Below are 72,089 nucleotides of genomic sequence, written 5' to 3' on the forward strand. Positions count from 1 at the left end.
CAACTACAATGAAAGCTTTTGTGCTACATCTTGTTATTTCCAAGTGCCAGTTGATAGCTATTGCTAAGCAGATTTTAAGTGTCTGCAAAATTCGTAGTGGGAGACGTTCTCAGGGATGTGACCATACTCCTTTTAAAAAAACATACCATACAGTAAGTATGGTCCCTTACCTGTTGCCATTCTTTTCATCCCCTACTTCTCTCGCAACAATTGGTGGCCTCTCTATAGCCCTGCAGTTGCTTGCACCTATACAGGGTGGGTGTGAAACACTACTGCATCAAAATGATTCAGACTGACCTTGCAGTGGTGTGAATGACTGCATATATGCACAGCAGCAGAGAATCAGGTCTTTGTCATTATTTCTCCCCAAGTTTCCCTTCAGTACTTGCTCATTTTATCATGTATACTCTCTTCTGTTTTATGACTTCTTTCTTTCTCTTTCCTGATATACAGACAACTCTTTATCTCACTCCTACTTTCCTTTCCTTCTTGAGTTTTCTATTTTTAATACATTCTATTGCTGGCCACCTAGCTACAGTTCCTCTGAAAAGGCACTTAAGAAACCAAAGGATTTCTCCTCCTGGGAAGAGACAGGGGTTTTCTGAAGTGCTCTCTCAGCATTACAGGAGAGATCAGCCCTCGCAGAAACAGCAGGAATTTAAACAGATTAAAAGAAAGTGGAAAGTTGTGGAACAGAAGAGAAAAAAGTAAACTCCTTAACATCGTTTTATTTACAATATCACAGTGCACTCATCTAACACATTCCTAGAGAAAAATAATGAAGAACACAATACTTCATAAAACTGGCAGTATTGTAAATACTTGAAAAACGTATATACATTAATCCTGGTTTGTGATGACATTGATATGAGGCCTGGAGCACTCAAACCTTTCAACACTTGACAATAATAGTGCAATTTTTTAAATTTTATGTCTTCTTCAAAGTTCATAAAGAACTTCTGCAACCTAATAATATGGAAACAAGGTTCTATAGGATTATTTAAGGAATGCAGAAAAGCTTGAAAGACTTTGTTTGAACGTCTCCACTTCTGGTCTCTTCTGACCCTATATTGCTGCCCTGACATAAGTAGAGACAAATGGTATCTGTGTTCTGAAAAATGCAGCTCATGTGTAGTGTATGGGAGCCCCATTTTGAAAATAACTTCAAGAGCAGAATGTTCCCTCATAGGTATAGAATCACAAAAGTAAAAAAAAACCCACCATTATAAAAACACTAAACAAAAGCAGATTACATTTCAGAAAACACAAAAACAAATTCTATAAATCTTGAAGTCCCTTGCTTCCTGCCAAAAACAGAAATCTATCTAACATGGCTTTGGAAGATTGTTGGAGCTGGTCCTAACTTTAGGTTATATTTAGTCTTTCTTTAAGATTATTTTATTTTGATGTGAAGTATAAAAATCTGATGAATTGCAATGGCTGTTTTTTTAAATTTCAAATGGGGTAAAAGAAAGTGTAGAATGATTTCTATTCCTTCTTCTAAACGAATGATTCTTAACCAGGGTGCCACGAGATCATTTCAGGAGTGCCACAAGGTGTCACACAATGTCGGCATTTTTAGGTATGTAAGGATAATTCACCAGATAAAGCCAGAGGCTACATTCACATGAGCGTGGACATTTGTTTCCTTGGGGACAAGAAGCAGTGGCACACCTTGTGCCACTACTACTTGTCTCTGGGGAACGCCTGTGCCATGCGTTCTCTGGCTTGTGACAGGTTATCCTGGGTGGAGTAGGAGAGGCTGGGACTAGCAACTGTACTGGCCCCAGAAGCCTTACCTGGGTTCCTGGGGGACTTGGGGAGCTGCAGCCATGGAGATCCTGCTGCTTGGAGCCTGGCCGGCAGCCAGAGCACGGCTCCGGTTAGCCAGGCTCTGGTTTTGGGCAGCATGCACTGCCCCTGCGTATGCCTCCCCACTTTTCTTCGTGTGGCTTTTTTTGACCCTGGGATCTCCTGGGGTAAAAAAAACCTCACTGTGTTGCTACCTTGCAGAGCAGAGGACACCTGGATGCATGGTGTGTGGCATCGCAGATGGGTCTGTGGTGCCACGTACCGCACGGCCATGCTCATCTGGACATGGCCAGAGTTTTCAAATAGTAATCCATAGTGTTGAAAACATTCTGTTGTGATCTTTGCAACAGAAGAATTTCTCTACCAATTGTTTTGTAGTAAAAAAAGAGTGAAAATTAAGAGCTGGCATTTTTTGAGGGGTGCATAGAGTCTACTACAGGGTACCTCAAGTCAAAAAAAGTTGAGAACCATTGCTCTAACCTATGTCCTTTCAAGGGGCTCAGCTTTGCACAATTCCCACTTGATCATGTAGGCAAGCAGGAACCTAACAAAGTGTTCTAAACTGCTCTGCAACCTAGGAGCATTTCTACTTGCCACATCCCTTTTTATCTGGGGACAGAAGTGAATGGTGTGGCATGACTATGCCACCTCTGGGCTACACAGAGATTTCTATATAGAAAAGGAATCCTTTGATTGCTTGTCTAAACCTTACGGGCTGCCAAAGTAGCAGCATCAGGGAAACTGATGATGTGACCCACTATGTGAAGCACACAATCCTTTGTTTCCAAAAATCCTTTGTATTAGTTTGCCTTGAGTCATACTTCCTGAAAACAAAATAATTACCAGATATCCACGACTAAGACACACAGGGTCTTATTATACCTTACTCCATAAGCTGCACAAATGTTAATTGGCTTAGTGTTGATTGGCTTGGTGGAGCAGTCACACCTTATGGCAGTGGAGACCCTGTGCAGACTGCTGCTGCTGATGAGATGGGGGGGTTAAAACATGGTGCTCTTGACACTGGCCCTGTGTGGCGGGAGCAGCGAACCAGTCCAGGTGGTACCAGGAGGGACTGCGGCCACTGGGCACAACCAGACTGCAGCAGTTGGTCTGCCCGACATGCCTCGGGGTGAAGCACTGTGCCCAGCTGTGCTGCACCCCAGCATCCCTGCTGGCCTTGACTCACAGAACAAGAGGGTGTGGCAGAGGGGGGCCTTGGAATACTAGAAGACTTAAATTTGGGTGGAATAGCTGTGTGGAGTGGCTACACCTTAATGGAACAAGAGCAAGGTTATGAGGATTAGAGATAATCCTGCCCTGTAGTGGCATAACTTTAAAATGAATAATGAGTGCTTTAAATCATGTAAAGATGTTAACATGCAGTGAATCCAGGGGTTAAGAGTTCTTGAAGCTGCCTGAAATTACTGTGTGAAAAGGCCCTCACTTTTTCCACCTACCATGGGAAAAAAAATAGATCTGTAGTAAAATCCTCCATTGGTAACGCTCTCATTTTATGGTTTTTTGTTTTAAACTGCAAATTTTAAAAAATGTAGAACTAACAAGAGATTCATTTGAATATTGTTAGGTTTGAATTATAACTTCCTTAACACTGTGTATAACTTACATGTTAATATTAGACCACATCACAGGTAGAGTTGCCTCCCATCACTCTCAAATCTTGGAAGATTAACAGCATGGTTTACAAGAGTTTTTTTCCTTTTTGATGTAGGGCACAGACAAAAGTGCAGCTCCCTGCTGTAACTCAGAACACTGCAGGAAGTGAGCAGGAAGTGTTCTGAGTTACAGTGATCCCCCAGATCAAACAGAAGTTCAGTGCTGGTTCTGGGGCAGGGGGAATCTAGCTGCTGGCTGTGATCCTGCAGCCAGTTTCCCCTAGCAGTTCCCTCCTCCCTGCCAGCTTCCTGCCAGCCCTGGCTGTTTTCAGAATGGGAGAGGGAAGGGAAAGGGAGCAGAGGGAGCCAGGTCTAGGTGTTTCCCAGCCAGCACTGGAGGGTGGGGTAGGTGAATTGGAGCCCCCCATCTTGGGAGGGGGGCTTTAATTCACCCGCCATACCCTCCAATGGGGGCTGAAAAAGACTCCAAACCAAATTTCCTCCACTTCCTTTTGCCCCTCTGATTCTGAGAAAAGTGACAGGCTGGGAGGCAGTGCAGATGCAAGTTACAGAAAATGCTATGTTTTGAAACATCTTCATTGGCCATTTTTAAGTGGTTTGCAGCTGTACATTTGTGTTTGGTCACAGCTATGGATTGATTTCTGTGGCCAGATCAGGTGAAAATTGACATTTTTGTCTGTGCCCGTAGAAACTTTGTACACTTAGATGTGAGCTACCACATGCTTTTGATAGGAGGCATTAACTCAGAAAAAAATCCAAGTCTTTTATTAAAAAAAGACAATTAGTAAAACCAGTCCTGTATGATCACATTTTTTTGCCAGCCTGCTTCTGTTGATAATGGTCTTACATTTATACATGGGAGACTGGTGCCACCTTAGTCAGTGCCAGTCTCGCTGACCAATCAGGGAGGGTGGGGGGTCCCCCCGCAGCCAATTTCACTAACTAAGGGAGGTCCCCCCATGGCAAATCTAAATGCACTGAAATATAGAAATGTGCAGTTGAGGCAGCCACACAATTTTAACACTGAGCAGTAGTGATATTATGAAGGGGGGAAAGAACAGAGACATGCTTTAAAAAATTGGCTTCATTTAAACAAGGTCAATAAACACTTACTCAGCATCACAATAGGATGAGACAGGTCTGTCTGGGTACTTAGTTACTTTTACGTGTAGTTTAAGTTTAATCTTAACTCTGAATTCCCTGGGTTTACCAAGCTTGTTCTAGGAATAATTACATCTCTATAATATTTGTACCCAATTACCAGCATTTACTCTCTGCCCTCATTGTATATTACCATAGTATTTCCCTGTGATGTTCTTATCTGCATATGTGGGTTTAGACATGAAAATCTTTTACCCTAAATTACAGAGATAGAGTTAACCAGAGCAAATTTTAAAAAAGTTATTTTTCAGCTCTTCTCTCCTCAAGGCATTGGAGTAGCCATTCTTGTAAACAGAATAGAAAATTAAAGTGTCCCCGATAGGGTAAAATTTTTTCTTTGTCTATACCGCCTCCGCAATAATCTGGAGACTGCTGCTAAGAAACACCTCCTACCCACTTACTTGTCTATACATACTGTTTGCTGGAAACATGTCATTTTTTTGCTATTAGAATGGAGCCCCACTCTTGATCCTGAGAGCATCCCAGAACATGCACCAAAAAGAAACTACACAACCTTTTCAACAATGGAGTGGAAGCAAGTGGATGGGCTTGTTTCTTGTTGATAGTATTGGATTCTTTGCAAAAGTGGCATAGACAATACCCCAACAGTGCAAAATCCAATTTATAATTGCAAAACAGTCCTGCTATAAGTGCCAGTCATAGTGCATCTTTAATTTTGGAGTTCATGACTGATGCTTCCACAATATATATATTTGAATGGTTTTGTCAACTGCTGAAGTGTAGCTGTCCTTGAAAAAGGCTACAATAACCATTTAATAAGATTCAGCAACATTTCACCATGGTTTAAGACAGACAACTGGATTCTTATTTACATTACATTCATTTTACTCCACTAGAACAGCACATAGATGCCTGAAAATATGCTTGCAAATTGAGTTAGACCTCATATTACTATATTCACTTGAAAGAAGAATGGTAATGGAGATAGGCAGAATATAATTAACCAAGTTGGAATTTGGCCAGGACATCCAGGCAAATATGCCTATTCTTGTAAAAATGTCATTGGATTTTTAAAGGACCAAAAATGATTATAGTATTTCAATTTTACAGTTCTGCCAAAACACCGCTCTTTTAGTACTACTCTAATTGTACTGGATGGCACTATGCTTTGGGAATATTAGTCTAGCACTTGCTAAAAGGTAAAAGTGCCATACTATATCAAAAAATGTCATATCCTGCAGTGAACAGTGTTACAATTGAGATATTCAATCCAGCTACTGAACCAGTCCAATCCTGCTTAGTAGGATAGTTGACAAGATCACAGCTTGGGGTTGTATGAATGCAGACACTTTGGTTTGTTTTTCTCTATTACAATATACATAGACATGAGAAATGCTATTGCATGAAGTTGACAGAAGGGTTTTAAATAAGGAGGAACAATAGCCGCACAGAAGATAGATGAAATAATTTATCATTGTATAGCTGTCACAGATCTGTCAAATGATTTTCTTGTATATATGTGGACTGAAGGCTGGTGACTTTTGCAACTGGAAAGCAATTTTAATTACAAAATATTCACTCATTTTTAATTATTTTAAATATAAAATATTAAATATTTCTGTTTAATAAGAGTTACGATTGTACAAAAAATTAAAAGGAAAACAAAAAGACTTTCATAGGTAATACTTCAAGTTTCTCTCATGCCAGCCAAAGATCTTAAAACACTTTAGAAATATTAATGAATTATCTCAGAAATACTTTATGGAAGGTACATATTATTACTTCGATTTTACAGAACAAAGTTTCTAAAATCTTTCATAGAATCATAGAAAATTAGGTTTGAAAGGAACCTCAGGAAGTCATCTAGTCCACCCCCTGCTCAAAGCAGGACCATCCCCAACCCTGTCACCCCAGGTGAAGTTTGTCTACCTGGGTGTTGAAAACCTCTAAGGCAGGCTTGTCCAACATGTGGCCCGCCATGTGGCCCGCCAAGCCATTTTATCTGACCCACGGAGCCACCGCGGAGTGTGGAGCTGCAGTGGCAGTGCAGAGTGTGGAGCCACAGCTGCGGCAGCGGCGGTGGCGGGGCCGCAGCGAGGCGGGCAGGGCTGGCCCATGGGCCCAGCCGGCAGCAAAGAAAGGGGAGCTGCTTATCCCCGCGGGGCCCAGGGGAGTGGCCCCACATGGGAGGCCAAGCAGCGGCCGCTGGCACTGCTGGCCCATGCCTACCTCCTCACCCGCCCACTTCAAGCCAGCCCAGCTACCCTGTCCTGCCCTGCCCCACAGCAAGGCGGTGCCTTCTCCCTCAGCCAATCTCCCCCCGGGCGCTGCAGCTCTCTGGGCCAGGCCACTCGTGTGCAAGGCCCCAAGGGGGCCGCTTCTCATGTGCTGCTGGGGATGGGAGGAGGCCGGCCAGGTCTGTACCAGCCAGCAGAAGCGGGGGCGGAGCCGTGTGCTGCTCGGGATGGGACGAGCCTGCATCAGTCAGTTCTGAGCGGCACACGGCTCTACCATTGCTTCTGCTGGCTGGTACAGACCCCAGCAGCACATGGGAAGCTGGCTCCATCTGCATGCTGCTTTTCCTGGCTGTTGCCGACCTGGTTCTACCCAGGCAGGTCCTGCAGCACCATGTCAACCCGGGCCTGGCACCGGCAGGCCAGGTGGGCCTCAAGTTAATCCTGGCCTGGTCCTGCGGCTTCTCCAGCACCAGATCAACTCGGTTGTAGCCAAGCAGCTCCTGCAGCACCATGTCAACCCAGGCATACATGCCATGTCAACCAGCACCATGTCAACCCCTGCAACTTCATTGGTGTCAAAGGTCACGTGACATCACTTCCTGATATGATACCACTTCTTGTGATGTCTTTGAATATGGCTCACCAGTCCACTGCATGATAAAAAGTTCGTGATCCGGCCCCACATTCAAAAAGGTTGGACACCCCTGCTCTAAGGATTAAGAGTTTCTACAGCTCTCTAGGTAGCCCATTCCAGTGCTTTACTAACCTTTGAGAAAGTTTTTCCTAATATCTCTTCCCTGGCTGCAACTTGAGGTCACTGCTCTTTGTCCTGTTCTCTGCCACCACTGAGAACGTTCTAGTTCCATCCTCTTTGTAATCACACTTTAGGTAGTAGGTAGTTGAAGGCTGTTATTAAATCGCCTTTCAGTCTTCAGGAAGAGGGAGGGGGCATGGATCTCAACAAAGCATTTGACTTGGTCTCCCATGACGTCCCCATAGTAAAACTGGGGAGCTGGGGCCTTGACAACTTTATGGTCCGATGGCTAGGGAACTGGCTCTGTGGTCAGACCCAGAGAGATGGTAGTTGATGGAATCAAGTTAACATGGCATATGGTGACCAGGGGCATCCCCCAGGGCTCAGTACTCAGACCAGTATTTTTTAATATATTCATACATGATCTGGATTAGGGTGTTAGAAGCGGACCTGCTAAATTCACAGATGACACCAAATTATGGGGAAGTGCAGTCATGCTAGAGGATAGGTTGGCAATTCAGGCTGACCTGGACAGGGTTGCAAGGTGGGTGGATCAAAACCTGATGACATTCAACACAGAGAAATACAAGGTGCTCCACTTCAGGAGAAAAAACCCACTTCATACTTATAGGCTTGGCAATGCTACACTCACTAGCACCATGACTGAAAGAGACTTGGGGGTCGTGATTGACAAGATGAACATGAGCCACCAATGCGATGCCGCAGCTGGCAAAGCAAATAAAACTCTGGCTTGCATCTACTGATGCATCTCAAGCAAGACCCAGAAGTCACCCTCCTGCTTTACTTGGTCTTGGTGAGGCCGCAGCTGGAGTACTGCATCCAATTCTGGGCTCTGCACTTCAGAAAGGATGTGGAGAAACTTGAGAGAGTCCAGAGGAGAGCCACATGCATGATTAGATGTCAAGAGAACAGGCTTTATGAGGAGAGGCTGAGAGGCATGGGACTCTTCAGCTTGGAGAAATGAAGGTTCAGGGGTGAGTTGGTGGCAGCCTATAAGTGTGTCCTATAAGGGATGTGCATCAGGAACTGGGAGAACACCTGTTCAGCAGGGCACCCCAAGGGAAGACAAGGTCTAATGGTCACAAGCTGCTGAAAGGCCGTTTTAGACTGAACATAAGGAAAAACTTCTTTACTGCCCATGTCTCCAGAGTCTGGAATAAACTATCCCCAGAAGTGGTGTAAGTACCTATTGTGGATACCTTTAAGAAACATTTGGATGCTTATCTTGCTGGAGTCATCTGACTCTAACTGACTTCTGCCCCTTGGGCAGGGGGCTGGACCTGATGTCACGAGGTCCTTTCCAGCCCTAATATCTATGAAATCTATGAAATCTATATTGACTCACCCCTGGGACAGTCCACTTGATACCAGCTGCCTACTGGACATAAAGCCATTGATTACTACCCTTTGATTCCAATGATCCAGCCCATTTTCTATCTACCTTACAATCCATTCATCCAACCTGCACTTCTTTAGCTTGCTTGCAAGAATGTTGTGGCAGACTGTATCTGACAGACTGAGAAGGGCACTCTGTTAAAAATATAAAATAGGATTTACCCAAGCAAACCAGGTGCATCAAGTTTGTCTCTACAAAACTACTACATAGAGGTGGAAACATTCAGGTTGCCACTGGGCAATGTTTTCATGAACAGCATTGCCCCTCATAAAACCTATCAAATTTAGTCTGTCAAGCTCTGAATAGCATGTATTATTATGGTAATGCAATATCCCCCATTTAAAAGACTTTTAGAGAGTAGACCCAACATGAGAATCTGAGGGTTAGACAATGAAGTGAGATTACATATTGAATCAGACGGAGGCAATCAACTGAAAGAATTAGAGAACTAAAGACAGAGAAACATAACACCTATGTAGAATACACATTTTTCTCAGTATGTTAGACACATGCTCGTATACTTTAATTCACCAACTAAATAATGCCTGAACTAAGAGTTGGGCTTACTCTGACTTCTACTGGATGTAAAATCAACAGGTCTAAAAAAGGGAAAAGTAGAGAAGCAGTAGACTTTGGACTCATATGATATGAAAGGTTGTTCCCAGTTGACCTAGCTGTAATGGGTACCTGGTCACCTGAGCTGAGGAACCACAGGTGCTCAGATGTAATACTAGGTCTATCACTCCCTTGGCCCCTACTGGCTATAAAACTAGGTGAGCTTTACATATGCTACTCCATCCTTCTCTGTATCCACATGCCTTACTAAAATTTTGGGCATATAATATTGCCTAGAATTGCTGAGATTTTTAACTAGAGAATCAGTAAACCAAGAAAGGTTTTTCTGTTCTTTCCAATTTCCCCATTTTGGGAATGATTAACAGTGCCTGTGTTCTGACTGCGGCACCTGCAGATAATGAAGAGATGTATTCACAACAGAAAGCAATTTCCCAGCATGAACACTCAGAGGCATTATTTATTACTAATGTTCCAGCTAAAAATTCTGGGGCTGCACAACAGCTACATACATAAGATCTCATCACCCATCCATAATTTACATTGTTCATGGATACCAACCTGACTGGCTAATTAGGAAGTCTTTTTGTTTGGGACTTAAATCATTTTTCTGGGAAGGATTCAGTATTAAGATGATATTTGTGCTTACATTTATCGAAGCCACTAGCATTTGTAACTCCTTGTTCCTAGTTTCAAATAGGACGAGAGGATTTATGCACCTGATAACATGATTAGTTCATCTAGTTTAGTATATTCCTCCAACAGCAGTGAATAGCCAATACTTTGGTGAAAGGCAACCTGGCCTCTCCTGATAACATTGCAATGTTGTTTAGTAGTGTTCTGTACACGGGAGACTATAAGGAGCTGATTAGTGCTTATCAGTCTCTGATCACTGTGGGTGATTAGTTCTGCATTAAAAAAAACAGTAAGGCTTTAGTAAAAACCTTAAAATTTTAGTATATATATACTTAAATGCAGGCAGAAAGCCTGCATTTCTGCCTTTTAAGAATACCCAGACAACAATAATCCAGACAACTGGCACAGAAAAGTAGGTAAAAAGAGACTAAGTCTAAGACTCAAGACTGAACATTTGAAAAACCACCCTCCACTTTCTCCCAAGGCTGCCTTTACTGATTCTCTTTTTTCCAGAACTACTTGTGTTCAAATCTACCCAGACAGGTTACTTCTCTTTTGTGTATAACTCAAAGAAGGCTTGGCTTTAAAATAAGAGGAAAACAGATATCAGACTGGAACAAAGCAGCAGGCTGAAGAAATCCTTGCCAGCTGAAATTCAAGCCAACATCCAGCTCCAGACACTCAGAGGATGAGGGGATTCCATCTCCAAGGCTAATGGGCTAATGTCATCTCCCATAGTGGCCAGCTTGCTAGGTGGAGAGTGATTATAAGTGGAATAGAAGGAAAGGAAACAGAAAAGAATTTTATATATAATCTCATCTAACATAATGTAGTCTCATCTATTTACCATTGATATGGTTTCATTTCCTAACATTAACTAAAAGGATTTTGATTCTAAAAGTTACAAGCAAACTCCCCTCCAAACAGCATATTTAAATAAACGCTACAATGTCTATGGTTCATGGATGTTGCGTCATAGTATAGACAAATATGTAATGGGCGTGTCTACATGAGGTGTGTTAATGCACGTTAGCCTAAGTTAATGTGCATTACGGGCGCACATCTACACATGCATGCCCTTAATGCACATTATCTTAGGCTAATCACACCTAAATTTGATACCTACAAATGCAGGCTAGATATCAGGAGGCGCTACTTCACTGTCAGGGCGGCTAGGATCTGGAACCAACTTCCAAGAGAAGTGGTGCTGGCTGCTACCCTGGGGGTCTTTAAGAGGAGGCTGGATGAAAACCTCGCTGGAGTCGTTTGACCCCAATACTCTTTCCTGCCATGGCAGGGGGTCGGACTTGATGATCTGCTCAGGTCCCTTCCGACCCTACCAACTATGAAACTATGAAATTTAGGTGCGATTAGTTAATGTGCATTAACTTACATGTAGACTTTACCCACCACTAACCCAGCCAGGTCTGTCCTGCCACTAGGGGACTGGCCTGAGCCCAGCCCCAGGAAACATCCAGGGGCTGGGATGCTGGGCACCTGCCCTGAGGCCCTGCCCCCTAGCCCCTCCCTCCATGACCCCCCACTCCGGGCTTGAAGACTCAAAATATTGTAAACAGTGTCCCACTTGTAAACAGGTTTTTATGGCTGGTGGGTGGGGAGGGTGGTGGATAGGCTCTGTTGGTTGAGTGGCAAGGCATGGGGATAGGTGTTGTGAGGGTAATAAAGTTTTTTTGTTTCACACATATGCATGTATTGAGAGTGTGCTAGGGGACAGCAGGGGGTAGAGAACGTGTGGGCGGTGGGGCAGGCAGGCTCAAGTGGGGAGTGGTGGATGCGTGGCTGTCCTAGGACCTGGGTGGGGTGGGGGGGTTGCTGGGGCCAGCAGGGCCAGCACCATGGCCAGCAGGAGCACAGGGCACTGGTCGTTATTGGCAGGGGCTGGGCTGGAGCATCAGGGGCGCTGGGCATCACTGGCAGGGGTAGAGGCAGAGGCAGGAGCAGCCCTGGTGCAGGAAGGCAGGGTGGACAAGGAGGGAGCTGCCATGTGCTGCCCCTGCGGCTCCTGGGCAGAGAAAGGGCTGGCCAGGGATCTGAGTTTCCCAGATGACTGCCAGGTGCTGGCAGCTGGCTCTGGCTTCAACATGGCTGCTAAGTACTGGCCAGAAGCTGGAGCTCTCCCCGGTGGCCACAGGGCTGCATGGACTTGAGCAGGGGTGGACAAAATGCGGCCTGGGGGCCAGATGTGGCCCACCACGCCATTCTATCTGGCCTGTGGGGCCCGTAAAATATTTAGAAAATTTATATTAATCTGCCCTGGGCTGCCTGTCATGTGGCCCTCAATGGCTTGCTGAAACTCAGTAAGTGGCCCTCTGCCCAAAATAATTGCCTGCCCCTGGACTTGAGACTAACTTTAGTCCCAAGTCCTTACACATGTAAACACCTGCCAAAAATCACATAATGTGCATTGCGTCTGCCTAATACACAAAGGAAAGCATGTCCTTAAGGGAGCGCACTTTTCACCAAATAAGCTTCACCAAATAAGCTTATTTCCACCCCAGTATCATCAAGGGGTTGGTGGTCAGTTTGGGCTACAGAATCTGGCCCTTTTTCCATGTAGCATAGTATTTTGCAGTATGACCAAAGACTGCAAATGTGTCCGATGCCTATGGAAGTATGTGGAGGAAGGGTATACATGGAAGGGAGGCTCCTTGGTCAACTTCACAGTGACTAGCCACATTTTAGCTTTGTATCTGAAAGCTTTAGAGCCATTCTCATTCAAAATGTTATATCTAACATAGAAAAAAGCACCATACTCAACTTATCCCTGTGGCGTCCACCTGAATAACTCTGGGCACAGGGCTTCCCAATACAGGGAGACTCTGGGGAGGAGGGTTGCAGCACTGCATGATTCTTGTGCTCTGCACTTCACAGTAGCCTTCAGCAAAAACATGTCAGGGCACTTGCGAAAGACAGTGCTACTAGTCGCAGTCTGGGGGTGGCCCAAGTTCACAAGTGCATTTTCTGAATAGTGTCCTTCCAAAGAGATTCTTTTTTAAAAATTTTAACTGGAAGATTAATTTAATAAATAAAGGTAACATCAATTTAATATTAGGTAGTCATAAATACATATCTGGAACAATGCATGTTCTTGAAGATCATCGGGCCTGCAAAACTTAATGTACTGTATTTAAATACACCAAAAGATCACATCCATTTGGAGGATAGTTATGTAGCATATGAACCTGAAGCAACCCCTCAACTCATGTTCTTTTCTGCCTCAATATGATTCAAGTCCACCAATCACTTCAGGACTCTACAGCACACACTTTTCAGCCAGAAATACATCTGATCACCTGGTATACTGAAATGGATCATGTGCAGGGGCAGAACAATGTGCAATGTTTCTAAACGCATCAAACAGTACAACAACAAAAAAGGCAACATTTGTAAGCAGAAAAAAATTGTCAATGTTTAGTCACTTGTTTTTTTCAGTCTTACAATATCAGCAGTTTTATTTTCTTCAATGACAGACCACATTTGTCTTGAAACAACAAAAAATGGAATTTACTGAAAAATGATTGTTTATAAATCAACAGAAACCTAAAACACAAAAAGATACCATCTAAAATAAGTTATAACAACAAAAACAGAGTGCCCTCTAGTGGCTAGTTTGTGTTAAATTTAAAACTCAGGAATATCAAGACTACTATCAAAAATAGTAGTTGTCATGGGAATATTTTTGCAGCAGATAGAATCATCTAAATAGAAAGTGATTTCTGTTTAGTGTTTCATTTTCGTAGGGGAACCAATATAAATTATTTCTGTAAACACAAAAGAAGACTGCTTTTAAACATATACAACTATGTACATATTTTCCTTTCTGTCAGTTAATAGTATATGTTATTTTCCATTTGCTTGAGATGTCAGTTTTGATATTGGTAGTAGTACTAATACAGTTAATAAATTTGATCTATAAACTATTAAAATCTTTACTTACTTTACATTTAAATGTTTAAAAGTATTATAATATTTGTCAATGTGAGCTTAAGGCAATATAGAATTGTGAATAAACATGTCTCAAAGAAAAAAGAGCAATCAATATTTATATTTTTGCTCATTTTTAAAAGGCTTCTCTCTTTTGCTTTTTACCAGTTACTGTACCTTTTCCTGTTTCCCTAAGAAAATCATATGTAAGATATTTAAATTCACAACTGAAAATGCTGTAATCTAGGGACCTGACAAAAGTAAGATGGTATGCAAAAATGGCATGATGAATGTACATAAAAAGATTTTGTATTACCATATTCTCAGTGTAATAACATCTCAGATGCATGAATACATGTTTTAATTATAGCATTAGGAAAAAAAATTCAATTTGGAGAGTAAACATAAAGTAAGTAGAGTAATATCCTTAAATGGCTGAGTTTCTGTTTTCTCTCTTTTCAATTCCAAACTGATGACTTAGCATTATAAATTTAAATTACAAAATAAAATGTTAGAATGTTGTTCAATTATTTATATTTGTCAGTGCTTTTATAGCTATTTGGAGAATTTCTAGCATTTTTATGCTAAAAAATTATATTTTTGAATGTTCAGCACAGTACTTGTTTCTAATCAGAGTTCTATAACACTTACTATATTTAGGTCATAATACAGTACAAAGAAATCAAAATACACATGATTTCTGCTCTTAGTCCATTATTTTGTTGTTTAGAAGGCTCTCTTGAAAGTGAATCTTATTTGCCACAAATTATAATTGAACAATTACTTCTCAAAACAGATCATTATCTATGCAATTTTAAAGATGCAAGGTAAATTGAACTATTTGCTCAACTTTTTTATACAATCTGAGGCAGACTATTTTATCATCTCCATTCAGAATAAATGATGATTCTGCTATTAAAAGTTCAACAATAATTTAGAAGAAAAACATTTATTCTACAGGAAATTGTTTATGCCAATTAATCATTTTCAATGTAGACATCATAAACCAATTAACACATGAAACACTGTTAAAATGTGACAATGTTTTTTACACATCCCATAAACTAAACAGAGACAAAAAGGACAAAGACTTAAAAAACAAAACAAAAAGCCAAACCAAACCCTATGAGACATGCTCTTCCTTTCATGAATTACTGCTCAAAAATTGCAATCAAATTTACTGTTCTATCAAGACTTGCAGAAACTTAGTTTGAACAAGATACCAGCAAACTAGGCCATCAATTTTTCTCTGTCAGCAGAGACAACATGAGAACTAAAAGCCGCACTCAGCTGTTTTGCTTTTTCCTGAGCCTGAGGACTAAGTAATCACCTTGAACAAAACAGTTTTTGTTACTCATTGGGTTTTGCAGCATTTAGGGTTATCATCCATATTTTTTCAAAAATATTATTTTATATTATTTTAATGGAAATATATGTATTTATGTGTATGTGGATATGCATGCACACTAGCACATGCATACACATGTTTGAAAAGTTATCTCCAGATACATATGTATCCAGTCAGTATTATGTGTGTTTGTATAAATGCAAGATGCTGAGCCATTGTGTTCAACCTCCTTTATTTTATGCACCCCACAACCAAATGTAGTACCTTATTAATGTTTTTAACAAATATATGTACTTTTGCACGATTTGTATTTTTTTTTATCATTGGTAAGGAAAAATGAGATTGTAAGGTTTTCTGTCTGAAAGCTTTACTACATATATGAAAAAACATATATATAGCATTTTTGATCAACAGAGGGCACTCTGTGGTTTCCAAAGGAACTTCAAGGCAGTTTTAAAGGGCTCAATGTAGTGCTGGATAGAGTAAAGTTCTAGGAAAGCATGCTTTAACAACATGCAGAAGCTCTCAGTACTGGTCAGTCTATTATTTATTGGAAATATTAGTGATCTCTACAATAACATAAAATACACACATGAAGAACTTGAGCATCATTTGAGACAGCCAGATACTGGACACTAAATCTGTGGCATATACCTCATTAGTTGGTAGTTACACTTTTAACTTTGGAAATTACATGCAAAAGTCAAAATGTACTTTGAACTACAAGTACATACACTCAAAGATAAGTTTTATGTTTGTTTGATACTTAACATTAGAACACAAAATGACATACATTCAGACGGTTCAGTGTAATACAACGGTTCAGTATATGATTTAAGAAAGTGCAAAATATTGTATGACAAAAGTTTCCTTCAGATAATAACTAATAAATTGGTTTCCTAGCATCACTTTGCTACTGATTTTAAGAGCATTTCAGTTTCTATTTGTATCAGTTCTTTTCAAATCAAAATTCCTATTTTTAAATCTAAAGCATAAACAAAAATAAAAAAAAGCATTTGGAGCAAATTAGATGTTTCTGGCTCACATGTCTAGGATAAACTGAAATGCAACTTACTACATAGAATCATCTAAAAATAATCATATACATGTATTCAGAGGATTAATCTTCATGTTCCACTGAAAAACTTTGCAAATGGCATGTTGCAGTACAGAGTCAGACATAAGAAATTCAAATAGATCACAGATTTAACATACATGATAGTGCCTTATGTAAAGTTATTAACCATTGTTTTAAATGAATGCATTCTATGCAATATAAAGTGATATCACAAATAAAAGTAAATAAGACTATGAAAGCAATGCTGCATAATGGCTTTAATATAGCAAAGCATTTAAGCACTCAACTCAAATATGTTAAGTCCTTATGTTGTCCCTGTTTGGCAACACATTTTAAGGATGTGATTGGCTTTAAGAACAGGAGTAAGTACAATGCTGGATCACAGCCAATATAAGTAAATCCAACTACAGAATTAACCTGAAAGAGTAGACAGAGAAATGAATAGTAAGTCCTCATTTGATAAAACCTTCTCTCAATGCCACAAGGAATTACTGCATATCTATTTTGTGAGTTTATAATTGCAGATGATATGAAAAATGATGAGCAACTATGTGAAGATTAAAAACCAAATTTACACTCAAATAACTGGACGGACTTCTGTGAGGCTGATATGAATTTACTCTCATATACATAGGATCAGAACCTGGACCTAATAAGGAACAATAAGTCTTTCATTAATAACCTGACTAGTAGATATTAAAAACTATTTTCCTTGCTTTTGCACACACATTTGCCAACAGCTGCTCCAACATTTATAAACACTATTCCCACTGATTACCAAATAACCATAAATTTATTTATGCATATTTTTGAGTTGTAGGCATAAAAATAATTACATGTCTGATTAAATCCATTTATTCCTTCATGTCTTACTAAATCTATAATAGATATGAATTGTTGCAATGCATTACTTTTAAAGGCATAAATATTACAAGTGCAATGCAGGCTATCTTTAGTAGGTTAAGAAGCAATAACTTATGCAGATACCGCTAACTTATTATATTTCAAATAGTTTCTTTTTAAGTAAGTACAGAATGCCTGTTACATAATGGTATAACTCAGGGCAGCAGGCAAAAAGAAACTCCAGTGCTAGCTATTTCTCAATTTTCTTGTACGTGAATTGTTTGAATACTTGGCCAGGATACACAAACTGCAATAATGAGAGACCTACAAAACATTAACATGAGATGTCATTTTAGGCCAGTTTATTTATAATTTTTTCTTATCTGGACCCTGCTAATTAAAATGCTGAGATTATTTTTGAAAGATTATAGAATAGTATGCAATTCATTTGTTCAAAGTTAAAACCTGAAAGGATAACACATTTTACTTTAGTCTACTTTTGAGTTTGTGCTGATGAGACCAAATTTTGCTTTCTTCCCACTGAGAATCTTAGCTCTCAGTATTTTTAATCACACAATGTTTAGTCATGTATGTTATACTGTAACCCTTGGTAAGACTTAAAATGAATTGTTCATCATTATTAATTCATTTGTTATTCATTGGAATAACACTCACCATAATGAACTCATTTTGTATTCTTGTGAATGTTAGAAGAACTTATAGTGGAATGCCACTACAATTCAAAAGTAATTAATGTACCACCTAATTTTCTTAGCAAAACAAAAATGTGTGTTCGGTCTCATGAAATAAACTCTTTTAACAGCTCAGAATCATTCTAAATATTATGTATGTTAAGTGCGTGGTAGTATATGTGTGTATCTGGTGTATATCTATATACACATCCACACATGCTGTCCCCATATGGGTATTTATGGTGGAGTAAATTATGCAAATACAGGATTACAAATAAACCATAATACATAATCCATATGTCATTAAGAAGACTAGTATAAGCCATGTATTCAATCTGATTTAGATAGATGTGTTTCATTCTACTTTTAGAAACATACAATGTAAACATAGATTGTATTTCTAGTGCATTAAAGCAAAGTTGGTATCTTGAATATAACTTGACAAATCTAAAAAAAGCCACAAATTTCAGATACAAGTATTTGCTTCAAAAGATTACTTCATCTACATTCTAACATATAAGAGCCAAAACCAATCTTTAGTATATGTCAAATGTCACTCTTGTAACAGTGTACAAGAAAAAAGGATCAAAAGGATTTTTGATATAAAAAATTACCTTTTAAAAAAATAGGAATGTTATACCTTTGAAAATTACTGCTACATTTTAATTTTTACAGCAGCTTTGCAAAGTGGGGACAGAGATGGATATTTTCAGTGTTTCCATCAGCCCCATTTCTTTAGGAATTTATAATTTAGTTTGAAAAACTGATTTTAGGCAGAAAAAGAACTGACCAGGTGTCTGAAAATTAATTTTTTGCACTCCTTTTTTTTAAATCCGTTGTTACTCAATTTCTAGTACTGGGGTGATAATATAATGACAACCATACATTTACATCCATGTTTATAAACAAACTTTACCAATGCAAAATATTGGCATGATATATTGAATGAATGGTGGTATAGAAATTCCTTCGTTTTAAAATGAAAATCTGTTAACTGAAAATCATGGCATATGATTTAATCTAATTTAGGTCTTAAAAATATTTAAACCATATGACACACATTCCTGAAAGAGTCCAATATGCCAGTGTGAAGGAATTTGTCTGGACTCCTTTTTACTTACAATAAAAGAAATGGCTATAATAAAAATCCTAAAATAATAGTGGTTTCACTTACAGTCAAGTCATAGGGTGAACCCCTGACTCCACTGAAGTCAATAGCAAAACTCATTGAAGTCAATAGCAAAACTCTCATTGACTTCATCAGGGCCAGGGATTTCACCCATAAAATTTAAGGTTAGACTAAACCTACATTTTAACCCATTGCATTGCAAATTACAGTCCATATACAGATCTATTTTCTATCTCAAGAGCATCTACTCCTTCCATTAACATTAACAGAGATGATATAGGAGGAAACATGATTCCACAAATTGTTTAGAAGTATTATTTGATCAGACATCTTAGGCACTTAGATACAGCAGGGCCATGTTGGATATTACCATATTTACTCAAATCCAAGATGGCTTTGAATGTATAGACAACCCCCCAATAACTGGATTCTATACATGGACAATTATGAATTTGTTATAATTTTCCATGTATAGAACATAATTATTGGATAATCATCTTAAATTTGTCCCTCTCACTGGTGTGGTAGGGAAAGCAATCGTGGGGGGCAAGGGGCCAGACACCTGTACCGTGCCCCCCCTGCCCCTCCCACTCCTTGCTCCCCATGCCTATGCCTACCTCTTGTTCCCCCTGCTACTTGCTTCCCACCCCCTTTGCCACCTGCACCCCTGGATGCTCACCCATGCCTGCTCCCCTGCCTCCCACAGCTGCCTAGTCCCCACCATATGGCCCCCTGCCTCTTGTCCCCTGTGCTTGTGCCTCACCCCCTGTCGCCATGCCTCTTGGGTTCTTGCCCCTATGGCCACATGCTCAACCCCCTGCTGGCTTCTCCTCTGCTCCTTACCTTCTGTGCCAGCTCTGCTCCAGCTCTAGGGCAGTCAGTGGCAGTGGTCTGGGCCCGGCTCTCATGGGCCAGGGAGAAGCAGTAGCAGCAGCAGCTCTAGGCCAGAGGGGCCAAAGCCAGAGCTGAGGGAAAGGGTGAGGCAGGCTTTGTAGTCTGTCCCATGTTGCCCCCAAGCCACACACTGCCAGTCTCCCGCAGGCAACTCCCCACAGTGGGGGTCCCCCTCCCCATGCTTCCCTTTCTGTGAGCCTCCTCTCCTGCCACACTGGACCAGGGGAAGTAGCAGCTCAGCTCTGGCTTTGGCTCTAGTCTGCTTGCCCTGGGCCAGTACTCAAATCTAAATTAAGGCTTTCTTTCCCCCCATGTGGATTGGGTTCAAGCAAATACAGCATGTTTCATTTTAACTTTCTTGCATTTATTCCGATTTAAAAACAAAGAACAGGTTTTTCAATGACATCAATAAAATACATAACTAAGCACGGTTCTAGTTTAAAATTAATTTCTTTTAATGTTCTGTTTTTTAAGTCAGCAGATATGCTAGCTCAGAAAATCACATCAAGATAGGGCTGGAAAAAGCCTCGTGAGGTCACCTCTAGTCCAAACCCCTGCACAAGGTAGGATCATCCCTGTCTAAAACCATCCTCTCTCTAACCTGCTCTTAAAAACTACCAAGCATGGAGGTTCCATAGCCTCTCTAAGTAACCGATTCCTGTGCTTTATCACACTCATATCCAGAAAGTTCTTTATAATGCCTTCTTCATAATGGTGTATCTAAAGCCTTTATAGGATTTTCTGGAGTGCCTGAATGTCATGGTGGAAGTCCAAATACCTATAATGATCTAGCACTAATGTAAGGTCCTAAATCTGATCAAAACAGGTAAGACCTTTAAGACTACAGAACAAATTCTTGGATTGAGACCTTAAATGAATGCTTAACAAGCTTGCTTATGTTTAACCTTTCCCCGCCCCCACCCTCATTACCAAAAGAGCCAATATGCTGCTCGACTCTCATACTCTGTGTTCAGGTTGTTCTGATAACTATCCTTTCATTTGTCAACTGATTTTCATCTCTAAACTGCTTCCAGAACAACACTGTATACAAAAGCTCTCAGTGTCATTTGACCCAGTCACTTTGCAAGGCAGAACAGCTCACTAAAGTTATTCTGCAGTTTTTTTCCTTCTCTTTTTTAGGGTGCAAGAAAAAAAAAAAGATCCTGATAATCAGATCCAGATCTAAACCATAGATGTTGGGATCCAGAACATGTGACAACAGAACCAGTAAAGTAGTTTGGAACTCACTAGATGCAGTATCAATATCTCCATGGATTGGTGTGTGCACATCCTCAGAGTACATTCATATTCACATTTGTTTTCATCTCCATGCTGATACCATTTCACCTCATTCAAAATTTCCTTTTCAGCAAACAGAAAAATATTTTGTCAATAGCAAAGAGATTTTGAAAAGAGTTTAATTAGGGGGAAAGAGATATCCAGATGTTGCTTCTCTAAGTGTTTGCATAGTGCAGCCATACATCAAGGAGCCAGGGGCCACTATAGAACCTTCTTTTTTCTTGAGCAACCTCTAATAAAATATAGACAGTTGTTTCACTTATTTTACAAAGCTTTACTGCAGACAAATTTCTTTCTCCCTCAACAGACCTTAAGTATGTTGGCCATTTGTAAATCATATGGTGCTGACATCATCATGACTGCTGTTTACAGGTAGTAGAGGGCTACACCATAACAAGAATAAGTTAGACAATACATATTCAGGAAAACATGGTAGATCAGCAGTGCCATCAAAAGCATCAACTAGTTAGGACACAGAATTTTACACTCTTGTATAATAATATAGTGGACACAGTAAAGAGATTGGGGAGTAGTATCTTCTTTCACTCCAAAATAAATTAATTGAGGCATACTGTAACAAAAGTCTGAAAGAAAGGATGCTCTCAAACCTTCAAACAGGTGAGCTTGATATGAAAAATATAGACACCATTAAAAGAAACATAATAAATATGTTTAACCCTTTGGAAATTTCCTACCAAAAATAGTGTATATGATGATGGGTTGATCCCATGTTAATAGAATATTTGATTATAGTACTTACAAGCCCAACATTTGCACAAATGATGCACTTTTCCCAAGTTAAATATAATTAATATGAATAAAATATCATAATATGTTCCCCTTCCCTTTATTGTAGTATTTTAGTTAATTTTTAATGGGAACACAAATATTCTTGTTTCTCTTCACAACAAATATAATTATTTATGATTATTTATTCCATAGCCAGAAGAACCTAAAGCAATGAGACAAGCAGGGGAGACAGGGGTGGAAGTGGGGACAGGGATGCATTAGTAGGAGTAGGAGGGGGTTGAATGGAAGCTAGAATTCAGTCTTATCTAAGCACAAACTACCCATATCCACTGCAGTACAGCACCATAATTATAAGCAAGATGCAATTAAGCAGTCTGATATAATAGAAAAACAAGAACTACAATGCAGTAAAACAAGAACTACAATGCAGTAACAGGCAAAGGCCCTTTTGTTCTTGCTTCTATCAACTATTCCAAGGAAATATCACCTCCTATTTCACCTATCTGTCTGAGACCTGAGTTCAGGGTTCTTTAGTGCTCCTATACAAGCTCAGATATACCAGCATCAGCTATGCTGATCCTGCTCTGATCTATTAGCTTACCTGACTACCTGTGATGAGTAAAATGGAACCCTGAACTTAGGTTTTAGCAGGTCTAAAGTTCTTTAAATTAGCTTTGAACTGAATGTGCGGTATGTGGTGCTGCAGACGTGTCTGCGACACTACATACTGCATGGCTGTGCTCATCTGGACACGGCCCTAAAGTTTAATGGCACTATACACACACAAGCAAAGTTAATTCCTATTGGGACTGAGATTTTGGGTTTTGTAGGGAACCAAAAAAATCCAAATACTTACTTGCATTTTTTACATCTTTCATGAACTTTTCTTTTCCCCAGGGAAATATTTGAGCTGACAAAACATGCTACCTATCATTACATGGTATTCATCATCTGATACTTGCTATGCGGCAGGGTGACTAGTTCTCCAGATATGGTTTACATATTACTAAGTCTGTGCAACAAAACAAATACTTAAAGCACAAAACAGTGGAACCACTAAAGAACATTCAGTGAATAAGAGTCAGCACACCAGAGCCCTTTTACCAGCCCTACTTGCTTCATAAGCTTGTGCTTCAGCATCCCACTCTGTAAAATGAAGATGGTAAACTCTGCCATGACCTATAGTCTTCCCCACAAACTCTACAAAGTCCCCTTTTCTTTTCCCCATTCCTCTAAGATCAGGGGTTTTCAACCTTTTTTAGTCTAAGTACCCCTAGTGGCCGGACGCTGAGGTGGGGGGTAGCGTGCAGCTGGATGCTGAGTGTGTGGGGGTAGTGCATGGCCAGACGCAGAGCGGGGAGGCAGGGACAGCGTGCAGGCAGGTGGGGATGGAGCGCCGCTGCCTCCCAGGAGCAGGGCCAGGGCAGGGTGGGGCAGGGCAGCTCACCGGGCTGGGGTAGTGGCGCCCCACTGTGGGGCAGGGAAGCTCACCAGGCTGGTGTGTAGTGGCAGTGACCATGGTGTGCAAGCTTCCCCATCCCACTGAGGGGTGCCACTCCCCTCGCCCCACCCTGCCCCAGCCCTGCTCGTAGGAGGTGGCAGTGCTCCATCCCCACCCATCCACACTTATCCCTTAGGACCACTCCAAGTACCCCCAGGGGTGCATGTACCCCTGGTTGACGACCCCTGCTCTAAGATTATAAGCAAAGCAGAAAATATCTAACACCTCAAGTAGAAACTGATCCCAAACAAGAGTCCAGCACTATTCTAACCTGGATCACCAAACATTTTGCTGATAAATTCACTCCCACAGAAAGCCCTTTCACTGGGTGCATCTACACATGCATTAATGCACCATTGCTACAGTACATTCATTTAGTACCTCTAATACAAGGGCATTTATACATGTGCTTTGGGAATATTGCCTGGAATATTACATGTATCAGCATCTCTGCACTGAAAAATGGTGGTGGGGGTGCTTTAACTAAAGCTTGTCAAATGAGCTGGACTCAATGATCTTCCAAGGTCCCTTCCAGCCCTAATGTCTATGAAATCTATGAAATCTATGAGCTTTAGTTAAAGCACCCGTCACCATTTTTCAATGAGGGGATGCTGATACACATGACGCTGGAGTCTTCTGGAGTGCAGTAATTACCATGTTCCAGCAGACTCAATTAATCAAGTCTGTTCCAATGAGTGGTAATTAGCATGATTTTTGCCATGACATACTAATGCACAGTAGAATTAGTCTACTGCGCATTAAGAGTCTTGTGTAGATGCATCCCTTGGTTAGTATTCCTACTGACTTTGTTAATGAGCAGTAGTTAGAGTTCCTAGTATGTACCTACTATGTTTATAGCAATATTGTCATGTGCAGTTTTATTGTTAGTGGGGCTGTCTGACACACTTGTAAAGTCCCAGCTCCCAGAATCAGGAGATTATATCAACAATGTTCCTAGACCTCAAGGGTGGGGAAAAAGAAAAGAATGAAAATGTGACAACCCAACCACAAAGGTTCAAAACTCACAAGTCAAATAGAAATATGTCCAAACTTATTGTTTTCTAATCTCAGAGTTTTTTAAGGAGCCTGATTTGTGATTTTTGAATGCTTGTGAGGGACAATACTGTCACAGTCACTTCCATTTTTAAGTGGAATTTGCCCATGTATAGATCATGTAGATCATGTATATGAGCAATTAACCAACAAGGGTACAGTTTCAACTGATACAATAAATACATTAATTTTATCTCTTCACATGGAAAAAAGCATCCATACAAGAAATACATGTCAAGAATTTCTGAAGATAAATTCCTAATAGCTTTTCAACAATAATTTACTTACTTGTTCAATAAATGGGGGTATTAAACATAGCAAGTAAATCATCACAGTACCTTTATACCACTGTGAAATGCAGAACATTTCATTAAACTAATGCACTCAAGTTATGTGCAAAATGGATTCCTAACATAGAAATGGCTACCCAACTCTGGCCAAAGTGGAAAAAAAGAACCAACAGGAATCATTCTGTCCTAGGAAGATGGTTACTTGAATAACAGAAAGGTAGTGGAAAAACAGAAAATGAAATGCAAATCCCCCATCCCTATATGGGACTGGCTATTGAATTAGTCTGAAACTAAGAATCTGTGGAAATAGTTTTGAGATATTGAATTTTAACTTGGTCTGAAACAACCTTACCTATTAGATAGAACAAAAACAGAATACTTTTCTGGTCAAAGATTTCATGTTAATAGTTAGTAACTAAGAGTAGGAGTATTAAGTAGCTAAACTCAGGGCCTACCTATAGTAGGAAATAACTTTTTATTGGAACAGGTCTTAACTAATACTATGTTAAATACGGTGTGATGCTCACTATAGATCAATGTTGATATGCTCAGTATTGTCAGGTGAAACTTAGGCTTAGCTATGATAACTTTATACAATTTTAATTTAATACAATAGTTCAGGTGTACACCGAGAGCTCAGCGTCTTGCAGGATGAGGCCATAAGATTTCAAGCTAATCGTTTTTGAATCCCCTCGCAACTATTCACAATACTACTGTTTTGACAAATGATTAATAACATCCCCATCCCTTGCTACCTCAGCAAAGAGTTTGGGACAAAACCATATACAAAAATAATCCATAACTATGCATCTACTGCTCCATTCAGTGACAGCAACTTAAAAAATGTTTCACACTTTCCATGAACCCTCAGTGGGTGCACAGAAATTATGAAGTAAATTAACAGATGCTTACAAGAGGCAGCTTAGCAACCACAGAAGGAAAGAGCTTTGAGCTTTTAGTGGATTGGCTATTAGTGTTCTGTGAAATGTCTACAATGAAAGGTAAAGCCAAGTAAAATTTGTCCCATTCCTAGTTTCAGGCTTAGTGACACACACAAACCTTGACCCTAACCCAAATTACCTCAGATTCACAAGCTTGCTGCTTATTTCCCCCCTTTCCCTTCCACATGATCTCAAACTCTTCTCATTATATCCTTACTCCTCTTACCGTCTTCTAGGTAAATGGGCTAAGGCGCCTGCAATTCTTCTGTCACTATCTGTCTTGCCTCTCATATCCAGCTCTTGAAGAGTGGCAGGCACAAACCTGGATTTACAAAGGTATTTAGGTGCCCAAAGCTGCAGATAGGCACCTCCTGGGACTCACAAAAGTACGTAAGTGAATTAGGTGCCTACTTAATTTTTAAGGTAATTGAGAACTGGATACTTAACCTACTTAGGCTGCTCTGAAATTCCCACTAGACCTGTACCTGCCTCTTTAAGTGCTTAAATCTTTGAAAGTCTGGGCACAAGTGCCTCGTGCTGGCCTTGACTACTGCACAGTACCCCTTTAACAGTATCTTGACAAATGTGGTATTTAAGATTGAGTGGCCTTTACATTAGCAATCTTATGGCTCAATGAATTATATTCCATGAACGTTCAATTCATATATTCTATCATTTCAAAGACTGAATGTAGATTGTGATGTGTTCTTTTATCTTGTTTTTCACAAAGATGAAATGGATATCTTATATTATACTTCTATTACAATTGACTATCTCCTTTATAGCTGTGAAAGAATGGCTTGTAATACCCATCAGTAAGAAAACAGTTTTTAAAAAATGTAGTTAAGGACAATGTAGCAATAACAATAACTAGCATATGCAGTGGCAGAGGATTATATTAAACTATACAATGCTCCAGAAAAACAAGCATTTAAATCAATTACACAGAGCCAGGAAATAGGTTTATGTCTGGAAGGATAGAAGGAAGAAAAATAAGTAGCTTCTATGGAAAAATAGCTCAGCATATTTGATGAACTGGAAGATTGAAAAGAAAGTGGAGCATGAAATTCTCCCACAACAGTCTGTACAAAAGTAGGGACACAACACAGCAGGGTGGCTGAAGGGGAGGATCCTGGGGGGGTGTCGTTGTAAGAATTCACCCTGCTGCTGCTGCTGCTGCTGCTGCTGCTGCTGCTGTTCCCACTGTCCTCCAGGCATAGGGACAACCTCAGAGCTGCTCCAGCCACAGGTTGCAGCTGCACAGTGTGCCAGGTTCAGCAGGGAAAAGCAGCAACAGCAGACAGATTCTTCCTTCTGTCACAACCAAATTAAGTAGTGCCCATGTCACAAACAAGTAAAACCATTCAAAACAGTTTTTTTTTCTGCACTAGGTTAACTAAGGGTTAACAATAATGATAGTAACCGCTTTTTTTTGCTGCGCATGTCAAAAAGAAATGTATAACTGTGACACCAACATGAAATAGAACTTAGCCTTCTGTGCTGTACATAAATCATTGTAATTGGTCGGAATGACGGGAGTGTCCGGGAGTGTCCCTATGATAACACCCTAGCAAAGACCGCTGGATAATTGCCGATTCTAATTAAATTTATGGCGTAGCGAAAAGCAATTGGCTATTACACAAATAAAACCCGTCTTCACTTCTGTGAAGAACGGGAGACCTCTGCGCGCACACCTGAAAAACCTCTGAACGTATGCGTGAGAATAACTGACAAATTGATCGCTTGTTAGTCTCCCCCGTCTCGACCTAATCAGACGTAAATCAACGACCTGCCAGCCCGACTTTTTTCTCCATTTATCTGCCCGACTGACGAACTCTTATGCAGACCGACATATGACCTACGAACCTTAAGCTGTAACTAACCAAGTATCTCTGACCTCTGCTATTCACCACCTTGACGGCGTGAGTAAATAATCTTGCTTTGCAACTGATAAGCGTCCGCCTAATTAATTCCACTCCAAGCGTCACAAGTACCCGCCTGACGGCCTTCTAAGGCCCCAGACCCTTATCTGCCCGGGTGGGAGTCAGGGAGAGCTGCTGGCTGGCTGCCCTGGGTCCCAACACCTTCCAGCACTTGCTCCCTGCCCACTCCTCCCCTATAGGTGTATCCTGACTGCCTGGGAGCAGGCACTGGAAGGAGAAACTTCAATGCCAATGCTGCTAACACAGGCACAGAGCCACTCCTGACCTGCTCCTGCTCTGACGCAGGGAGCAGCTATGCAGGGAGCCAGGTTAAGCTGGGGACAGTGGTGGTGGAATGAGGAACCTGTGGCCCACCACCACTATCTCCAGCCAAACCCAGCAGCTCCCCATAGCCACTGTCTAGAATGGGGCAAGAATATCTCTGGCCTCTGTCCCCCACCAGATCAGCCAGGGACAGCAGCAACAGTGTCCATTGTGAGGCTCCTCACTGCCTGGCTCCACAGTGTCCCCTGCCTACCCAGGGGCCTCCAGCCATGCCTTGCCATAGGCCTTTGGGATTGTGTGCCCAGAGCTATCCCTAGGGGGCGCGAATCAGGACGACTGCCTCGGCCCTATGCTTTGGGATCCCCTGCAGAGCTGGGCAGAGCAGCTGCGGTGACTCTGTGCTGCCGCCAACTTCACGTCTGACTGCTCAGCACCCACCCTGCTGAATGTGCTGTTGGCTTCCTCGCATCTGGGGGTGGGGCCCCGCACAGGCTGATTTGCCCTGGGCCCTGCACCCTGCTCCGGTCACCTCTGGGTGTGCCACACCTCCTTTAGATCTGCCCATAGGTGGCTGCATTTGTCTTCTAAAGGGGTGGTTGAGTGTAGAGTGTGTATGCAAAGAGACAGTCCCTGCACATGACAGAGCTAGTCCTCGATACAACAGCTTCACAGTAGGAGAAGCACAACCACTGAGTCCAATGTGATAATGCACACCTAGCAGCCATAAACCACTGCCTGGGGAAAACACAGAGGTTGAAGTGTGTAATCTAGACCAGGGGAAGGAGACTGCTGCTCTGCTCCCTGCAGTAGATTGATGGCTTGTAATTCCACTCTTTTCAGACTTTTTAAGCAAATCTGCATAGTAGGCCCCTTTGCTTATGCTTTATTCACTAATTGATGGTGGGTTATAGCTGTGTGTGCAGATGTGTTTGTGAATCCTGAGAGGACTGGGAATGGTCTTACATTCTAAAGTTTTTGAACTTCCCCTGTCATACTCTGAATAATTACAATTAAAAGAGTTCACTTCCAAACACAATGCTGCTTTGCCATGCATAGAACTGAGGAGGAGAAGCAGAATTAAGGATGTTCTTCATTGGAGCTACTCAAATCTCAAGTTAAGTATTACTCTCTCCTCTTTCTTCCACATAAATACACAACCTATACAATTCCTAATTCTCTTCTGGCTCAAGGGAAGCTTTATTATGTAATCCAAATAACTAGATCACCCTGAAAACCTTACTTACTAAAAATAAGCTGCTACTCATACCTTTTCTGAGCTAAGTTGCAAAGACCAAGTCTGTCATTGCCATCCCAGTAAGGAGGTAATCCTGAGAGAGAAGCTGGATGTTGAAAGCCACCTTTTGGTTTTATCCAGTATCTCTCTTTAATCATTATGGCCTTTATTGAACCATGACCTTGGTACAGGTCCACGCTTCCCTGTGTGGAGCACCAAGAGAGACCAGACCTCTAGGAAGCTCAAGATCTCTTCAGGGTGCAGGGAAATACGCCTCCTGCACCATACAGTAGGATTCTGGAATTTGCTAGCCAGAAGGAAGCAGGATTTCAGCATCTTGACCTGACGTTCTTCCCTTTCAACAGGCTTGTGTCCCACTCGCACTAAAATGGTGGGCTGAAGTTTCATTTTGTATCCCTTTACCTATGTATACCCACCTGTAGATACCAGTTTGCTTCTGAATGTAATTAAATACGCTACAGAAAAGGTGTGGAGTTAGTTTAATTAATATGGAAATTCAGAATTTATCTGGAACCTTAGCTGGTTTATTGGGTCTAGTCTCATAACAGGTACTTGGTAAATAAGCCTTACACTGTGTTCTTTGATTTCCTTGAGATGCAGACGGGCATGCTCTGAAAACTTCTAAAGTATCTCTTTGCAGGTAAAATAAAAGAATCTTTGTAGCCATCATTAAATGCCTTCACTGTAAGATTTACTGCTGTAATCGTGACAAAGCAAATGGATGTTTTTGGCAGCAAAAACCAGTCTTAAAAAGACACTCGGTATTGTTGTTGTTTTCCTTGAAAAGTATAAAATATCTTAAAAATTACATGGTGTCACACAGCCTGCCACAGCTTATAAAAAAATGATGCACTGCCTTTAGTTTTATTAAGAAAATTACACTGTGTTAACTCTTTGTGTTTTTGTGCTTTCTCCTAAACTTTACTGATAGAACATTTGGTTGGAAATTTTATTCTGCAACCAAAATGTTCTTTTGGCCATAAGACTGTCATAAACCTGTGCATGGGGGTGCCCCTAGAGCCATGAGTTGTTCTCGGCTGCACCTCTACTTGTTCTAAGGATCAGACCAAGGTTTCCCTGGAATAACTCCTTATTCCCACAAACCTCATCTCCATTGCTTTTTACAATGGACTTCAAGGTTGTAGCAGGGGAATCCCTGCCAGCTCCAGGTAGCCTTTCCTTTGGACTGTGAAAGAAATGTTAGGTCCCCTTTCTGTAGCAAGGGCTAGCCTGGAACAGCACTCACCCAGAGATCACTTTTTCCAAAGACAACGAAGTAGGTGACAAAACAACCAAGTGATCTATTATTTAGGAGAAAAGAATTGTACAAGAAAAACTGGCCATAAGGTTGGAAACAGAATAAAAGGACAAGTAAATTTTTTTATGCTTTCATCCGGCTACACCCTAGCCCTCGTGGGAATCCTACTAGTGCTTTAGGAATCCGCTTTCCTGCTGATTCTACCAGACCTGGCTGTTAGGATTCCAGCTGGGACAGAAATCCTTGAAGGCAGCCCTCCACACTACCAGTATTATTCTAATTGCCAATGAGTCACAAAATCCTCCAGGAATTTCTTGCCTTTCAGAGGCACCTAGAGCACCTCTGGCAAATGGCATCTTTCAGATGCCTCTGCTATTGTCCAGTTTTATTTACTGTTAAACGCAGACAATGTGTTGGGTGCCCAACCTAATAAGGTGTGCCCAAGGGCACACCCCTGCATGTACACTCTGGTGCATGCCAAATTGACCTATGTGGGGTAGGGGAGGCTGGGGACTCCTAGGGTAGCAAGAGCAATCTGGCTACAATCTGGCAGCCAGAGCTGGTTCTGGATGGCCAGGCTCTGTTTCTGGCACTGCACACTGCTGCTGCATGCACCACACTGCTCTTTTTTGAGTGTTTTGGGGTTTTTTTATACCAGGATCTCCTGGTGTCAAATTTGTAGCACGGCGAATGGTTGCATGTGCGTTGAGGAGCTTCAGACTCCACATGTGTGCTCATCTGGATGTGCTCATAATGTCTCCTTCTGGCTATGGCTGGGAGTGGTAATTGTCTTCAAGTGTGGAATTCCAGCGCCTCGGAACAAACTCGATTAATCGAGTCTGCTGGAGCGCATCTTGTGTATCCACATCCCCATGCTTAAAAATGGAGGTGGGGGTGCATGAACTAAAGATCATCGAACAAGCTTTAGTTCAAGTGCCCCGCTGCCATTTTTAAATGTGGGGACACTGATATAGGAGATGCGGCGACTCTTTAATTAAAGCAGCTCTTGGAGCCACTCTAATTAAAGCACTTTAATTAGACCCTCCCCCACCCCCCAGCTCCAGACCACATGTAAAAATGCCCGTAAATCCCAATCCATTGTTCTGTCTACTAGGAAACACTACCCTCATTTGATTAGCTCTTGTGTAGCTATCAGATTCTCTTGAAATCTGGCTAATATAAGCTGCCTTCTGTGTCATGGCATTATCAAGCCAACTAAGAGTTCCCTGACACAGGGAAGCTCCAGGCAAGCATGAAGTCAGCAGAGTAAGCTTCTCAGTCCCCACTGCTGTCCCTATCACTGTAGGCAGGGACAGCAACAGCCTGTGCTCTGCTAATTCTCAGCAGGCATATGGTTCCCAAAGGTCCATACATGGGGGTTGGGATATTAGGCCGAGGAAAGCCTGGAAAGCAAGGAAAGGGCTTCAGCCACACTACACCTCTCATTCTTTGGATGTGAGGTCATCTTTAACTCCTTGTATATGGACTGTCATTCTGAGTAGTCATATCAGTGAACCCTAATATACAAATTAGTGTCTTCTCCCATAACCTGGCTTATAAGTAGGTTAACATTTGCTCCCACTGCACCTCCTAGAAAGTGTATACTGTATGTTCTTGGTACTGTACCATAATTCTTGATTTAGCAAATAACTTCCTCATACACCATCTAAAAATAAAATAAACCCAACCAAACAAAGGAAGATTATTACACTTTAAAAAACCCTATTTTTTTTAGGTAAGAAGTTTTTCTCAAAATCAGTGTTTAAAGAAGATTAACACTAAAGTGATCATAACATTAATTATATAGTATACAATGATTTCAGTGGTAATATAAAAAACATTTCATTTTGTTTTGTAAAAATGCCCTATTTTGTCAGAAATAACATTGACATTACCCTTAAAAAGAGCAATTCTAGAGAGATATATGATTCTGAAATAGAAAAGAATAAGGCACCAACTTTTCCATTTAAGTTACAGTAAATGATTCTAGCCTGTTTATCAGTTTTCCTCCTTTCCCAGAAATAGAAAAATTCTCATCCGTTTATAACTAAAGACTTCTAGTTTATGATCTGGGTTGCCATTAAAAGGAAGCCTCCTTTTCACTACATGAACATATTTTTAACTTAAAGCAGAATTGTGTGTTCAAATTTAAATGCTTATACCTTTTATGCTGCTGCATATCAGGTCATCACAAGTTCAAGCACACAGAATTTGCATTCACAGTTCTTTTCTTTAACACAGACATGTGCTTACAAACTGGCCATTTTTACCCATAGAAAAGCAAAGTAAAGTAGGCCTGAGAACTTCTAAAAATGTATCCCAACATTGTTTCCCCCCTGATAGCAGGCAGCAGGTTCTTTGGGAATCAGAACAAAGGAGATTCCAGCTCAGCTCCATCCTGCAATGCGTCAGTAAGTAGTTTGGTTCATGTTACTCCAGTCTCAGATATTCTATCTATAACATGGATAGAAGTGGTAGAAGAGGTGGCTGCTTAAACTATGGGATATTCTTTCAGATGACCTTTGCTGGAAACCAACAGGAAGCCCACCGGCAAGGACCAGGTGGTCATGCCCTCCTGATTCCTGCAACCCCTATGTTGGGCGCACATGGCAGAAAATACAACACAGAATATTAGATAAAAAAGCACAAGTGTGGGATGTGAAGTAGGATCGCATTTTCCCAGGAACACCTTATACCTTTTCTATGTTAAAGCTGCATGCCTGGGGGTCTCATTATTTGGGGGCAGGGACTGGCTTGAGTAGAGATAGCCAAATACCAGACTCTATACTCCCAAGGATATTTGTAGAGAGGAAGCAAAGGGGCAGTTCGAGCTTTGTGCCTCAATATGCTCTAAGGCTTCTATAAAAAGAAGTTAAGAGAGATAATGCTGCCTTAAGTCTGTCTCTATCAATTATGACTCCACGTAGTAGAGGATAAACAAAAAAAATAAACAAACTCTAATACACTGTATTCAGGCTGACAGTTACCTATTTATTCCATTTATTTTATAAAGATTCCCCTCTTGGTCCAGTACATACGTTCAATTTGCAAAACTAAATTATTAAACGCAAACTTTCCCCAAATCCAGGTCTCATTTAAAGAGTTAAGAATTGAAATTAAGGAATGAATTAAGGAATTAGGAATTTAAAAAAGAAGGCTTTAAAGTTTGATAAAACAAACACCACATTAGAAGAAACCTTAGTGATATTGTTCCTTCACTGAGTGTCCTCTTCATTTTCTGTCAGCCTTTGTGTCAGAGAGCTGGAAGGATTTCAGGTATGTTCCCACAAGTGAGTAATATCAACATCAAGCATTTTCCTCCTAAGTATCTCTCTGTGGCAATACTGGTACAGTTAAGTGGTATTAATTAAAGTCTAATGTTTATAGTAAAGGAGTATATGAGGCTTTTGTGGGTGACTAAAAGCTATAGAGGAGCTGAGGTACTTGATATTCACAAAACTGTTTTTTGCAAACGAAGCACAACATACCAGGCCAGAACTGTAGGACCATCCTGGTCCTGTAGCCTGGTTTGGGTTGGAGTGGGGAAAGGAGGGGAGGAAGAATAAGGAACAGTAAAGCTATCAGGCCAGTGCCAAGATGCAACTTGTAGCTACTGCTCTTTAATTTATCCATTCATATCACACCATGTCAAATCCTTATTATGCACACAAAAAGGATTAGGAGGGAAAAAAGGAGGAAGGAACCTGATAAAAATATAAATAGGGATTCAAGGGTTTCATTTTTGTCATTGAAATATAATTCACAATGTTTCATTAAGTTCACCAGGTCAGACACTTACAGAGAGAAAACAGAAACTTCAGTGCTAACATCTAAGGTGCTTCTTGAATGAAAGACAATTAAACCTGAAGTATGTATATATAAGGCAATCAGAAAATAGCAAATATCTTGATGAGAATACCATAGTGCAAACAGGAGACAATATTACATTACAAACATTAAGTGGCTGGAAGAGGTTGTTAAATAGTAATCTCTGCTACAACATACTATCCCCTACAGGAGGTACAGAAGACATCTGAACAAAGCCACAGATGACATTAGCTCTCTTTTATTTGAAGATATCCTGACTGTTCAAACACAATTTATTTACTGACAGAAAAAGGCTTACTCACTGCCAATGAACAGCAATAGGGGCAACTGACATAGGCGTCAGGTGCTGACCAAGTAATTGCAGAAAAAGCTGAAATGATCATATGATAAGAAAGCTAATGAGATTGAGAAACAGTAATAAATGGGAAATAGCCAAATATCCAATGAAAAGCACATTGACCTTTCCAGCTGCCAGGGGGCTGACATTTTCTAGTTTGACTTTTATTCTAGATATCTCTATTTCAATGTTGCTAACCATAAACTTGCAAAATTGTGATTAGGACCCCAACATCATGAACCTTCCTAAAAAAGGAACAGATTTTAAAAAATAATTTGGGGAGCATTTGAATTTTCCTTCAGGTTTTTCAACCTTTTGGGTGTGCTTACTTCATGTTTTCTATCTTTGCTCTGAAACCATAAAGGCTAGAAACTTAAGGGCTTTTAAAAAATGAAAATCAACATCTTTCCACCAGACTCAAGGAGCTTGCACTTTTGGACAAAATAAGAATCATAGATTCATAGATGTTAGGGTCGGAAGGGACCTCAATAGATCATCGAGTCCGACCCCCTGCATAGGCAGGAAAGAGTGCTGGGTCTAGATGACCCCAGCTAGATGCTTATCTAACCTCCTCTTGAAGACCCCCAGGGTAGGGGAGAGCACCACCTCCCTTGGGAGCCCGTTCCAGACCTTGGCCACTCAAACTGTGAAGAAGTTCCTCCTAATGTCCAATCTAAAGCTGCTCTCTGCTAGCTTGTGGCCATTATTTCTTGTAACCCCCGGGGGCGCCTTGGTGAACAAATACTCATCAATTCCCTTCTGTGCCCCCGTGATGAACTTATAGGCAGCCACAAGGTCGCCTCTCAACCTTCTCTTGCGGAGGCTGAAAAGGTCCAGTTTCTCTAGTCTCTCATCGTAGGGTTTGGTCTGCAGGCCCTTGACCATACGAGTGGCCCTTCTCTGGACCCTCTCCAGGTTATCTGCATCCCTCTTGAATTGCAGCGCCCAGAACTGCACGCAGTACTCCAACTGCGGTCTGACCAGCGCCCGATAGAGGGGAAGTATCACCTCCTTGGACCTATTCGTCATGCATCTGCTGATGCACCATAAAGTGCCATTGGCTTTTCTGATGGCTTAGTCACACTGCTGACTCATGTTCATCTTAGAGTCCACTAGGACTCCAAGATCCCTTTCCACTTCCGTGCCACCCAGCAGGTCATTCCCTAGGCTGTAGGTGTGCTGGACATTTTTCCTCCCTAGGTGCAGCACTTTGCATTTCTCCTTGTTGAACTGCATTCTGTTGTTTTCTGCCCACTTATCTAACCTGTCCAGGTCTGCTTGCAGCTGTTCCCTGCCCTCCGGCATGACCACTTCTCCCCATAGCTTTGTGTCATCTGCAAACTTGGACAGAGTACATTTCACTCCCTCGTCCAAGTTGCTGATGAAGACATTAAAGAGTATCGGTCCAAGGACCAAGCCCTGCGGGACCCCACTGCCCACACCCTTCCAGGTCGAAGCCGACCCATCCACCACGACTCTCTGGGTGCGACCCTCCAGCCAATTCGCCACCCACCGGACTGTGCAGTCATCCAAGTCACAGCCTCTTAACTTGTTCACCAGTATGGGATGGGATTCCGTATCGAAGGCCTTCCTGAAGTCCAAGTATACGACATCCACCCCTCCTCCTGTGTCCAGGCATTTTGTAACCTGGTCAATCAAACTGGCAATAAATCTATGAGATCTTGGAACCCCCCTTCTATTTATCCTGTTACACTGAGCAACACTTTTTGTGGGTTTTTTTAAAGGATTAGTTATTTTCAGTAGGAATATTTTAAAGGGGAAGATGTCACCACAGGCAGAACAATCAGCAAGTATCAATAACTGTCATACTGAAGGAGTACACTTTCTTGACTGGGACCCAGAAATAAACACCAGTCACTTACCAGAATTTTTATAGATTACAAATGTATTACTATTATAGGGAAGATCTCCATGTCCTCATATGTAATGGCAGGTGAAGGTAGGCTTTATAATTAGCACAGGTGAGGATAGGGAGTGGAGGAAACTGGCTCTAATGTACCTTCCCACTGCACTGAACTGGGTTCAGAACAGGTCCTAATGACTATCCAGAACCCAGTAAAAAAACCTTGAGGGGACAGGGAGATGATTAATATAGGATCAACAACACACACTTTCTGCTAGCCAAGATTTCCTGTGTTAGAGAGAACCCTTGGCTGCCCTTTTACATAGCAAATGGCACGGGGGGTGGGGGCAGAGAATGAGCCACTCTCATTGTTAAAAAATACTTAGAAATAAATCTAAGCAATGTCATCTTTATTTTCTATGTCATTTGAACATTAATGTAATCTATTTTCCAAACAGGACAACATTCACGCTGCAGGAATAAATTTGAAGATGCCATAGTAAAACTAGTAATACTTCACTACTTTTGTCTGGAGCAGAAACAAAGCATCTCAAAGAAAAAACAGTTTCTCAGTCTAGGTTCCTAAGAAAACAAATGCCTAAGGAAATCCAACATTTTGAGGAGTCTGTAGCGTGAGAGGAGCTTATGCTTGAATCATTGTTTTGGAGAAATAGGGTATAGTCCAGCACCCTATGGAGAACAGTAAGTCACTTTCATTAGGCTTTTACTTCATAAAGTAAACATAAGATCTATACAGATAATCCAGAGTCTAAATACCTAGTGGGTGGAGTGGTTTAAACTTGTATTTTCATGACTGCTTTATCAAAACATATCTTGTAAAGTAATTGCTGCTTTAAAACATCATCAACATATTAATATTAATAATGAATATTAATTCATTCAATCAATTGTTGATTCAATCAATTCAAACAGTGGACAATATAGTCTTAGCATCATTGCAGGAAACAAAGCAGAACAGTGATGAGTGATCAAATGCACTTGTTTGCAGTGGTCAAAGGATTCTGTACTGTAAAATAGCCTCTTCATGTTAGCACAGTGCTGAAAGACAAGGAGTGAATTATAGCTTGGAAAGTGATGGGATAGAGATAAAATCCAAGGGTCCAGAGGCCAACTGACTATGTAGGCTCAGCTGGAGACAGAAAATACATGTTATGTATTTTTCAATGGATTCTTCCATTTATTCTGTTAAGAAGTACTGACTCCCCAAATCAAATGTGGGTTAGGATAGAATTTTAATAGTATTGGAAGTGGTTCCAATGTAATGATTGGGCATTTGAAACACTCATTACTGATTGTCATGCTGTTTGTTCCACTGTGAATACAGGGTGAATACAGAGAAGCGGAGTTGCAAAACAGTAGCTGTGTATATTAAAAGGGCTATAGTAACAGATATGGAACTATAGCCCCCTCTACACATTATATCTTTTACACAATTACCAGTTTAATTGTGAGATACATTTAGACTGGCTACACGTGTAAATTAATGATGAGACCTGAAAAGGTGAGACCCAACAACAAGGTGATTGCTCAAAAATGTGTAATAACTTTATGGAAGGCTTCTATCCTGCGTTAATTTCCATGTGTAGGCAGTGCCTTGCCCAAGCAGCAGCAGTGTAGGGTGCAGCAGGGAACAGAGTCCTGTCAGCATGGGGTACAGCTGGGGCCAAGAGTCCCGGCAGCTGTAGGGCTCTTGTGGCTGCTGGGACCCAGAGTTTGGGTCTCTGGGTGCTGGCAGCCGTGGATGCTGCTGTGATCTCCTAGCCTCAGGGGTGCATGGGACACTACCATAGCTGGGCATACTGTCAAGAGAGGGGACTCCCAGCCATGGGAGCTTACTTTTTGCCTGTGCAGAGGGAGCTGGGGACCAGGCTCCTTCTGCACCGGCAACAAGGTGCAATGGGATCTAATTCATGATCCCACAATCACACCTCCTGTCTTGCTTGTGTGACAGGGCAGAAGGCACGATTCTGTGCATCACACATTAGATCCCATTGCACTATTACTTGCATGTGTAGAGGGGGCCTATGACACCACTATGAAGGTACTTTTCATCTTAGATTATTCAAATTGTGTTGAAACTGAAAAAGTAAAAGGCTAAAATAAGTAGTTCTATGCCTGCTTTAATAAGCTTGGAGTCAAATTCTCATTTATACTTACTGTGACTGGGGACCATCTCATGGCCAGTCCGTATGTTGGCCTGCCCACCTGCCTAGGGAAGTCCACCCATCTGCCTCTTCTGCCATGACTTTGTTGTAACATAATAAGTAGTTGTTTATAAGGTGGGAGGCTGCCCATTTACTGCTTGATGCCAAAAGCGTAATACATAGCTCCGTATCATCCCTACACCATGCCCCATGCCTCGCAGATGGCATCACTAGGTTGCTCTGGCCCCACAATGTCCTTCACCCTATGCCTACCTGACGTTTGGACCCCACCTGGATCACTTCTCCTCAGGCGGTCTACTCCCCACCTTTATTCTGGGCTGCAAGGCTCCCTAAACCCTGTCCCCTTGTGGCAGTTGCCCCCTCCAGGACCTTTGGACACACAGGTCCTGGCCTTGCACCTAGGCCAGTCGGAACTCGAGGCCCCTGGCTCTGGCCTTTTGACCGTTCTTGTCCTGGCCCCAGTGTTGACCAGTCAAGGTTACTCCAGTTAGGTTATCAAGTTGCTCGCCCTCACTCTCCCCTATGGGCCCACCTTCTCAGGCCCTTCTAAACAACTCACTCAATCACTCTACTTAGTACGGCCTATGTGCAGTCCTTCAGGCCTGCCCATATGGCCCCTACTTTATGTGGCGTACTGCTTTCTCACACTCCCCCATCACTGGGGCCACTACTCCATCCCCTCACTTGGACACTCTGCCTTATGCCCCTTGGGTCTTAGGCCTAATGACATGGCTGGACCCCTTGGCTGTCCCCTCTATGGGGTAACCCACCAGGTTGTGGGGGCTGAGGCTACATGGCACCACATACTCACCTTTCACTAGGGAAGCATTGGTGTGGCATTTCCTGGGGACCACCGTGCCACAGGCAGCCTCATGACAACTTCACACCTAGCAGGATGTAGTTGTAGGTCAATCCCCAAGACCAGGAACCTCCTCCATCCCCACAGTTCCTATCCTTAACCTCCAGGTGTTCTGGGAGCAGCAGCTCCAGCTGGGAGATGTTCACTCTTCAGCTCCTCAGTTGCAACTGCCAGCTCATCTCTAAGGGCCTAGGGCTACCCAGCCCCATCCTCTAATCCATGATCCCTCTTGCAGTCATATGACCACCCTGTTAGGTCGCAGCGCACCTGCCAGCTGCTGCCCAGCCTGCTTAAGCCTTTTAAAGTGGCAGGCAGCAAAGGTGCTCCGCTACACTTACACTCCTCTGATAGCATAAAGGGCTGCCAAACCCTTTATAGTAAGTTACCTGGCCAGTGTATGGTATGTAGCTGAGAATCTGGCCCTTTACACTCTGACTTTGAAAAAAAAACAGTAAAAACATAGAGAACAATTGTATACCATTCTGTTTATTGACAAAGAATGATCTTTGGTAACATATTGTGTCTTTCTTCATAAAATGTGGGGTAAAATGTTTCATCATAAAACAAAGGTGTGTTGAAAACAGACTGTTTAATAAAAGCCTCTATGCAAGCAAATTACATTATTTAATATAAAATCCCAAGATGTGATTTTTAGAGACTTAATAACTACTTTTAAAATTATTGAAGGTTAAGGTGGGACTTCAAAAGGAAATAGTTGAATGCTTCTTTATCTAGTCACACTGTATCAGTCGATCTGTAGACAACCAAGAGGTTTTTAATCAAAGATAGACTGAAAATTCTTAGCGGGCATGTGATTATTTCCTATTCTGGGGGAGAAGAGTCCTGTTAAAATACTAGATAAGAGCAACTCTGACTGTACAGGAAGAATAGTTCATATAGACACTCCGAGATAAAAGGAAGAAAGAAGCACTTGAAAAAAAGCAAGGGAACAGATTGATTGCATGCTTACAAGGGCTGAAATGCAGCCTACTACAAGGACTTTCACTGGGCCCTTTGTACCACTTAAGTTCCATGTTAAGGGCCTACACAGGAGTTAAGTGGAGCATAGGGTCTCTACAGTGGAATTAAATTCACTCTGATGCCATTGTGAGGTTTACAATTGCCTTGTAAACCTAAAGAGACTAGAAGTTGAGGTTTATTTTAAGAAATCTTTCTTGGTACAAAGTTTGGCAAGGCTATCAAACCCTTGAAAAAAGCAGCTTGTTTGAAACAAAGGCAGATATTTGAAACAAAGGCATCAAAATGCAGGTATTTTTTTCTGATTTGGGACATTTTATACCAAAACAAAACTGTAAAATCTTTTATATACAGTAGTTTCCTGTGCATCCAAAAAAGATTATTTTTTAATGGAAAATATAAAGAACTACTATAACTCCAGATTTTTCCCATCAAAACAGCCATCTGTCCTATTCTAATGCCAATTTTAAATCCAAAATATTGTTTGTCCTCTATACTTTTGCTTCTTCTATTAAACTCTGATATGAAGAAGTTTTTGTCTTTCTAAAACACTATCAAAATGTCTGTGGGACCAGTACTGGATCTTCTGGGAGTCCCAAACAGAATTTTAATTTTCCATGGGTTTCATGTAGCATTAGTCATTTATTCCTTTGTAATATTATTATTTTCATTATGATAATAGGATTACACTCATCATAACATGTGCTGTCTTCCACAGCATAACCTCACATTTTCCCTCAGGAGAACAAGATAGGAACTGGTGAAGGAAGAATGTGAAAGGCAGGTTACAAGTGTAATATAGTCCTGTAATTAAAAAGTGTTAATACTTGTTTAAAGTAAGGTAAAGGAATGATAATTATCAGTTCAGTGAAATGCATTTTAGACTGTATAAGTAAAGATTAATGAATTGAACTGTTACCCAAACTAAATATAATAAGTGTTCTGAGTTTTATTTCAACTACACAAAAAGATTTATTTTGTGCTTTTTGGGCTCCTATACACATGCAGAGAGCCTCCTCTGATGCAGTGCAATTCTAGCGTGTAAGAGCAGACTTGATTAATTAAGTCTGCCAGAGAGTGAAAATTAACGTGCTCCAGCAGCCTCCAGCTTTATGTGCATCAGTGTCTCTGAGCTAAAAAATGGCCGCAGGGAGCATTAAGCTAAAGCTCATTCAACGAACTTTAGTTCAAAGCACCCAACTGCCATTTTTCAGCTCAGGGACGCTGATACATGTGACGTTTCAGTAACTTTTAATTAGTGCGGCTCTTGGAGCTGCACTAACTAAAGTGTCCCCCATGCCTCCTTGAGCACATGTATAAACACCCTTTAAGTTTGTCTTAAGACAAAAATCCTATAGCAGAAGTGATATTTTAGCAAAATATTAATATATTAACTTCTTAGTAATGTAAAGCATTCAAGATATGCTTTAAAGATCATAACCAAGAGTCTTATGTATTTTATATGTCTAGTTTTGTGAAGTTATTTCAATGGAGTTATTCATGATTTACACTGGTCCAGTACTGGGGGAGAATCATGTCCCATGTATTTAATTATAGCGTAGATTTAAGCCAAAGGGGCAGTTTGTGAAGGCACGAAGAATAGCTGGGTGTCCAATTCCTAATGATTTTCTAATTCTTTAAAAAATCTCAGTGCGTGCTTGCAAGTATCATACAAGAATGTTCATTATTTATATTCACATAAAGACACCTTTTCCAAATCTTTATTTTTAATTGTGAACAGGAATAACAAATACATAATTATTATCATAATCATAACCATAATTATCATTGTTGTTGGTATTATTTTATGGCTTTTCTGTATTTCCTAAATTATGGTTTGATTTACAAGTCTTTATGAGCACGGTAGGAAATATAATCCGTGTTCACTGTCATGAAAGAACCACCAAAAACCCCAATGCATTTATGCCTATACAATATGCAAAAAAAAAATAGGTACCTTTTCAGGTTTTGATTTGCTTGCATGTAGTCAAATCTATTCCACAAGCCATGGTAAATATATTAATTTATAATGCTAATGCTAAGTAGATGGGAAAAAAAGGGCAAATACTAAATCCAGGTTTCCAGTACAGGAGTGTAATATGCACATATGATTAGTCCAAAGATATATAATCGTTTGTTTTTGGTTATACATTTACAACAGCTGATGATGTTCTAATGTGCAGTTCATGGATTGAGAAAATTACGAATGGCTCCACTGTTAACCAAGAAGGTTCCTTATAGACTTGAACACAAAGGAACTGTTTCAAGAAATCACTTCTATAAAGTGATTTCCCCATGCTGCTTATAATCTGATCTCTATGCTCTCTCAGCTTTACCTAAAGATAACTAAAAATGCAAATATGAGAACAAGACCACTTTAGGCTTTATAAAAATATTTTAAAAAATGCAAAATCCTTCATCTTCCAGCATAGTTTCCTTAGTTCAGTTCAGAAAATACATATGTATTACTAGGCTCTGCATACAAAAATATTTATAAACAGTGAAATAAACTTTTTTGAGAAGAATAAAAGAGTTATAAACCTGGGATATTTAAAAATATATATTAAGCAAGCAACAGTCTGAAAATTATTGATAAAATTACCATATTAATCTGATTATAAATTGATTCTGCATATAAGTTGACACCACATTTTCAGGTTCATTTTTAGGAAATAAAAGCCAGTAACTAAGGATAAAGACCTTGGGTGACTATTGCCCTAACAAAATCCCATAGAATCATCAATTACAAAGGAAAGCTCCAAAGGATTAAGTGAACTAAAAATACTAAAATAAAATCTGCACTGAAAAAAATTCTGATTTTGTATTTTTATTGAAGGCATAAACATACTGCAAGGCCAAAAGTCACAGCTCTAGGGGAGCTAGTTATGGGGTGACTCCCTCTCCCCCTCCCTCCTCCCCATCTAAGATGAGGGCAATTTTTATTTTCTTTTGGAAGAAAAATAAAAAGGTTGACACGGCAGCAAAACAGTGCAGTACTTCAGATTGTACATTATTTACTTGACCCTTCCCTGCATCTCAGATGGTCATCTACACATGTGCAAAGTGAGCCTCAAATGCTCCCATTGTGTGAGTTAAAAAATACCAGTTTGGTAGCATTTCACACAAATGCACAGCATTAAATCAATAATAACGCTATTTATCCACTGTCATATAACTAGTAGTCTTTTACCACTGTGCAAATTAGTGTAAATGCTACCAAATCAGAATTCCCATTGATTCATACAAGTGTAGTGCTTTGCCCACAGGGAAATACAGGCCTTTTAAGTTCGATTCTGGTTCTGTGTCAGTCTTTCACCAGTGTAATTGAACTGACTCCAACAGACCAATTTCTGATTTATATCAGTTCTGCAGTCATAATGTGTTTCTTTGATTTTCCCAAACATACTGTAGTGATCAACAGGTTCAGTAAATACTGGTATACAATGAATGAGAATAATTCACACACTGTAATTTGTGAATCAATATGCAACATCTGCAAACCTCTCTTTCACTGGGGCTAAGTACAGACAGTCAAAAAGCCTGAGGCTGATTCGATTCAGTCTTTGCACTTTAGTGTGGAGATTGAATCAATAAGCAAGTGAATATACATTCACTTTTGATTCCAGAAATGCAGCCACATGTTTGCAGTGGCTCAGGCCAGAAGCTGGGGGGGTGCTAGAGCATACCTCCCTGCTCAGCTGGAGTAGCCAAGCTTGGGCCAAGGCTAGCCTGCCCATCCTGCTAGGGGGTATTTGTGGGGAGGTGCAAAGCAACTGGAGAAGCTGAGGGACTGTGAGTTAACTTAAATCTAGAGGGGATCTGGGACAGAAGTTCAATAAACCAATTTAACCTAAATCAGCTAAGTCTGATAACTACATCCATCCAGGTTTATGTTAAACTGGTTTTGGCCATTTTGAAAGCAGTTTATGTGCACTGAACTTCAGCTGTTACAGATCTGAACCTGTTTCTGATCACTTATGCTGGTTTATATGTAATTTCTGTCCCTAGCCTGATTAACTAGCTTCTCTGTCACAAAAGTACCATCTCTCATTCCCAACTCCCGCAACCTCCTGTTAGGGAGCATCTATAAATTCTAACTTTTATCACAACACTTCCATTTATGTTTGTGTGTAAAGACAAAAAGTAAAACAACCCTGAATTCAGACAGAATGTTTGGTTCATTTCTTGAATTGCTAACTCCTCTGAAGAATTTTTTCCTGCCAAAAATGTGAAGTATTTATGTCAAGAGCTAATTTCCTTTATAACACTGAGAACCAAAGGGTTTCTAGTTCAAATAAATAAAATTTGGACAAATATACTAACCAAAAGTGAAATCAACATGCAGGATATTAATTTTTTCATAGTAGACACTTTGTTTCAAACTATAGAATCATAGAAAAGTAGTGCTGGAAGGAACTTTCAGAGATTATATAGTCCAACTACCTACTAGAGGTAAAACTACACAGTTCACCCTGACACAACTGTAAGACATTACAGCCTGCAGGGGGACAATGGTGCTCAATGTCCCTCTGTTATGAGGGTTGTTAAAATTTGCTTGAGATCCAAGAAAGAGGGCTATACCCCACACTACAGAGGAAAGCAAAACAGTTTATATCAGCCTGACCTCCTTCCTAACACGAGTCCCAGCAGGAGCACTGGCACATACCCCTGGAGATAGATCAGTAATATAGACTTGTGTATGGGTTTTTTTATTTTAAATGATTAAAGATATATTGCACAATTCTGTGTACTATGATAGTAACAGCTGTGATGTTATCAGGGTTCGCTAGTATTTTCACATAAATTATTGTATAAGCACAGATAATCATTATATACAGGTGGTATGCCACCTGTTTAATTCAGTCTTGAGCTGATTTACACAACACTGAGGCAAACAAAAAATATCAGAAAATTAAAGTTGTGCTTATGAATCAGCTCAGCAAATACAATTATCATTCTTTTTGGTTCATATCCAAAATAAGAGTGAAAATAGCATCTTCTTTCTTCAGGGTTTTTTTTGTGATGAACTGAATGTATATCAGTGGGGACACATGATATCCAGCCTGCCCTATATGAATTATTATCTGCTAAATAAGTGGTGTGATTTAATAATTTATGCTCTATAGGTCTATTACCAAAATATATATTTTTCACCTTATGCTAAACTCCAGTCTGCCTACTTTTACTTGCTAGGAACTGCAGGGAGTGTTATTTAGGCCTATTAATAAAAGTCAGGTGAATCAGCAGGTAATGAACAATACCAAAAACATAGGATGGGGCCCAAACACTAAACCCCTCTCTCTGGAGCATTTTTCTTCTTAGTACATTTGTTTCTGACTGGTCTACCGGAAACAGGTTACTTGTTAATATGAGATATATGAGCAGGCAAAAAGAAACAGGGGAACTGGTGTAGACTGTGAAAATAGGAGTCCAATTCTCAGACCTACCTGGGTGTGAAAAGCAGCTCTGGTCTGAAGAGCCTCCTGAAAGGGAATGAGTCTATGTATGGCACAGGTCTATGACACTCTATATACCACTTCCTTGCATTCCAAGGGAAGATGAATTCTTCCCAGAGTTGAAAGCCTCAGTGTGACGGCACTGGCCACTATGTACATTATGACTTGTAATCTTTTATGGCACAAAAACATACAGTGCACATAAATTGGTAGGATATACTTGATAATGTCCTCTGCACACAAATTCCTGACTACAATTTTTAAATGCAAAGTGCCTGAAGTTAAATGACTAAATCAACAGATAGTTATCCCTGCTTGGAAATGGTAGCAACTTGTGCACTGATTCCTTATCCTTTGCTGTCTATCATTCAAACCAGTTTGAATGATAGACAGCAAATGATTTTGAAAATGTGAGTCATACACACACAGTCTCCTTATCCAGAAATCAGAGATAATGCCTGTCCTCAGGAGTATTGCTATGCTAAATTTTACTGGTGTTGGTAAAGGTTTTGAGATGCTCATAAAATAGGAACTATGCAAGCAGGAGCTATTTTTATTCCGGTAACTTGTGCACTGATTCCTTATCACGATGTACTCTCGGTTTTTCTGTTTATATTTTTCTTGTAGTGATAAGAGTGCTCCTGTTGGATTTATTGGGATGGAATACTCCACCAAGAAGAGTGCAACTGTTTTTTCCATTCTCATCAGCCAATCAAGATTCTTCTCTGGCACAAGACACTCCCCAGCAGAAGAGCAAACAGTGGTTCAGAAAGTAGTGAAATTGAAAACGCTGGTTGGCTAGTGAAAGAGGAGTGAATTATTTACAATAACATACAAAATGCTGGTGGATTTTGGCCTCAGCTCAAAAGAAGGATAGCCTTTTATGGAACATTGTTTGCATTTTATCCACTTTGTAAAGCACTGCTGTAAAAAAAATAAAAGAAGTTAAATCAATAAACCTCTTTCAAATAATAAAGAGTTTAAAGAGAGACTTCTACACTGGAAAACACTTTAAAAAAAAACACAAGGGCATTTTCTATGAAAAGCAGTTGAGCAATTTTTCTTGTCATTTTGTCTGTTCCCTTTGAAGTGGTTTCAGATATTTGTTTCTGAGTAAGTGCTTTTTTCTCACAACTCAACTTCTATAGCAGTTAGATTCTATAGTGAAGCCACCTTTAACCCCATATGTAAGCATCAGAGTCTATTTCAGTAGGGTGATTGTGATGTCATAGTTTCAGATTAATGACTTCACTGCGTAATAAAGTAAGAATAAAAACGGGTGGGGAATGCACAACTTGAGGTTTATACACAAATTTCTATGATTATTTGCAAACAAGGCCTCAGTGTAAAACTCAAATGAAAAGGTAAAGGTTTTTATTTTAAGTCTGTTTGAAAGATTCCGTGGATATGTGATGTCATCAGCACCTAAGACATTTAGTGTTACAGACAGAACTACAATGTTGACCATTCATAATTTAATTATGTGCCTCACAATATTTATTGTTTTTTCTGAAAGCACAAAATCCAGGTGTCATTTGATTATAACTGAATTTAAGCTTCCATCCAAGAAAAGAAACAAAAATGTTACTAGAACAGATGGCAGTAGAGAATAGTCTAAAAAAGCAGCCAGAACATGCCACTCTTTAAAATATTGTGACTTTTAGACATTTTGTGAGGAGGCAATATTGAAATCCCTTCCCCTGGCTATTCCTCTGAACCTAGTATTTCCAGGGTTCTTCTTGCAATGGTGCTTATACTTTTCATATAGCAAAAGAATTTAATCACAGAGGTGATCAAACACATATTCCAGTGAAAATTACAGAAGATAAAAGAACATATCAGAGAACTCAGCTCTGCAGTAAAGTCTCAACAGCTACACATGCAACCCTATTAGGCTGCAGTAAACTAATGAATGAGACCATAGGATAGTACTTGTAAACACAAGTACTCTCCTGTGGAAGTGTTATTTAGTGTGCCACAATGCACGTGTAGATGCTGATGGGGCTGTCTGGGGCATAGCGGTACTACAATGTGAAGGCTGCCTGCTGGCTAGCCATGCACTGGAGCATCCTCATGCCCCAGCCAGCCCCTCTGCCGCACGCTGAGCCAGGTCAAAGCAGCCCTGGGCTGGCAGCCTTACTGCCTGGGCCCCCTGCCAGCTAAGGCTTCTCTGACACTATTCAATATGCTGCGGTCCTGGGCACAGATGTAAGTGCAGTGCCTGGGAGCAATAAACTCTGGTGTGAACTGCACTGGAGTTTATTGTGTCGCATTAATTTCACGTATTGATATGCCCAGTTACTATAAAGGCCTCCCAGTTGCCCTTCTTTGTTATTCTTAAGTCAGGCTAGGATTCAATGGCAAAGCTCTTCCATCAGCTTTGCCATTGGATGGCTCTTCCATGAGCTTTGACAGTCATGATGTAATTGTTAATGCTCCTAAATGCTGAGATGCCCTTCTTCTCCTCAATTCTAATTCGGGAAACAATGTTCTTAAGTCCCTCCTATTTCTGAAACATGTCCATGGAAAAGCAAAGAGTGCCAAGCTAAGGCTTCTCTTCTCTTCATTTGGTGCTGTAAGTTTGCTAACAGGAAAGACAGGAATCTTGCATATTAGAAAGTAGGGCCCTGACCAGGAATATAACAGTATTGTACAAATGTGTTGAAATAACATTCATCAAATCGCTAAATCAAGTGTTTGAAAGAGCAAGTGCCAAGGTTGCACACGAAAATGTAAATCCTCCCTCCTGCATGTCCACCTTGTGTTGTGAATGAAGTAGGAATCCTGTAGAAAAAACAGTCTACGATCGTATAATAATGAATAAGAGTGATAGTGTAGCCACGATGCTTTGGAAATTATGCAATGTTTTCTTAGTGTGATTTCTTTATTGGACCAACTATGTAGTTACAATAAAGTTAGGCAAACTTTTGAATGCAAGACCTTCATCCTTAGGTCTCTGAATAGCAATGTCTTGCATTCAAATGCTTGCCTAACTTTATCCCAAATACATAGCTGGTCTAATAAACGATATCACATTAAAAAAACGCTTGCCTCTCACATATAATGACTTGATCATGCCATAAGCATACAAGAGGATCCAATTAAAGTTATAAGGACAACTTTAGTTATTCTAGTAACTCTGTTTTTTTCCTAAATTTCCTAGCTGATCTTGCATGCTAGATAACAGTCTTTTAACCAAGTCTGTGTATGCATGTGCATGTGTGTGTACACTCACACAATTTCCCAGGATGTTTGTTTAAAGAAAAAGCTATAAGATTCCATTATGTAGGACTGAAATAACTGCCCCTCATGCATCATTGTCAACACTTGAATTCTTAACCTAGGCAAAGCAACAACCATGCTGTTGGTGCTACTATATTAGTAGGTAACAGAAAAAAGCTGAGGGGGTGAGATATGTATCTGGGACTGATGAGAAGAAGCTGAGTCAATCTGCTCTTTCTGTCTCTGTTCTGCCCCCAGAGATGGTTGAATGTCCTGCTCTGTGCAGTATCCTCAGATGAACACCTTGGGCTATGTTCTGAGTTTAGGCTGCTGTCAGCAGATTTTAGCCCAGCATTCCTCACCTCACCTAGAGCTGCCCTGTCAGGGCCCAAGTGCCTCCAGCAGCCTGGGCTCAGCCATAGCAGTGTTCATGGCTGGGGGAGGGAGAGGGAGCTTGGCACACTACCAAAATTGTCCTTAGGAATGCAAATAACAGACAGGAAATGATGCTTTTCAATAATTTCTATCTCAGCAAACACTGAATCAAATTTCATAGGATGAAAAAAAAAAGGAGCACTTTGTTAGCCTGGGGGCTTTTCCCTTGCTGAATTTCGAAGACCTGAAAAACCTGCTGCAAACAAGAGCAGTGGAAAAGCTTCTTGAAAAAAGGTCACAGAAATCTTTTCTAATGGAAATTGCTAGACAACTTAAATATGGGTTTGCACTACCAGCTCCCCATAATAACAGCGCGTAGTAGAAATTTGTATTCTCACAACAGAATCGCCATGTTGTAAAATTTACATAGAACATTTAATAGATATTTACATTGGAAGTCCATAGATTGGTTTAAAACATCCATAGGAATGTCATTTCCTATTCAGTTCTAAAGGACTTTCCCATAATGGAAACATGATAGAATGGAGCACAGGGAATGGTGATAGTCACAACAGGAAGAACTCCTTGCATGCCCCAGCATGCTGTTTCCCAAACACATGTGCTGGTAGCAGGTCATGATCATGTGGTTGAAAAATGTAAGAGCAAGGCAGGTAAATTTTATGAGGGGAGGTGGCAAAGAGAGACAATAGGGCGGTGCTTGAAATTAGTGATCTAACAGATGGAGGTTAACTAGGAAAACTTACCCCCTCCTTGGGAGGGAGGTTGTTTGAGGAGTTAGGCCTTTGGTGGAAGAAGGAGAAGCCAAGTACATTTCTCCTTAATTTCCTAGTTCAATTTACTGAGTTGTGTCTCAGGTTAAAGAGGCATCTGAAATCAAGAGCTGATCATTGCATGAATATTTGTGGTTAATATTTAGAAAATATCTAATAATCACAGATATATTTGGACGTTCACTTGCTAAAAATGTAAACACTTGGAAATGCATTTTCCTCATTAGCATATATGTAAGGACTGTAGTAGTAGTATATGGGTAATGTGGGAGGCTTATTTTTACAGCATGCTGGTAGGCCCTGTAGAGTGGGTGCAGGATTTATTTGACTGTACATGACTATCATTGAACCATACTGTTTATCTTACTCTCCATCACTGCTTCTTGTCCAAATATTTGAAAGTGTGTTCACATGATTATTCATAAAGGGTGAATAGAGAAAATATTTCTGGCAACGGTCACTTGGTGAGGGGACTTGTTTAATTGAAAGCATGAATCTGACTAAGTTCCCGCTCTGATGCGATCTGACAAAAATGATCATAGGATAAAATTGCCTCTTGCTGATCCCCACCTATCTTACATCTCAACTTGCTGCAAGATTGAGGCAAACTGCACCAATTTACTGCTCCCAACTGCCAGATAATGGACACTTTGCTGTGCACTCTCCCTTCATTACAGCACAGGTCAGGGCTGTTAACAGGGGCTCTTGCCACTTTTGACAGATAGTCACTACCAAGATGAATGGCACTAGCCACATGACCACTTAGTACTATGCTTTCCCTTTCTAGCACCTTTAAAGCACTTATATTTTTTAAAAACTCACTTCATTCTTTAACTCTTTATTAACTAGGAGAATCAATATAAATCTATTGAAACTGATCTAATGTAATTCTTCTAAACTTAATTGAATTCATAGCTACAGATATAACTTCAAATTGGCTGCAAATAAATAACAAGGGATTCATTTAAATGCCAGTATTAAAAACAACAAATTTAAAAATTTTAGCCAGCTTTCTTATATCTCTTTCAGTACCAGTTTCTAGAAAGATTAAGTGGATATATGCTCCAAGAGATTAAGTCATGACATTAATGGTTAGATTTTGCCTTTCCAATGGATATGCTTTGTTTCAGGTTTATGGTTTACTGAAATGTAAAGTATTTATACATCCAAATTATCCCTATTTTCTTGTGATATTAGTAGGCTGAAAGGGAACACTTTCCTCTTTAAATAATTCTTGTTGCACTAATCACACCATAAGGAGAATAAAAGAAAAAACAAACTCCAGATCCTTGATTACAAAGTTTTTTATGTCCTTGCATGCAGTTAGCCAATCTGCATTATCTCCAAACTAGTGTCCAATGTGACTGTTTGACAGACAGGCCCTACACATGGAGGTAAATGTAGCTTATGGAACTTTTTTTTAAAACTGAAATCTGTTCTGATTTTGGGTCAAGATTTACTTTGGATAGAAATTTCCCCAAATCCGTATAGATGCAAACTATAAATCAGCCCACCTGCATTAATCACACTCTGCTAAAATGTAGGCACTCAAAATATCACCACTGTGGAGATGATGTTAGAATCTAAATGAAACCAAATGTTACTGTCAGTGTCCTAAGACGACGATTATTCATAACAGACCAGAGCAAAAAGTTCCTGGCAGTGGTCTCTGAGGGTACGTGCACATGTCCATAGGACGTGATCCATACTCAAGTGGTTTACTTTAAGCTGTGAGTGTGACCATAGACAGGGTCCCCACTTGTGTACACATTCACTGGTGCTGGTAGCCATACCAGGAACAAGATCTAAGTAAGTTAGGGTTGGGGTAGAGGTGGGCAGGATCAGGGAGCTAACAGGAGGAGGGGGGTAGCAAGTCTGCGGAGGAGGGGGCACAGGTTGGAGGTCTGGTGGGTCATGGTGGAGGCTGTCCATCCAGGCTAAAGATAACTGAGTCAGGGTGGATGGGGAGAGGAGAGGGGTAGAGAAAGGGAAGTCCCAGGGCTGGGATGAGTGGCTGGGCTTTCCCAGACCCAGGGCTGTGCTTCAAACATGCAATTAGATTGGCACAGGTTAGCCTAGTCTATGTAGCGTGCTGCCTTAGGTACACTAAATTAGATTGGGCAAAAAATGGCCAGCCCAATTTAAACTTCCCAAATGTACATATAGTTTGGCACTTACATTGATTTAACCCATTAGGTTGATCTAAGCGTAATGTCTGCACATACCCTTAGTGAGGAGACTTGTTTAACTGAGAGCATGATTCTGACTAGGCTTCCACTCCAGTGTGATCTGACAAAATAACCATAGGAAAAATTGCATGTTATTGATCTTCACCTATATTCTACCACAACTTCCTTCAAGATTGAGGCAAACCACAAGAGAGTGCAAGATTTTGGCATTTAGGTTGGTTCCAGCTAGGAACCAAACCCAGAATTTTGAAATTCTCCATAAAATAAAATTATAGAAAAAAAATGGTTTGAGGTTACTTAAAATACTTCATTTTTAATACTCTATTTTAAATTTTAGATTATATTATGATATATTATACAAGCATAAACACTCAAAACTAAACACTTGTTTAAAAATAGAAAATTAACACTTTTTATTCTGAAAATATTGAAAAATAGTCCAGGTGTAGTTTTTCTAAGCTCCTCTAGTCCTCAATTATCATGCTTATGTGTATTATTTCTATAGTAACATGGAAGAAATCAGTTCCATTGAGCACATACTTAACGTAGGCATCTAAAAAAGTGTTTGGAGAGTATTCTCTCCCTTTTCTGCCAGAATGGCCTGTCTAGAAGTGTGAAGTTCTGTTATGTTCCCCTGGCCACAAGGATCTCCTTTTCATCCATTCCAAGATTACTATCTTGTTCAGCAATCTTCTTCACTTTCCCCAGTCTATAGGTGATCATGTTTCCGTTAACCTCTTTCCCCACTGCTTATCTTCTTTGCCCAAAACTAGCAGAGGGGAGTTAATACAAAATAAAAAATAGCCATGAGATTGCAGGCACAGAGGAATGGCCATGTTAATGTCTTCTTCCTCTTCTCAATTGTGCAGATCCCTTTTGCTTCCTCTCCCCTTTCCCTGGAGCCAACATCAAGCGGAAGATTTGCTATTGTCCACCTCTTCCCAGAGATAGAGTTAACTCCATCTCTTCCTCCCCTTCTCCCAGTACAAGCAACAGGCTGTAGGTAAATGTTAGCCTAAGAAGGGAAATGATAAAAGGTTGGAGAAAGAGCAAACTTGGGTGGAAAGGGAGTGGGCAAAAATCAAAGGGACAGTAAGTGAAGAGTAGGGAATATTTAAGGAGACCTGTCAACACTTGACCTTAGAAGTGCAAAAGAAGAAGAATTATTATAGTGTACCTCTTCCCAGAGACAAAGCTAACTCCATCTCTACCTCCTCTTCTCCCAGTGCAAGCAACAGTCTATAGGTAATTTTAGCCTAAGAAAGGAGAAGATAAACAACTAGAGACAGAGCAACCGTGTGTTGAAAGGACTGAGAAAAGAAGAGCTTTCATGAAGAAGGATCACACCATAAGCTTTGTGCTCTAATTAGATTCTTTCCACAGAATTTTAACAGTGAAAACCATCTGAGCACCATTCTGACTACTATTTAGTTCCTACTGTTTTAGGAACCACTTTGAGCCTTTCATATCATCTGTTTAGATGCAGTTAGTAGTTACATCACTAACACTGAGCTTGAAGCTCTGTTTTCCTATTGGCTATTAGTGTCCTTTATGTGCTAAGAAAAGACCGGTGCTCTAAACAGAGCCCAGTATCCATGGCAACATGTATTTCAATGTATATATGTTCCACATATACCATAGTAATCCCTTTATATTTTCTTAAAGCTGCTATGTTATCATGCGGTCTATGAGATGCAGACAGGAATGGTTAAGATCTTGTTTTCTGCACTGCACTGTTGCATTTTTGGTAGTCTTCTGTCTGTAGCTACCATTTTGCTAGGGAGAGGTGGCGCCAGAATCTCCAGAGGAGATGCACAGTGTGCTTTCTCGCGAGACGTTATTTTTGTTCTTTCCTATTTGGTTGCTAATCTGAAATGAAAAACATTCAGAGTGCAAGTAAATTCTTACTCTCTATGATGGGAGAACATAACAATTAACATGGTTTAGATTAGCAGCAGCAGTGCCCTCCGGGTCAGGTATTTCCTAAATGTTAATGACCAACTGGGTTAAGGACCCCCTGCTCTGCTTCAGGTCCTCAGCTCCTGCAGTCAGAAAATGCCTGATCTGGGGGTCATTATTGTTTAATTAATGCAGCCAATGAAACATTTTTTGCATAGTTTCATGCACTCTATAAAATGTTGAGCATTTGAATATTACCTCTGAAATAAAAGCATAGGAAAGTTATTTTATGTTATTTACTGCTTAGTCCACTTAATATGAATACATAATTAATAAAATAGTAGGACAATTTTTAAAGAAAGATTTAACAGAAATAATTACACTGAATGCACAGGCTTTTAGGGTTACAAGAGACTGTCACTCAGTTTACATACAATTAATGTTTTTCTCCCTATTCAATTCTCAATCATTTCACTAAGCTATGCTCTTGACAAACAGTCAAATTATGTGGTCACAACTGTTATTAGCTTTACATTGCATTGTCTAATTCGCTTTGCCTCATGAAATTAGATGAATTATTAAACACATAATCTGTTATTCCCTATTAAAATTAATTGATTTTCATGTCAGTTTAAAACTAATGAATCATCTAGGGATATTCTCATAAACCGTATCATGTAATAGGAAAGCTATTTTATTTCTCATCATTTCTGGTAATGATATTGTACGTTATGATGCTTTGGGTGCTTTCATATGCTAGGAAAAACATAATTATTTTAATGCTATTTTGACTGATCAACTAGTTTACCACAATAGGTGCAAATGTCCTGCATGAGCTAAAAATCAAATTTATGCAGAACAAACACAACATAACAGTTATAGATCAATGGAGTTACTTTAGATTTAGATCACTGTAAATGAGATCAAAAATTGCCCTCTACACTATAACACAATATTCATCATCTCAAGAGCTTCTGCCAACGACTTCCAAAAAATAAATGAAAAAAATGTACAGCGGAATTTGACAGTTTGGCATTCATATTATAGCAAGTGTAAATAAGGCATTGCTGCTCAAATTAAAATAATACCATATAGCCTATCTTTGAAAAAGGTAAAGGTTATAGAAGCAATAGAATAAGAAGCTACAGGATATTATAATAAGGGGAGGAAGCTACACACTTCTGAACTGTTTTTAAGAGACAACTTGACTCTGTTATTCATTGTGATATTATTTCAGTCAGTTGTCTACCCTCTTACCTTGAAATACCTATTACTACTTTCTTTATTCAGATTTCCTTCCACCCCATCCCCATCTCTTTCCTGAGCTGGTTTCTTTAATGCTGCTGAATTCAGATGCATCATTTGGCATGCTTGATATTGTCATATTACTAAAGACGTCTCTAAAATCTCATTCTTTTCCTTTGTCTGTAAACAGCTTTATAGCTTCATGCTTCCCAATTGAAAAACTCACTTTTAATACTCCTGATTGCAGTGCTCATCTAAACCAGTGGCACTGGAATCAAACAGTGGTCCTCCAGAGTGTAGCATTGACACAATAGCTTCCTAGGGTTTTGAGAAAGCTGCTAATTTCACCTTTCAGCCAGGATAAAGAGCTTACAAATCTGAAGCAGTCCAACAGTGTTCCATAACACTGAAGTTCCTAGGATTTAAAATGAATAGACTTTTATTTATTTATTTTTACAGCTCATTCCTGTTTCCTATGTATGATTGCTATTTACGAGAAAACAAATAATATTTATACTTTGTATTTTAAATGTTTGAAGGGTAATGCATTCTCTGCTTTCTTTGTAGCACTGACTTCTAATGTATTCTTTGACTTTTTTCTTTCTTGCAACTCTCAAGGAAATAAATTCAAACTAGCCCAATTATGCTTCATTTAAGCATGTCTCTGTGTTCCAGCTCAATCCAGAAATGACTTTGGCAGTCTGAAAATTAAAAATGTCTGAAGGGGAAAAATAGCATTGTACTATTGTTTTCATAGATTTATTAAGCATAACCTTGTAAATACATACAAATAATATTTATAGGGTAATTTTAAGCCTCCTTTGCTTTTAGGCTTTATTCAAACTATGTGAACCCTCCTTAATTTTGAGGAAAGTTCCCTCATAAGGAGAATTGTCTGGCTGCACACATAAGCAGAGGCTTATATTGGGTCATGAAAATATCTGGCATTTAATTTGCATACTAATTTGGAAAGAAGGTATGGGGGATGATTGCCTTTTGCCTCTTCAGGGAGCCAGCTCAAGTCTGTGCCAATCCTGGTGTTACCTTCTAGTGTAATAAATGAATTTCCTTTTGGGATTTTAATAATGCTCTTCATATAAAAGCATTCTGGGTGTACTAGATCTACATTTCATTATTTTTAGATAACTCTCTGGAGTTGTTAGCTCTTTGGGCATGTCAGGCAGTGCTAGAAAGCACCACAGTGAAAAAAGTACCAACCACTTATTCCTGTTTCCCATGCAGTACGTATTAAAAAATGTCTTGTAGCTGCCATTTGAGTGCTGGTGGCCCTGTATGCACTTGGGCACACACCAAAAAATCAGTGGCATGATATTTTCCTAGCATGCAATTCATATAGAGTAGAAGCAAGTGGGCAAGGTATGTTTTTATGGTGATACTCCCTACACAATTCAGTCTGATGTAGATGTACCCTTTATGTATCTATCCTGTTTACATGAAAAACTGCTTCAGATGCACAATTTTTATCCTTCTTTTTATTCTTATTCCCCAGTTTGGGTATGGTAGGAATGATCTAAACTTAGGGTGGCCCACAGCCACAGCGATTACCCCTGTTGCTGTCTGCTCCATCACTAAATGTCTGGACCTGTGAGGGAGCCCTGATGGGTTGGATGAGTTGGGCACCACTGCTCTAAACAGATGAGCCATCCTCTAACTCAAAGATAGAATGCTTTATCTTTCATTTCGACATGCCACCTTCTTTGTGTTTTGGGGTGAATTGTCCAGAAGAATTCAGATGTCTTAGCAGTCACAAACCAAATTTTAATTATCAATGTAGTTAGGTACTAACCTCAAGATGACTTTGAAAATAAGGATCGAGGCTTTGACATAACAAACACAAGGGTCATGGTAGCATATCTGGCTAAAGGAGCGCAACGCAATATTGCTCACAAACTGAAGGTTAAGTACTACTTGCTCTTTTACTTCAAGAAAGTGGCATTAATCCAGTCTAAAAAATACAACTGATCATATTTCTGTGGTTAACTTGTTTGAGAAGAAAGGGCAACATTTCCTAGTCAATTGGAGGTAGGAAAAAAGCACTGTTTAGCACTGATTGTTTCCTGGTCCTCTAAATATGATGTTGGCTTTCTTAGACCTAGGACCTCTAAATTCGTGTTGGCTGTATAGCTTTATTAGACTTAGCACCCAGTCTAAGAACGAAAGAGAAATAGAGAAAAGATACCCAAGACTAAAATAAAGAGGTAAGCATGTGAGCCATTTCTTTTTCATGCTTTTCCTTTTCAACCTGTTAGTTTGTTTTTTCAGAGGTTCAACATGAACAAGCTGTTTTACATCCATGTGTTTGTTCTGGGTCCAATACATTTTTAATATTTTCATGAATGATTTGGAGGATGGCTTTAAGTATATATTTAGCAAACTTGTAAATGATACCAAACTCAGTAGAGTTGCAGACACCCTGATAAACTGGAAAAATGGTCCAGAATGAAATACAACACAGATAAGCGCAAAATCCTGCGTATAGGAACAATCACACACACACACACACACACACAGTGGTGAATGGCTGGCTACATTTACGTCATGCAGAAAGGGATCTTAAGATGTTAGTAGGCTGCAACATGAATGCAAACCGACAATGTGCTTTTGTTGCAAAAAAAAAAAAAGAAAGAAAAGAAAGCCAACAGAATATTAGACTATTAATAGAACAACACTTGCAAGTCAAGAGAAGTGATTCTTCCATGCTATTCAGTGCTTATTCAGTGCTTATTCAGTGCCTCAACTAGACAACTGTGTCCAGTTGCGGGCACCACATTCAAAAAGAAGATCTAGACAAATTAGAAAGAGCCCAGTGGAAAGCAATAAAAATTATTAGAAGTCTAGGAAACATGACTTATAAGGAAAGGTTGGAAGACCTGGAGTTACTTAGTTTGAAGAATTGAAGACTGACAAAGGGATTTGATAAAAATCTTTAAGTCCATGAAGGGTGGTTATAAATAGGATGGTGATAGACTCTCTTCTGTGATTGCAGGGGGCGGGACAAGGAGTAATGGTCTTGAAGTTCAGCAAGAGAAAATTATGGTGGATATCAAGAACTTTCTCCCTATGAGGGTGGTTAAGCATTGTAATAGATTACATAGAGAGACTGTTAAATTTTCATCCTCAGAAATTATCAGAAGCAGGTTAAATGCATGTATACCTGGAATGGTTTAGACAGAAATGATCATGCCTTGAGTTGAGCGTTGACTAGATGACCTCCTGAGGTCCTTTATAGACCTTCTTTTCTATTGTCTATGATCATGTAGATAATCTATTATATTTCACAGGTTATATACAGTAGGTATGGAAAAGGAATTTTCATTACCATTTTGTTGATAAAGTCCTTTATTATGTCTTATCAACTCTGTGTTTTCCTTGTGGTTCTCCATTAATAAGGAGAACTAGGGACAAGTTAGACTCTGAGAATGCACAGAAGAGCACATTTGCAGAAGAAGATGGAGATTAAGTATGATGGTTTGTAACCCCTATGTGTTCTCTGCCAGCTTGAGAACAAGCTCAGGGAGAGGAGAAACCTCCCACCACTACTTCCACTGTCTCCAGATGAGCCCAGCCCCCTGTTCAGTCTATGTCAACATTATCCTATAACCTCAACTCTAGTGGTATAACATATCCTTACGTGGATCCAGCCACAGCAGTAAACAGGTGCATATTATGTGTGTATGGTAGAACCTAGGTCATTCATATCTGGATGGTTTGTAAACCACTTTGTTTGCAGTGGGTTGCTGACTTAAAGATGAGCTACTTAACTGTTTGCTTCAGTTTTTACTTCAAAGGGTGTCACTTCCCCAATTAGTTAGAGCTCATCAGCAGTATGATGCAGCTAATCGAAGCAGCCCATTGGGTTGTACCCAGAGAGAGTCATAGTGGATGGGTCGGTATCGACCTGGAAGGGAGTGGGCAATGGGGTCCCTCAGGGCTCGGTCCTTGGACCGATACTCTTCAATGTCTTCATCAGCGACTTGGATGATGGAGTGAAGTGTACTCTGTCCAAGTTTGCGGATGACACAAAACTGTGGGGAGAAGTGGACACGCTGGAGGGCAGGGAACAACTACAAGCAGACCTGGACAGGTTGGACAAGTGGGCAGAAAACAACAGAATGCAATTCAACAAGGAGAAATGCAAAGTGCTGCACCTAGGGAGGAAAAATGTCCAGCATACCTACTGCCTAGGAAATGACCTGCTTGGAGGCACAGAAGCGACTCATGAACATGAGTCGGCAGTGTGACGAAGTCATCAGAAAAGCTAATGGCACTTTATCGTGCATCAGCCGATGCATGACGAACAGATCCAAGGAGGTGATACTTCCCCTCTATCGGGCGCTGGTCAGACCGCAGTTGGAGTACTGCGTGCAATTCTGGGCGCCGCACTTCAAGAGGGATGTGGATAACCTGGAGAGGGTCCAGAGAAGGGCCACACGTATGGTTAAAGGCTTGCAGGCCAAGCCCTATGAGGAGAGACTAGGGCACCTGGACCTCTTCAGCCTCCACAAGAGAAGGTTGAGAGGCGACCTTGTGGCTGCCTATAAGTTCATCACGGGGGCACAGAAGGGAATTGGTGAGGCTTTACTCACCAAGTCGCCCCTGGGGGTTATAAGAAATAATGGCCATAAGCTAGCAGACAGCAGATTTAGACTGGACATTAGGAAGAACTTCTTCACAGTTACAGTAGCCAAGGTCTGGAACGGGCTCCCAAGGGAGGTGGTGCTCTCCCCTACCCTGGGGGTCTTCAAGAGGAGGTTAGATAGGCATCTAGCTGGGGTCATCTAAACCCAGCACTCTTTCCTGCCTATGCAGGGGGTCGGACTCGATGATCTATTGAGGTCCCTTCCGACCCTAGCATCTATGAATCTATGAATCTATGAATTAAAACTGCAGCTAGCAACTGGAGCACCTCAGCAGTCCTCTGCTGCTGCTTGTTGTGGCTGGATATTCCCTTGGCTAGTTTACAAACTGTCATCTTTGCAAGGGAGAAAGGAATCTAAACACTGCAAAGTACTGAGGTTCTACTGTAGCTATTATTATACAGGAAGAAGACTAATGTACAGGGGTGGATCCAAGGAGGTAGGGCAGTGGTGCAGTCGCACTCCCCTCCCTCTTAGACCACATTAAAAGAGTAACAGACAGGGACTTTTTTATCTCCCTGAATTAGGTAAGTATCTTCCTCCCTCCCTTCCTCATTGTGCAAAGTGGCATATCCACTGCCCTCTCTCCTCCTATTCACCCCCTTCCCTGCCTGCTGCTGCTGCTGTCCCATTGTCTCTGGGTACCCCAGGGATGGAGAAGCTGTCTTGCCACAGCCACTCTTGTTCCACTCCCACCAAACTGCATGAGAAGCCAAGCTCAGCCAAGGACAGTGGCGGTGGCAAGCAGGTTCCTTCTCTCTGCTAGACCCCTATGTGTTCCCTGCCAGCCCAGGAGCAGGCTTGGGGAGAAGGGAACACTTCCACTACTACCTCCACTGTCTCCAGCTGAGCTCAGCTCGCTGCGCAGGCTAGCTGGTGGGGGGCAAGAGTGGCTGTGGCGTTCCCCTTCCCCCAAGGCAGCCAGTGACAGTGGTAGTGACAGTGGCAGTGACAGTGGCAGGCAGGGGAGGAAAGGAATGGGAGGGGAGGGGAGGAGAGGGGATGTGCTGCTGAGGACAGAAGGGAAGAAATTTTTACCAGACTCAGCAACCTGAAAAAAGTGCCTGACTGCTGCTCCTGCAGCACTGCCTGCCCACCTTCTGTGTGGGGGGAAGCTGGGAGTGGGGGTATAACCACCCCTGCAGCACTCTACGCTGTTCCTGCCCATGCTAATGTATGCTGATAAAAGTCATCTTCTTTGGGGTGGGCTGGCTTCTTAAGTAAGGGTTGTACTGATGTAAAACTACATCAGTAAATGGCTTCACTCATAAGCAATATAGAACAAATTGAACATAAACAATATAGAACAAAAAACCATGTGTAGACAAAGCTAGTCGATATTATCAGGACAAGTTAAAAACAAGTGAATGCCTGCTTTTGTGCAATGGGTTAGACCAGATAACTTGAAGTCTCTTCCAATCCCATGATTCTATGAGTCTAAGAATCGGCTTTCCTGGCACAATTGTTCCTAACAGGACAGCCTTTGGGGAATATACCTGTATTAAAGATAAATGTAAAATTTACATAGTATTGCAGCCTTTCTTTGTTTAATACATGGAGGAAACCTAATAGCATGTCAATAACTGGTGCAGATTTTTAATAATTTTGTAACTTTCTTAATGGTCTCATTGATTAAAAAGAATGGAATAATTCCAATAATTTATTGCTTATTCAAAAAGATTTTATATAATAAAATTTAGAAATGTATTTACAAGAGTCATAAATATTATAATAATTACTAGTACCTATTATGTATTCTGTCATAACATTTACACCAAAATTAGAAGATTGTTGTTGTGGTTAAGAAAGAAAACCTTATTTTATATTACTAACCATGGTCTCCATGTAGTGTCACTGTGTTTTGTTTCTCTTGTGTTTCTGTGCAGTTATTTTAAATGTAATTTTAAAAAACAAATGGTCCAATCCTACAGCTCCATGTGGGCTTCATTTTCTAAAGTGTACATGAAAAATAAGCTCATGGGTACCCTTCATCAAGCCTCAGAGGAAGAACACAGTGGTACCCACAAGCTTGTCTCTCCCAACTATACAGCTAACCCTCTCCAACAAAAGATATCACTGACCTTGCCTCTCTTGTTTTTCCTGTACTATCACAGCTGCACCATTAGTCCAACACCATATGAAAAGCAAAACATTCCCTTTTTTAATGCATGCACAGTTGAACAATGTGGATTTTTTTACTATAATTATATTGAAAATTTAACTAAAAACACATTGCATTCTTTGGGTATTCAGAACTCCCAGTGACTTCAATAGAAGTTTTGTAGATGCTGGTTACACAAGAACAGGAGAGTCCTAGATTAAGACATCAGTTATAAAATCAAAGGTAAGCCATAGTAGAAGCACTCACAGTCCGGCCCTGTCACATTCCAACGAATCTGTGAATTCTGCTAAATACCTTGTCACAACAAGGACACAAGGAGGAAGGAAATCAAAGTTTAGGGTACTTCATGCTAGCGTCTTGGTTTAGCGCTCTCTCTCTCTCTCTCTCTCTCTCTCTCTTCTATGGACAGTTTTAAAAGTTTGGGAATCATTTATTTTTACTATATAAATGTAAGTACCGGGGGACACATTTTATTTCACCTGGGTTCTACTAGGTTTCTAAATTGATCTAGGGGGCTAAATGTGATTTCATTCTGCCCAATTCAAGTCCTAAAATCTACTTATTTATGTAAATGGATCCTACCCTTAAGACGGAGGCATAAAAAAGCAGTGAGGGGGAGGAGAACCCACCCCTCTTTTGTATTAACAATTTTTCAGGAGCTTAAGCAGGGAGGAATACATTCATATTTAGGCACCTAAGTCTACCTTGATTCCTAAAAGATGGACTAGAATCTGACCCTTATTTACTAAATAGATGTAAGTAGCTTCAGTGGATACTGAGCTGATACATGCAAGAATGTCAGTTTATTGTGCTAATGTGAAGTTTTTCTATAAAACCCATAAAGTGGAAATTTAATCTCTTCACTTAGACCAAGGGGATTCTTTGCTTGCACTACAGAGCTGAATATCTATCCACCTTTCTGTGTACAGTATAACCAGTTTATCAGGAAGCAGTATCATGGTAGCACATAAAGTTTTATGTCAAGCATCTTGGAATGAAAATTCTCCAGCAGTGAATATTCAAGTACTAAACAATGAAGAACAGGGAAAATGCTGGTTTTGGTGCCAATAATAAACAATATATAGAGGAAAACAAATATAAAACTTTAAAACCCCACAGATGTAAAAATATATGTACTTATCAGTCATACCCAATTGCCAAAAATGGCCATACACACCCAGATGCATAAGCTTGCAAGGAGAACAAAGACTGCTATAAATATTCCAAGAAGCCAATAAAAAAAACTAGGAGTGGTTAGTTCTTCCATGTAATGGGCTGCCATAAAAGCTTTTATTGTTAAGGGAGTTACTTTACTAAGAGCTGTATGAAGAAAACTGAATGAATGTGAAAAATTGCATGCAATAACCTGAACTGAAAGATGATTATCAGCCTCTGAGTTCTGTGCTTTTGAGTGGGTGCTGCTGTTAGAAGATTGCCGTTGTGGTTAAAGAAAAGCTTGTTTTGTGCTACTATCCCTCCTTCAGGTGTACAGAGAGCCAGCGTGTTCCTCTCCTGTGCCTCTGTTCAATTATATTAAATGTCATTCTTAAAAATGAAAGGCCTGATGCTGCAGTTCTACTTTCAATGTGTGCTTCTCCTCTGCTTCAGTCATTTACATTGAAAACCATTTTTAGAACTTAAGGGTTTGATCCTGCAGATCACGGAAAGAGAAGCAATCATGATCCGCTACATTCCTCTACAGCAAGGAAACTTTCAGTGTTTAGGATGAGGCTTCTGTATAATATGACACAGCAGCATAATCCTCTCAAGTGACTGCAGAATCTGCCCCTTTGCCATGTCCAAAAATTTGGCCATGTCCAAAAATTCAAGGAAGGAATCAATCTAAATTAAGTGGTTTTCTCGAAGCAATCTAGTTTGGACTGGCAGTGAAAGTATACATGTTATTTACGGGAAGGGTGGTTGCTCAGGCAGCCTGCACTGGCAGAGGCCCACAAGCAGGGGGCACTGCTATACACCGCCCAGCTTGCCCTGTGGGTTCCCCAGGGTGCTGGAGACTGCCAAATACAGCCGAGCGAGCACTTGGGCCACCCCTGACTGGCAGCCAGACATGGGCTACCATGCTCCCAACTCCGTACTACCTCACCACAGACCATCTCCCATGCCCTGTCCAGAGGCTTCCAGAAGAGCAAGTGCCCTCCCTTGTTAACTGAAAGTGCCTTGATGTTCCAACCTGCTTATACCCAGTCATGTTGCCCCATTGTCTGCACTGAAGCATGCAGACCCAGGAGTTGCAATGCACGCCTTGCCAACCTGTGCGACTCTCAGAGGAAGCTGCAGAACATCACAAGTGGCCATCTGGACATTATGTGGCAGTTGGTCAACATAAGACACAGCTTTCTACTCATTGGCGATGCATTGGGGGGTGCACACGGGTGCATGCACACCCCCTGGAAGTGCTAGCCACGAAACTGGAAGTACACTTCCGGTTTCGACGCTGGCTCGGCTCAGCGGTCAGCTGCTGGGGGACCCCTATCCCGTCAGCAATCTGGTGCCCCTCCCACACTCGGGATGCACCAGTCGCCCATGTTTCTACCCCTGAGCCAGCAGCCAGCTGTCCCATGTGGGGCCAGCTACCACATCCTGCAAGTGGCTGACAAGGACACTGGAATCGGCTACCAATTATCAAGTGGCTAACAAGAACGAGGAGAACTAAGATGCCATGGATGCTGGGGTGTTCTGGCACCACCTTCAGACCATCTATAGCTAGGTCTGGGCCCACACTACAAACAGTGACTGCAGGAGGGAGAGGTGAGGGGTTGATGGGTCAGCACAGTGACTGCCTGTGATGTGAGACTCAGAGTTACTTCACTCCCATGGACTTTCCCTAGGTATTGGATCAGATCAGGGGAAACCAGAGTGCTGCTTGCAAGCCTCTACAAATGCATAATTCAGGAGGCACCCTGGCAGCAGAACCAGATCAGCTGAGATAACAGTTCCCATGCCAGACTCCTGGCATCACATCTTTGCCTTTCTTGGAACGGGAAGAATTGTTTGGAAAGGGGGGATTTTTCTCATTCCTGCTGCACTGCAACTTCACAGGTTCTCGAAGACAGCTGTATGTCCCTGACTTTGTTGTCCTCTGCTACCCAAACCTGTGGTGCTGCCACTGGGGCAGGGTGCTGGCACTTGTACTTATTTTTTACATGTTGCCTGCAGAGTTCAATAAACTCTTTGAGCCCCTTTCCATGAATGCAAGGGGGGTGGGGGGGAGGGAGGGTTGTTTTACCATCAATGCTCATCTAGCTGAGCATAGGCATGAGAGATAGGGCTGGGAGGTGTGAATGAGGCTGCTAACTGTCCAAGGCCAGGGGGTTGCAATGCTTGGCACCTTAACTATGCTCCAGGAAGGGAGAGAGGGGAAGAGATGGGGTGACTGGTCTACCCAGTGCTGAAAGACAGAAACTTATCAAGCAAATAGCTTGGGGCCCTGGGCTTTGAAGTCAGGGCGGGGCAATCCAATAGCCCACCACACCCCTCCATCTGTGCACTGAGCCCCCCCATTCTGGTGTTCTCAGCCACAATGGACTGGGAGAGGGCTGTGACCATAGGGATGGCCTGTAGCAAGCACTGCTCTGCAAGGGGCTGGGGGCTAGAAAAGACCAGCAGTTTGGGTCCAGTGACTCCCCTCTGTAAATCAGCTTGCACATAAGACTTTGGGCCGGTGAGGCACCATCATGACACTACCTCCCCACCCTGCTGGCTCAGGGGACAGTCTGCCTACTCCCCTCCTCCCATTTAGTCTTTGCCTGGCACTGCACCCAGTCCCTGTCATGGCCCCATGCTTGCATCTGTTAAACAATTTTCAAGTGTATCACCCAATCCAGTGTCCTTTGTAGACCTGGTTCTTGGTCCCCTGCTTGCTCCAGATGGCAGTGTAATCCCTCATCTTCCTGTGGCTCCAGTTGTGTGGCTGGTACTAGAAGAGGATGGGTTAGGTTCTACCATGGTCTCCTGCAGTGCTCATGGGCTCTCAGTGTCCATGGGTGGGTTAGAGCTCATCAGTGTGTATGTGTGTGTAAGAGTCCAGCTATGAGGAGGTGGATAGATGGATGAAAGGAAGGAATAGTGTAGGTCCCAAACTCTGGCGCTCCCTCTCACTTCAGCTGGGTGAGGCCCATTCTCCAGAGTGACTGGGGATCCACTGGCCAGGCCACCCTCATGACCTTGAACTTTCTAGGGGCTTTCAGCAGATGGCCCCATGATGTGGGCAATGTCCCACACCCCAGCCTGGAAATTTCCAATGTACTTTACCTACAACACCAAACCAGCTGGCCATGCTCTACCTGCTCCTGAAGTTTCCAGGGATGTTTGTCTGCTTGCCCCAGCTAGGATGCTCAGTGCCACCCCCCCCCTCCCCACGCACACACTCCTCTTGGCCCTAGTATTCTGGGACCCTATAGCTGCAAGCCAAAAAACGCTTGCTGCACCCCAGGTGCACATGACCTGGGTACCTGCCAGCAGTGGCTGAGCCACACAGGTCAAAGGGTTGCCTCTGTGCAGATCCAGTCCTGATGTCCTGCCCCCACAGTACTCTCACCCACCAGAGACAAGCCACCTGCCCTGTCTCCTGCCTGGTGGGGGTGGCCAGGCTATACTGAATTCCAGGTTGCAGGGTGCCTGGCTCTGGCCTCTGAGCCTGAGTGTGGGGTTTTCCGGGGTGCTTCATGATGGGGGATGCCCTGGTCCCAGGGCCTGTGTGGGGGACACAGACACCTCACTTCCCTCTGCTGGCTGCCTGTCTGTAGCTGACAGGTGGCAAGGAGGTGGGGCTGGGGAGGTGCTGGGACAGCCCACAGGCAGAGTCTGCTTGGTGCTTAGCTGGAGCACCTGAGTGCTAACAAGCATCCCTGTGAGAGAGGGGTAGGAGAGGCTGCAAAACAGGCTGGGATGCCAGAGGACAGTGATCTAACTTGAATTAACAGGGGAACCATACAGAAGTTTTATACATTGTCCTAACCTAAATTGATCTCAATTGAGAGTATACCTTGCACAAGGTCTATCTTGGATTTTTTGTGCCATTTTTAGACTGGTCCACGTGCACTGAACTTTTGTATGGTTATGGGTTAAGATCAATCAATGTTCATTTAGACTGGTCTAAATGTAATGTCGGTATGTACCGTTTCAGAATCAAATGCAAAACTTGCTAATTTCATTTTCCGCAGCCTTAGTGAAGTACTTGCAAAACCTTAAACTCTCTCAAGCACGCAAGCATAAAAAACCCATAATGAATCAAGTTACTTCTTTTAATTGTAGAAGGGAAAAAAAGAAAGATTTATTGTTATTATTTCTATATTCCAATACTTGGCATGTGCTACATACCATGCTAATCAGAATTTTGGTAGTATGTAAGCAGAGAGGGAGCTAATGCACACTACAATATCTAAAACAAGTTCCAAGTTACAAATGATGACATTACTCTCTGAAAGATTACAAGTGTATTGCCAAGAGTTGAGATGGTAGCCACATTTATTTTAATGTTTTAACATTTAGTTTATGTTTGAATGTTTTTACTCCTTACTTTCGGCCCTCCCAACCTAACGTGCTTACTGCTGCCTACATACTAGACCTGTGCGAAGCAGCTAGTATTCGCTTTGGATTCAGCCAATTTGGGGGACAGTGATTTGATTCAGTGATTCAAATCACCATCCTGAATCGGTTCTGCTGAATCAGCCAAATCTCCAAATCACACAGGCCCCATCCCCCGCCCACTCTCCCAGCCCTACCCGGCCTCAGCTTTTCACTCTTTGAAAAGAAAAAGCTCCCCCCCAACTCACCAGCTCCTGCCCAGTGAGACATGATCCCTGCTGCCCCCCATTGGCCCACGCCATGTGGGGGGGCTCTGCCACGAGACCTCTGACCCCTGCCCACTCTCCCCCCTGCCCCCCCCATGGCTGCCCTGCCTGCCCCAGCTCCCAGCCCTTTTAAAAAACACCAAAAACCCCCCTGCAAACTCACCGGCTCCTGCCCAGCCGGGGGGGGGGCGGGGAGCCATCCCTGTTACCCTCCACTGCCCCATGCTGCATGGGGGGGCTCTTCCATGAGCCCCCAGAAGCCCCGAGGCTGCTGCAGCAGCTGGTGAGTCTGGGGGGGGGGTTCATTTTTTTTTAGAGCTGGGAGCTGAGGCAGATTGGGCAGTCATGGGTGGGGGCTGGGAGAACAGGTGGAGGTGGGGGGGCTTGTGACAAAGCCCCCACATGGCACGGGGCAGTGGGGAGCAGAGGAGATTCCCCCCCTGCCTGGCAGCACCTCATGAGTAGGGGCTTTTTTTTAAACAACTGGGAGCTGGTGCGGATGGGGCAGCCATGGGGGGGACACTGGGAGAGTGGGCAGGGGATGGGACCTGGCAGGGGTCCACCCATGGTCCTCTCCCCCCTCCTCCAGTCACCCAACCCCCGCCCCCTACTTACCAGCATGGAGTCCGGGTCCAGCTCTCTGCTGCAGCTGGTTGGGACTGCCCAAATTGCCAAAGCTCTCTGAATCTCATCCGAATCAATTTGGAGAGCTTCAAATCATTTTGGTTCTTGTAACTGGTCCCCTGATTGAATTCAGATTTGGAGATTTGGCCACTAAATTGAGCCAAATCTCTTAATCGAAGCTTCGCACAGCCCTACTATATTCTATTCCCCACTAAGAATTCCCCCCAGGTGCAATAGGCATATTGCTTGTTTTAAAAGTTTCTGGCTGAAAAGTTCTGGTGCTTTCATTTTTACTTGGCATGGCTAAGATAGTGAGGACTGATTGGGACTGTATGAAAAAAATAAACCAAAAGCGTGGGATTGTACCAGTCAGATAGGATCACAGACAAGCACGGCAAGAATAGAAAGGGCAGAGAACAAATTTCAACTCTGAGGTCTAAGTCACTGCTGTAGCTTGGCAGCCATTTGTGAAAAGATAGTCTTTTCATGTCTTTGTGGCAGTACATTCTGAAAAGGCATATGTGATTAGGACTCTATGAAATAAAAGCCTGCATATGACAATGTAACATTAGCATTGCTAATTAGAATGTGCTTTGGAAGTGCAGTGTTAGTCCCTGACTCAGATTTCAGAAAGTCGCTATTTTGCTCCATAGTAAATTCAGACTGACTATCATTTCACCTTTTCTTGTTCAGTTTATTCCTTTTCCAAACATTACTTATAGATTCATAGATTCATAGATGTCACGGTCGGAAGGGACCTCAATAGATCATTGAGTCCGACCCCCTGCATAAGCAGGAAAGAGTGCTGGGTCTAGATGACCCCAGCTAGATACTCGTCTAACCTCCTCTTGAAGACCCCCAGGGTAGGGGAGAGCACCACCTCCCTTGGGAGCCCGTTCCAGACCTTGGCCACTCGAACTCTGAAGAAGTTCTTCCTTATGTCCAGTCTAAATCTGCTCTCTACTAGCTTGTGGCCATTGTTTCTTGTAACCCCCGGGGGCGCCTTGGTGAATAAATCCTCACCAATTCCCTTCTGTGCCCCCGTGATGAACTTATAGGCAGCTACAAGGTCGCCTCTCAACCTTCTCTTGCGGAGGCTGAAAAGGTCCAGTTTCTCTAGTCTCTCCTTGTAGGGCTTGGTCTGCAGGCCCTTGACCATATGAGTTGCCCTTCGCTGTACCCTCTCCAGGTTATCCGCATCCTTCTTGAAGTGTGGCGCCCAGAATTGCACGCAGTACTCCAACTGCGGTCTGACCAACGCCCTATAGACGGGAAGTATCACCTCCCTGGACCTATTTGTCATGCATCTGCTGATGCACGATAAAGTGCCATTGGCTTTTCTGATGGCTTCGTCACACTGCCGGCTCATGTTCATCTTGGAGTCCACTAGGACTCCAAGATCCCTTTCCACCTCTCTGCCACCCAGCAGGTCATTCCCTAGGCTGTAGGTGTGCTGGACATTTTTCCTCCCTAGGTGCAGCACTTCGCATTTCTCCTTGTTCTCCTTCTCAAGCTGCAAGACAATGCTACCTGAAGAAATACTCAACTGTTGCTTCTATTGAAAAAATCAGTACATCCCCAATCCTGAAAACATACAGTCCACACATACAGACTGGGGAATGACTGTAGCTAGAGGCACTAACAGATGTTCAGGGCCCTGCTCTAATTTGTGGCACTTTTTAAAGTGTGTTCCCCCCCAACAGATGTTCACCTGTTGGGTTGGGGGAGGGAAAGTGCGGGGAAGGAAATTGAGCCCACCTGCACTGGCCGTCTTGGCCAGCAGGCGAGGGCACTCCGGTAGTCTCAGAGAAGACTGCAGAACTGCCCCCACCACCAGCCCTACCCCTTCCTCCCAGCTCCGGGGCTGTCAGTGGAGAGGGAGTGAAGGGAGCAGCAGCAGCTGTGGGGCTGCTATGCCTGGCCTGAGCTTGGCAGAGGGTGGAATAGAGCCCTTTGCCTTGTGGTCCCCGCCAGCTACCCTAGCTGGGGTATTGGGTAGAGCTGGGCTGGGGCCCCAGGTGAGCTCAGGCTGGGCTTGCCTGGCTGCTGCTGCTGCTCTTAAGAGACCTTGTTGGAGCTGGGGGGTGGGAGAGCTGGGGAGGAAATGGCTCCCCACAATACACTAGTCAGGGTAGCTGGTGGAGACCATGAGGCAAGGGGCTCCCTTTCATGCCTCACCCCTCCAGCTCCAGCTCCAGCTCCAGCTGGAGATAGCAGCCCAGCAGCAGCTGCTGCTGCTCTCTTCACTCCTCTCCCCTGACAGCCCTGCCCTGCATGCAAAATTAACCCTTAAGGGAACACAAATTCCCTAAGGCACTCTAAAGCAGAGTGCCTAAATCTGTTACCTGATTAGACAAAGGTTAATTTTTCACATGATCATTCATTTTACAGGCACTCTGCAGCCATGCGCGTATGCTAAATTATGATTGCAGAGCACCAGATCATGCAAAAAATGTCACTTCTGTCTGTGCCGTAGGTTAGGCTAAGCTGCAGTACTGTACAGAAGGACCTGAAGTGTACAGTAGACCAGAAGCTGTATATGAGCCAAAAGCACGCTCTTGTAGTAAAAAAGGCAACAGCATACTAGGTTGCAATAACAAGAATTTGCTTGTAGATCAAAGAAAGTGATTCTTCTGCTCTATTTGGCACCAGTAAGGCCTCTCCTGGAGTGCTGTGTCCAGTTTTGGGCCTAACATTACAAGAAAGGTGTCGACAAATTAGAAAGAGTTCAGTAGAGAGTGAAAAAATGGTATGATACCTGGAAAATGTGATTTTTGAAGAAAGGCAGGGCAAGCTAGAATTACTTAGTTTGGAGAAGAGCAGAGCTGACTGAGGGAGGATTTGATAACAGCATTCAAATACCTGAAGGGCAATTACAAAGAGAATGGAAATAAGACTCTTCTCTGTAACTATAAGGGACAGGACTAGGATCAATGGCCTCAAACCACAGCACAGGAAATTCGTGTTGGAGA

Source organism: Alligator mississippiensis, chromosome 5, assembly GCF_030867095.1.
Source record: "Alligator mississippiensis isolate rAllMis1 chromosome 5, rAllMis1, whole genome shotgun sequence".
In the NCBI taxonomy this organism is placed as follows: Eukaryota; Metazoa; Chordata; order Crocodylia; family Alligatoridae; genus Alligator; species Alligator mississippiensis.